This window comes from Haemaphysalis longicornis, unplaced genomic scaffold, assembly GCF_048455015.1.
Source record: "Haemaphysalis longicornis isolate Haplotype H1 unplaced genomic scaffold, Haemaphysalis longicornis Haplotype H1 scaffold_2, whole genome shotgun sequence".
NCBI classification, from domain to species: Eukaryota; Metazoa; Arthropoda; class Arachnida; order Ixodida; family Ixodidae; genus Haemaphysalis; species Haemaphysalis longicornis.
This window is the reverse complement of record NW_027526295.1, coordinates 33,334,084-33,406,172: the sequence shown is the minus strand read 5'-3', so window position 1 is coordinate 33,406,172 and position 72,089 is coordinate 33,334,084. Positions and strand designations below refer to the sequence as shown.

The 72,089-nt window shown below is 49.3% G+C and overlaps 1 protein-coding gene across 2 annotated transcripts; it reads left to right on the top strand.

The window, feature by feature from the left end:
• The first annotated feature begins 52,939 nt into the window (after positions 1 to 52,939).
• On the top strand, positions 52,940 to 60,655 carry LOC144167046 (uncharacterized). 2 transcript variants are annotated; one of them, XM_077696437.1, is made up of 6 exons: positions 52,940 to 53,184; positions 54,121 to 54,223; positions 57,066 to 57,248; positions 57,633 to 57,877; positions 58,634 to 58,775; positions 60,389 to 60,655. In XM_077696437.1, the coding sequence occupies exons 2-6, from the start codon at positions 54,212 to 54,214 to the stop codon at positions 60,440 to 60,442; spliced, it is 636 nt and encodes a 211-aa protein (XP_077552563.1). In that variant the 5' UTR covers positions 52,940 to 53,184; positions 54,121 to 54,211; the 3' UTR covers positions 60,443 to 60,655. The 2 variants fall into 2 exon arrangements, with proteins under 2 accessions (XP_077552563.1, XP_077552564.1); XM_077696438.1 differs by lacking the exon at positions 52,940 to 53,184 and adding an exon at positions 53,273 to 53,437.
• The last annotated feature ends 11,434 nt before the right edge of the window (positions 60,656 to 72,089 follow it).

The window sequence follows — 72,089 nt, the reverse complement described above, 5'->3', positions numbered from 1 at the left end:
ATGCGTCTTTGCCCCCATGCAGTTCCCAACATATAAAAGAAGGCCGCCGTCCTAGGCTTACTTTAGAGCTTGCCACGGTCGGCACAAGAATTAAACATTCATTACCGCGGCAACAAGGCGGCATCCATACGCTAGGCAATCGAAGCAATAGCACAGCAATCTTCGTCCACTGAAAATGAGGACGCAAATAGGTAATGAAATACCATTCCTTCATTCGATGTATTCACCTTGGCGACTGCATCTTACGAGTCCAAAAAACTTGTAGTTGAACTCGTGAATACTGCCGTAAGAGCAACGTTGCAGCTGGGCATGCTCGCCAAGAACCGGAAGATCCGGTTCTATTAACACCGGAGCTGTTGTACAAGCCGTAACTAATTTCACCTTTGCAGGAAAAAATAACAAAAGCAATGCGGAGCTCCCGTGAGCCCTTGCCTTGCGGAGACCGCCGAGTACGCGGCTCACGCAGCGGCTTTAGCATAAAAAAAAGAAAGAACTCCACCGCAGTCCTAAAGTGCTACCACGCATGTCACCGCGCCCGCCGAATCCTCTAGAAGCTATTTTGGATAATTGGAGACATATACCTACGAGTGTGCCCCCCCCCTTTCCGCGACGACATGCAGATACCGCCACCGCTGCCTCGAATCGATGACTAAGAGCTGGTGGACGTCTACAATGCTGAGGATGGCATTATATCCACCACTCGCCGGGGGGGGGGGGGGGGGGGGGGGGTTGTGGTTTGCGACGGGAAAATGAAAGGAACTTCACTGGGGATATTTTGAGCTCGGCAGGGAGCTCACCTGAATACAACCCAGTGCTGGGGAAGGGAAGTAGAGGGGGAGTGATATGATAAAGTAGAAAGAGAGAGAGAGAGAAAGGTATAAAGAGAGCTGTCAGTCCTAGAACGCTGTCAGTCCGGGCACACCAGTCAATCACTGCACTCTGTAGAAAGAGAGAGAGAGAGAGAGAAAGGTATAAAGAGAGCTGTCAGTCCTAGAACGCTGTCAGTCCGGGCACACCAGTCAATCACTGCACTCTGGGCTACAGCCGCTGCGTAAGGCCGGTCGTCTCCAGGAAATGAAGCAGATAAGTGAAGACTTCCCGTTGGGTTGCCGCAGGGCCCTTCGGGAACAGAAGGTCTTCCAGGCCGGCGCTGGGAAGGCCTCGACGCTGGAGCGCTCGGTGGAGCTCTGCTCTCGGGCCCGCGTGGTGGGGGCAGAAGGTGCTCGAGCGTCTCCAGTTCGGAACAGTCCGCACATGTAGGGGAGTCCTTGCGCCCGTGTCGGTGCAGACGCTCCGCCACATTGCAGCAGTTGAGCCGCATGCGGAGAAGCAGGCAGCGGGCGTCCCTACTGATGCGTGCGAGCAACGGTTTGGGCGCCAGGCCGCTCACGACCCGAGGGTCGGGGTGCATCGTCTGCACCATGCGGGCCAGGGCAGTGCGGGCCTTGGGAGACTGGGTCTTGGGTCTTGGGTCTTGGGAGACTGGGGTGCCCTCCTGGTGGGCCTCCCTGGCGCGGGTGTCGGCGTCTTCGTTGCCCCGGATGCCACTGTGGCCCGGCAGCCAGTGGAGCCGCAGGTCGCAGCCTCGGGAGGCCACAGTGCGCAGCTTGGTTGCAAGGGAGCGCTCCGGGTAGCCGCTGCTGTTGGTGGGTTGATCGACCGCGTGCAGCCGCAGCAGGGCAGTCCTGGAGTCCGTGAGGATGACCGCCCTGGGGTGGTTATGGGGCCCCCTCTTGAGGAGGAGGTCGGCGGCCAGGTGCAGCGCTGCCAGCTCCGCCCGTGTGGAGGAAGTGGGGAAGGGCAGGCGGCAGCTCCGGCTGGCTCCCAGCTCAGGCACCACGCACGCAGCCGCCCCCTCGCACGTGCTGTGCTTGACGGAGCCGTCCGTGAAGAGATGCAGGTAGCTGCTCATCTCGTCCTGCAGCAGGGCGGCCGCCTCTTGGCGGATGGCCTGGGGTGGTGTGGTCCGCTTGTTGCGGACCCCGCGGAGGGTCGTGGTGATCTGCAGGGCCTCCCCGGTGTCTGGTTGCGGCGGCTCCAGACAGGGTCGGTTCGGAACCTCGATGCCCTCCTCGAAGATAGTGAGCAGCGCTCCCATGTGCGAGTTGGGCCGGCTACGGAACCTCTGCAGGAGCGGAGCCCCGTCACGTACGGCCAGCAGACGCTGGATGTGCCGCAGCCCCGTCTGCAAGGCCCGCATCTCGATGGCCACTCGCCGCGAAAAAGACGACTACCTCTTCGCTGCATAATACGACTATTACTAGCAACACATCTATGGAAATAAACCATGATCCTGGAAGTTAACCATGTGTCCGGCAATACCCTCAAACAACAGCTTCGCCATTCAAGTCTTTCGAGTGAGTGCAAGCTTCCGTGAATTTTTTTTATGTTTATGTCTATGTGTATTTATGTCTATGGGATGTGAATGTATCTCAACTGTTAATAGAACGTCCGGTTTTAATAGACCCAATGCAAAATGCACCCCGCCATCTCACGTCGACTCCGGTAACTAGGTCCGCCATTTTGGTACGGTCGTTTGAAACCGAAACCAATTAGCAAAACAGAAGGCGGGCATTGACCGCTCTTGGTGATGGACTACAATGCCGGAGCATTGCTTCGTGCCGCAGTGCACGCAATGCGGAAATAGCGGTCCAAATGGAGAAAAGGTACGTAAAGTTCCACGCTTTTGAACCAACCCTCTGACGCGAACTATGCCGGCGCGAGCAACCTTTGTGACACGCTGGGCGCGGTGCGCTGGGAGCGAATATTTCTCCTTGGTTCGCTAAGCGCGGGATTCTGTAGTCGCTGTCCGGATATGCAAGATACAGCTGCGTTGGAGTTCTGTGGTCCAGCCTTTGTATTCTAAATGAAGCCTGAGCTCGCGCCACCTATTCATGCGACTGACAGCGGCGCTCGACCGGGAAAACAGTAAAACACGTTGCCAAAATTAGGCTGTTTCTTTACTCGTCTCTGTGGCTCTGCGCCCGCTTCATTTCATTGTTAAATGGTACCGCTTAGCCCCTACACGAGCCTTTATCTTACCTAGGGCTGTAAGCAAACTTTTCTTGCCGCACTACGCCGTCACGGCGTGGTTGAAAATTTCCTCTGTGGCGGGCGCACACGGTATGGCAGTGTGTTGTTGGTTTCTTTTACGTTGCATTTAGCCGCGTGTCGTTGCAGAAGTGGCGTACACTGTTTTATGATCTAACGGTGGAAAATTCGAGCTTTTGCACTTGGTTCCCGATTTTCCGGGCTGAAAGGTTTGTTGTTACGTCAAGTTAACTTGGTGCCCATTGTGATTCCAGCAACGATGTATTTACTGTCGAATATTTTGCGACTAAAATACACACTCACTTCTCTAGTTTGTCACATGCTGCATGCATGCCTCCGACGTAATGATAGTGGCCATTGATGTAGGCAGCTGAGACTATTTTCAAGTTTTATTCAAAAAGAAAAAAAAACGGCCACAGTTGCATCAGGCCGCCGCGCATCAGCTTGAGTGCTTTTGCGTTTTTTGTATCCACAGTGAAAATCCCAGTAAATTAAACTACTTCGCTGATTTATAGCGCGTGCAGTATAGCAAACTGTGGATATAAATGAAACAAAGGGAAGCATTCGCGCACACCTGCATGCCGCGGTCTAGTAAACATGACGTTGCTCAGCCTCGGAGTGCTCGCGAGACGACCACGGCGAAATGTGGCATGAATGCTTGCTGGTAGCTCATAGGTGACCCTTCAGGTGTAATGCTAGTCCTTGTTTCTGTCACTGTGGGGGGTGAGGCCAGCACAACTGGGTCAAAAAACCCATTCCCAAGGCTACCAAGTTTTCTCCCAAGCGCTTGCACGGCAATTTGTTGCTGCTCGAATTGCTTCTGTACTCGACGTGCATCGAGCAGACGCATTGGCAAGGGAAGAGAGGGGCCATTTTCTCGCGGGCTTCTCCAGTCAATGTCTTGGACACTCGCTAGCTTGATGCCCTGCTGTCTCGGACGTCCCCACTATTGTGGCAGCTCAGTGCACGCAAGCTCCGGTAGCGCCTCTTAAAACCTTCGGCTTGCAAGAGGGCGAGTAGGTGCACAGCAGCCAGGATGTGACTCCATGCTCCACTGCAACCCGCGCCGGGCACTCGCACGATGCCTCCCCAATCGCCCCACTGTCTGTCTCAAAGGTGAGGCACACAACATAGGGCCGGCCACTTTTCTTCTGGGAGCGAAAGCGCTGCTGAGCACATAGATGAGGCCCAACCTGCAAGAACAAAGAAAGTAACAGTAAATAGCACTCAGGAAAGAACAGGACTAGTCCGCTACAGGTTATGGTAAAGGGACCGAGCAGAAAGCAATGGCCGCAAGGAACAGACTCAAAATGACCACAGTTTGTGTCTTGCTTAACACTATTGCAAGGGCAATAATCTACACCTCACACAGCAATGATGTCAAAATTGTTTGTCAAGTTCGAGCGAGCAAGTATCACTGCATGCTTTGTTAATGCATTTTCAAGAGAAGGAAGTTCAACATTTAAAAACCTCACCGTGGGTAATGATACCAGTACCCGCAAATCGTGTTCGTCATAACTTAAGCAAGCTATAATATGATTATCTGGAACTCACTTCCAGAACCTTTCGAGATAAACAGGTAAACATTCGGGCTATACCGATGACCCATCGAATTAAAAATATCTCCTAGTTCAATGAGTTCGAGCTAACGAGGTTTTACTGTATTATCTATTCGTGCACACCAAAAAAATGCGCTTTAGAAACAAACAACCACCCCACCACCAAAAAAGGAGAACAAAGACACACAAACAGAGTTTTGTGGCAGAACATGTGCAATAAATAATGAAAACACAAAAGAAGAAAATTCAATGCGTATGTGCGCTTTTGTAGTTGCCTTCGCCGCAAAGCGCGATTGCTTTGCGGCAAACGCGCGGGCGGACGACCGTCACGGAAAACGGCCGCAACCTTTCCGTAAACGCCTTCGCCAAAAATCATCCCATAAATTCGATGTACAGCATTTGAAAATACCTAATCCACCCACTAGCGGTACGGTCTGGCGATTGTAGCTTTCCTCTTTCAGGGTTACTGCAAGAGGGTCGCCGCTACGCATTTGCATGGTAAACAACGGTGAACAAAGTGCTATACAAACGCTCATACCGGTTAATTCGCGTCAGGTAAAAAACAAATAAGGATTTACTTACTGCGAGTCGCACGTGTTTGTCCGCACCGATGAAGGCGAGCAATGCGCCTTGGTGGCTAGGCGGCATGCCCTGCTCCGCTGCCGCTCGGATGGGTCTTTGGTGCGGAACCCCGAGTGGTATGAGTCTTCAGACACAGTCGGCAGCGCAGACAAGTCCTTCGTCCACAATCCGCGGTCGAGAGCCGGAAAACGCCGTCCAGTTTGATCCATACCGCGTTACCGTCACCTACTCTTCCACAGTAAACAATACGAGACTTCCCGATCGGCGCCCGTACCAATATGGCCGACGGTCTTGTTTGCAACAGTGTTGCCGTGTTGCTAGATCACCAAGCAATTTCGCATAAGGTCTATTGCTGAGACATTGGGCGGCTGTGCAGGTTAAAAAGACTGGCGTCCCAAGCACACAAAATTTCCGACGGCAACCAGAACTATTAAAAATGCGAGTGCGTTTGGAAGAAAAAACTGTGGTTGATACGTCTTTCATGGGAATCGGTACAACACGAAAGTGAAATGTGCCTTCACAGAGCATTTATTGTGCATCCATATGAATTTGCACATCGCTATTTATATTTCGTCGGTATGGCAGCGTTAGACGCATCAACGTTACAGACTAGATTGCACGCGCCAGAACATTGCGTAAATGCGACTGAAACCACGGCCCCTTGAAAACCGGGAACGAAACGGAACCGAAACCGGAAGCAGGATGTGACGGAGGGTAGGTCAATTCGCCCGCGTCCCGCGTACACGAAGACGCTGTCATTGAAGCGGCAATTGTCGGCGCTCATTAGTGTTATGATGAACTACTTCGCTTAACTTCTCCTGGACGGCAGCATCTCCTAGAAGGCATTTGAAGGGCGAAAGTAGTGGGAAAGATATAAAGCGCGTTCGCAAACCCACTTGAGCTTGAATTCGTAGCGCAGTGGGCAGAGCACTGCGTACCTCCCGTTGCGGCGAGAGAGTTCGCGGTTCCAATCCAGACGCAGCAGCGTCAATGGAACTTTTTCTGTCGACGTCATTTCCGTGACAGATATGGTACCGGTAAAATCTTGGTGTACCCGGGTATGAAACATCGTGTTAAAATAGAGTAAATTTGTGTGTGAGTGGGGACGGAACCATGGGCGTACGGTACCTGCAGCTTTGCGTACCATGAATTTGACGTTGCGTGGTACGCAATAATGCTCAGTGTTACGGCTACCAACGTTACGACTTGCCTAATGCTCTGTGATACTAGCGGATAGAAGAAAAAACCCGAAAAGAGAACATGATTAAACGCAAGGGCACATTACTTAATACCCACCGTGCCGACGCTCCCCCTCGCGTCGCTGCGTAGCCCAGAGACGTGGCAGAATTACGACACTTCTAGGGTGCTACGACGGGGCCCACAGTACACTGATTGTACAGTAATTGCAAACACCGTCAAGAGGGCTCATGCGTCCTCGTTATTCCCAGGGGCCGCCACTTCACGAATCGGCGTTCGCTCCCACGTCGCAAGGACTGTGGCCAACCCGAGCCGATGACAAAATCAAGGTGAGGAAGGCCCCTCTAAAAATGTTTTGTACTAATTTATTGCCCATTTATAGCACCTCATTGATGGCTTCACCATGCTCCTATTACAAGTTTTGTGCTGCGTTACAAGCATTTAAACATTAGGCACTGAATTTGAATTCAACACGCCCTGTTTTTGTCAAAGGCGTCCAATTTGAGTTTCTGAAATTTTTGAATATACTAACGTCAATAAACTTTCAGTGCAGTCCTTATTGAGCCATTCAACAATAGAAAACTATTTTTCTCATTCCGTACATCAGGAGTAAGGCTTAGGGACACTCGCGATTTTTTAAACACCAGGGGCTTCATCACACTGAATTGAAACGTTATCATAACCAGTCAATACCTTTGGCCTCAATGTGCCATAATTTTAACTCATTCAGCTCTTCTCTTTGTTACCTTTATATATGTCGAAGGGGTATCTTCCTTGCCCTTCATTCATTCCGTTTTTGTTACAGTCGCCGAACGATTTTTCGGGCACCCTATTTTTCGTACCTGCTTGAATATTCGCACCATGCAATGGCACCGTCCCGTGCTTGATACAGTCGATGTAGAACATCGCGTGAAGTTTGAGACGTGTGAAACCCTTCTCGGTCGACTTTCCGAATTTTTCTTTCTAGACAAATGAAAAGCTACCGAACGGGCTTAAAACATTCCTGCCTTTTGCTTTTCTTCCGCCTCGAACCCGCTTTCCCTACTTACGGCCATATGATCTCGCATATAGCCTCGATAGCAGATACCGCTTGCGGGACCGTCCCGCGAGCCGCTTGAAGGGACGTCACTCGCGGACGTCATTCAGTCGTCACTCGCCGCGGTGGCCGTTTAGTCTCATATGGTCGGTTGTGCTCTTCGTATCGCCGCTACAACAAGCGGACGTGGTTTCACGCAAGCTGGCTTCCAAGTTTTTCAAGTAGCTCTGCAGAAAAAGTGAATTTTTTCGTGAATTACTTGTTGCGGACTTTCCGAACTTCCGGACGCTATCTCGGCCTTCTCAGGGTCCCACAGATTGGTCCGCTGCTGTAGTTCGTGCCCAATGCGTGCCTCCTATACGCAACCATCGCTTTGCTATGCAGCCGCATCCGGGCGTCCGGACTGTACCAGCAGCCGCTCCCAGCTCAAGCTGCCCCCCACGTCACCTGGCCCCATCAGTCCACGAAACAGCCCACCCTGACCACAAGGAGACGCCCAGCGGCCATTTGGACCCCGTACTCGCTAGTCCAACCACAGGTGAGTTGAACATATATTCGTCCAAAGCGCGGCCTTTTGCCGAGCAACAGACGTGTCGAAAACTGCTCCCGACGTTCTTGAACCTCTCGGGACAAATGTGGCCCCATTGAATACAGAACACAAAAGCGTTATTGTAGATACCTGAGAGCATGTTTGTTAGGGGCTGATGAATGTAAATTCGCTCGACTACGCACTCTTTCTGGGATTGCTGACCAGAGGACGTGCTATTTACCGTCGCGTAGGTCATTCAGAGTACTAACAACGTAGAACACATAATTTATGTAGGCACTGAGAGGCTGAATAGCTAATCTGAGCGTCTAAAGACTGAAAACTTACAGGTGCTCCAAAAATAATACGGAGCACGGGAGCGGTGTGCGGAGCGGGAAAAACTGCATGCCCGCGCGATCTATTCGTACATGCGCCGCAGATAGCGAGAGTGCGTGGGCACATCCGGCTGCCCCTCTCGATGTTCTGACGCTCGCCATATGCCGCGCTGCTGCAACCCCTGCTCGCCAGGGGCGCTTCCAGAGCTTCATTAAGGCCTGTTTAAGCAGAGCCAGCGAAGAAAGCTTCGTCTTCAGCGGGGTCCGCTTTCTGCTTTGTCATGAATGCCACTGATTTCACTGTGGGTGCCTGCCGTGCTTCGTGATCCGCTTGATTTTGAATCATGTGGCTAGAATAATGCTTGGCTCAAGCTAACGCATAAAAACGAGCAAAAAACAAAAATTTTATGCGCGTACCGGCTGCATTGCGTTAACGCTACAAATGGCCGATCAAATAAAATGGGAAGTGATACCATTGGGGTGCAGTTACTTCAACACAAATATACTTTATTACGCGGGCGACACAAACCTACACAAATTCACTTAAAAATGAAGGGTGTCCCGGCTTGAGAAGGAAGCGATTGGGCATATTTTGCAACAATGCTCGGAGAAATGAATCAGGGGTGGTTACCATTGAAGCAAATTCTGAAGCAGCCCTGTTTTCTTTTTTATGTGCTTAGTAAGCAGTTAAATTCCGATATTCTTCATCACGTCGGCCATGCCCGAGTGAACTACTCGTCGCTCGCGGAGGTTGTTTCTGTCTTTTGTGACTATTTTCTAAAGACACCTGAATTTGTGTTGTGGGTAATACGTGCAAGCTTTCACTTCAAGGTTATAAAAGCGTTTGAAATACATTCGTGCGCGCGCATGTGGCGTGCGTTTCAGCAGCTGCGCACCTTGTTTGTTTGTCGGCGTCTGCGCGTTCTGTCCTGCATCTATAGGAAGTTTTGCGTCCGCTAAACTGCTATATTTTATGCAGGCAGTCTGCTTCGCCGACAATGCCATCTCATTTTCACTGTCCGGTAGTGTGCGCGCCATAGGAGTGTTGCTTGGCCACGTTGGTTCCGTTACCGCATAGTGTAATCGGTGGTATTCATGACGAAGCAGAAAGCGGACCCGCTAAAGGCGAAGCTTTCTTCGTAAACAGGCCTTCATGAAACTCTGAAAGCGCCCCCGGCGAGCAGGGGTGGCAGCAGCGCGGCTTCGCTTGAGCCGGCGATAAGACGAGCGTCAGAACATCGAGAGGGGCCAGCCGGATGTGCCTACGCACTCTCGCTATCTGCGGCGCATGTACGAATAGATCGTGCTGGCATGCAGTTTTGCCCGCTCTGGCCACCGCTCCCGTGCTCCGTATTATTTTTGGAGCACGTGTACTTATTCAGAGGCCAAACACGCGATAACAATAGGCAGATCACACTCAACTTTATGTAGACCACGGGTTCGTGATAGTACAGCGAACTACAATATTTGGTTAATGTCAAAAGGAAGCCCAAATTTTCACACGATAAGGAAACAAATCCGCACGGGGAGTTGAGGTCGCATGGAGGACTCAAAATAAATCTGTGAACACAAGCATCTCCCGGCTACTCCCTCTATTACAGGTTCCGATTACGGTACACCTTGAATATTAATATTTTCTGTGACTGTGTATGTTTACGTTTGTCCGTGTGTTTGTACGTGAGTGTGTTGTGCGGGTTCGCGTCTCCGTGTATGCGTCAATATACGCTGTTTCCTGTGGAATCCACTGAAGCTACAGGGGATACTGAATTGTTTGCGCAGGCACCAATCACCGTGCGTGTCGGCGAGCGTTAGAATCAGTTTGGGGGACTTTTAACCAGGGGGCCTCGAGTCCAGACGTGGGTACGCGGAGCTGCGTTTTTGTTCTCCCCATAGACTGAACGCGCCAAGGTATGGCCTTTATATGCTACGTAATTGCTACTAAGAGGTTTGGGAACCTCTGTTGAAAAGTTGGTTTCGCTAGTGTTGAATCTGGGCGAGTTACGACGTTCTATTGAGAAGAACACGCCTAAGCTTAGCGGAGTCGGGTTAGGCCTAACGTCGACTACGGCCGCCGCGCCGGCCGGAATGGCCTCGGCCACGGAGACCCACGCTCTCCATCCACGGAGGACTGCCTCAACGGAAGCCAAGAAGCGGAAACATCAGGTAGATTACGATGAAGCGTCCTATGCGACTTGTGAAAGTGACAACGACGACGACCAAGAAAATTGGACAACGAAGCGTTCTCGGCGGTCTCGCCGAGCTCCACCGAAGCGATCGGCCGCATCGACTGAACGACTCACGAAGAGAGGTATTTTGTTCTTCTCCGCCCTCGAGGGCAGAAATCGATGAAAGATATTCCTTGCAAGGTTCTCAGTGACGTGCTTGACCAACTCTCGCCGCAAGCCGACTTGAACGCGTACGTTCTAACCAAACTCGATGTGAAGAGTAACGCCATAACCGTTACCCTTTATGACAAGATACATGCTGAACTAGTAAGTCAGCTTACTCATATTCAACTGAATGGCTCTCCCTTCAAATTGAAGCCCAGCTACTTCATCCCCGAGGCACCTTCCCCGGTGTTATCCAGGTTGATCCCAGCGACACGGACGACGAGCTCAAACAAACAAATTTTTGAGGCAATAAAAATTTGCTCAGAGCGTTCAGAGGTGTTCTTGTTCAGACATCATTTCACCTATATATGATCTAGAGTATTTAAAATAGAGCGGAATAAAATGCGAATTTAGGAGAATTGGATATTTACAATATGTAAACTCCGAAAAACTTCGAAATTTCGCTGAACAATAAACCTCAAAAAAACCCACCCAACCACCAAAAAAATATGTTTCTAGCCAAACTAAAGCGAAAGTCGCCCAATTTGTCGCTTTCTCGCCCAATCTGGTAATCCTGTAAGTTTCCCTTTCCTCTTCATGAGAGTAGTTCTTGCCATGCCTGCTCCTACCCGTCTCGCGGTGCCCTGTGGGCGAGTCCCAAGACGTGTGCCGACTGACTACCCAGTCTAGATGCCCAGGAAACTTCACCCAGAACACAAGAGGGGTACACGAGTAACCTCGCGCGAAAGCCGTCATAGACACACGGAGAGGACCGCGGTACCCGCTTCGCGGACGCGGCGGAATACGCGGGTGGTGGTCGCTCCGCACTGGCGTTGGTCGACTTCACCGGAACCACGAGGACTCCAGCGAGCGTCACATGCGACAACACCGAACAAGTAGAGGTGATGGGAATAGCCATAGCACTGACAGACCAAGGCTGCCGCGCAGTTCACTGACTCGCGCCAGGCGGACAGGAACTAAGCGCAAGGAGAAATTTAACCCTTGGCCGAAAGCCCAGACCCAACGACCACAAACGCATCACGTGATTCCCGGCACAAGAAGACAAGGTAACCGAAACGCACGAAAACCGCAATGAGACGGCTCACGCCTCGGCGCGTGCACTATCCCACCGAGCCATCGGCGAAGACCTCGCCTCTGGTTGAGCACGAAAGACAGACTCGTAAGTTATGACGACATCACCAAGGCATACCGTCTTGCCCGCAGTGCTCTGCCCGCACCCGGCGACAAGCTGGACAGGGCGCAGACAGTCATATTCCGGCAACTACAAACGGGGACCCTCCCCACCACGTTATTGCTACAGAGAACGTGCTCCGACGCCCACCCGGACGCAGGTGCAGTGTGTGCCACTGGGGGATGGCTACCCTGAAGTACGCTCTCTGGAAGTGCCCCGAAGGCCCCAACTGAGGAACGCTGCCGCCCACCTGGCCGCGCCGCTAACCGGCTACAACCAAGGTGGGCAACTGCGGGCCGTCCTGCACGCACGAGAGGCCACGATCAGGTGGTGCCCCGACGTTCCGCCCGCCGAACAGAAGCGACCGGGCCGAAACGTACCCCCGAGGGTGGGCTAGGCCCGGTCGACGAGTTTTTCAGGGCACAATGAAGTTCAATCTATCCGTACATCCATCCCAATCTTCACCGTTCTCCAAGTTGTGGAAATTATGGCAATATGAAACTTTTCCTAGAGTCGTAGTAGTAAAAAATGGCAGTAATGAATAGGCTGCAATACAAGTATTCTATTGATGGGTGCATGTTGCGGCCATTCAGAAGTTTTGGCCTACATCACTAGAGACTCCGCGATCTCGCATTAAAAACGTGCGCATGCCCCCTCTGCTGGGTAAAACGGTGATTACAATTTGAAAACGTTGGCTATTATGAATACTGCATAAGGAATATAAAAAATACATAATTATTTTATTGTCACCATCCCGAAAGGTCAACAACTACAAAAAGCGCGAGCCAGTGCGTGCGACCAGAAGCCAGTGCTGGTAGGAGCCAAGAACATTGAGAGTATCATCATCATCACCAGTAGCAGCAGCAGCAGCTTTCGGAGCACGACGTTCGTGCCTCCCGCGAACGAAGTCAACGTCAACGTGCCCGTCGTCTCCGGCTAGCCGTCGAGGTAACATCGCATTGCCTCGCCTTGAGAAGACAAGCCTGGAATACGCGATGGTCCTCGTGCCCAGCGCGGCTGATCATCGTTAGCGGTAGAAGAATGCGTCAGTTTGAATCTGACGTGTTGCCCTTCACTATATCACAGCGGTGCTTAGATGACGTCGTAATTTTTGAATACCCAGGAGCCTTCATCAGCCTTGCGCCAAGAGCCACACGCCTCTACGTCACAAAGACTGTGGCCAACCCGAGACTGTGACGAAAACGAGGTAAGACATCTATTACACTTTCAAGAGCAGTGTCTACACATATTACCAGAGTGGTTTCGTTATGCTTGAACCAAAAATTGCTGCTCCGTTTGTGTACGCCCGCACCATTCGCACCGCGATTCTGCGCATCTAGAGCGTTTGAGTCCGTTTATGGCAGACAGTCAATACACGCCATTAATTTGAAAAGGGTTCCGTTTGTTGTTGTATTTGTTTAGAACGTCATGTAAACAAACTCAAACCAATAAAACAGTTTATCGAATGCATGGCTTCTAGCTAATACAAGTTGATTTTTTTTCTTGAAGCACCTCCGCTCGATTTCCTATGCGCCATTCGGCACTTCATGATAGGTTGACGAAGGGACGAACGGCGCTTCGACATACCCTTTTAACGTGAGGAAAAATAACTCAAAGGAACGGAGAAGAAAGAAATTCAGGTAAGCTTGCACTCACGCTCAAGTCTTAAGTGGATAAGCTGTTCTAAGCGAGCATTGCCGGACACACAGTTTAGTTTCAGTATCATTGTTTATTGGCATATAGTTGCGGTGCAAGTAGTCGTCGTCTTCTTCGAAGCGAGTGGTGGATGCAAAGTCATCCTCAACATTGTATACTTCCATGAGTTCAACGGGCGAAGCCTGCACTACGTCGTGCAAGGTTTCAACCATAGCGAAACTGCCGGATTTACTAAACGTCAGCATTCAGAAGAGCATATATCCTCATGCATTTGCACAAGTTTGAAATTGTTTATATACGTGTTCCCTCGTTGTTTTGCGCTGTGATAGTAGTAGTCATCGTCATACGCATCGGTATCATCGCGTTCTTTATGCCAAGCATTACATTCGCGGTGGCGTTGGACGACAACGCTGGAGGGTTTTCCTAGATAAAGCCACTGCGCGTGGCGGGAACACTCGGCGTCCGCCGCGAGGCACGCGCTCACGATCGCTCCGCATTGTCTTGATATTTTGTAGCGTAAGCTACACTGGCCGAGCTTGAGCAGTTTCGCGTGGACCTTGAAGGGCCGTGCTGCGCAAGCGCGAGGAGCATTGGATTGAATTGAATTGGACTGGATTGGATTTGGATTTGGATTGAGTTAGATTGGATTGAATTAAATTGGATTGAATTGGAAATCCAAACTGATTGGAGTACGGGTGTGTAGAGAACTGGGTCTGCACATTCGCCGGTCTACGCATTCCAGATGAGTGACATCATAACTGCGGCAGACGCACTTGCGCCGGCGCGTGCCCAGCTGTGCGCCCCCGTTGCGCAGTAGCCAAGTCTGACGCTGCGGCGCAGCCGCTTGATAGTCGTTTTGCGTGGCTCCTGGAGAGCCGTGCTGCGCATGCGCGAGTAGCAGTGACTGGACTGGACTGGACTGGACTGGACTGGACTGGACTGGATTGGAGTGGATTGGATTGGATTAGATTGGAAATCGCTTTAGCAGCAGTAAGCATGATGATCAGCTAATCCTAGACAACCAGGAAACCTAAGAATAACCAGCTGAACCTTAGCCCACACAACGTATATCCTAGAGTAGGCGAGCTAAGCCACTGCTAGTTTTTTTTCCCTGCAACACCGAAGTTACGGCTTGTGCAACAGCTCCGCTGTTATTTATTTATTGATGATAAAACACAGCATAATTCGCAACCGCACAAAGGGGAATGCAACTATGGAAGGCTCAATATTTCAGTATAAATAACAGTCATTTGAATATTGAATTATTTAGTTAAAGGAGGCGAGCAAACGCTGTCACTGCGCGAGAGTAGGTGCAGGTTGTGACCTGCACGTCGCGGGTTTTTATATATCTATTACCACACACATGCATGCACCAAACACGCCTCCCGCTGCTGGAACGTGTAAATTTAGGGCCGATACCTACGAACATGTTTTATGCCTCGTGACAACTTCACTTCCTTCGTGATATGAACAAAGTTCCAGAAACGACAAATTCCGTGGAGCATGTTTTGTAGCTGGAACTTGTATATGAAGTTACGCATTGATGCTGCCTATGTTGTGTGATACTACAAACAGCATTCACAAGATTTACAAAATTCTCAACATTGGTCTTACACTAACAATTCACCTAGCACCCCAAGGTAAGCTACGCGAAATAAAAAATCGTCTTTATGATCTCTCCAAAGACATGTGTACTTTCACTGGAGTAGTGTAGTGTCCGTGGATGCATAATGTAGTGCCAGTTGTGTACTGTAGTGTAGTGTAGTAGTGTAGCGTAGCGTAGCGTAGTGTAGTGTAGTGTCCGTGGTTGCACGCAGCAAGGTGTGCACTGTTGGAAGATGGGCAGCAGGGCATGTATGTGTACTTGGCAGCATTGTTGTTTCCTGCTGCTGCACTTCTCTTGGCTTTACGTACCCGCAACCTGCAGGAACTGGTTTGCTCTTCGGTGGTAGTTCGTGTGCTCCATCTGTTGGGACTTTTCGTAACCTGTGTGCACCCATTGTTTCTCTCCCATGCATTGGATGCGTGTCCTTCGTAGGGCTGCACGACACGGAGGTTGTTGTGCCCCTGACGGAATCCGACATTCCCGACATTGTGAGGTTAATGCACTGCCCATCAGCGTGCAGTGGGAGATGAGCGTGCGGAGAGGCCGGGCTGTGATGCATGCCTAACAGAGACATCGACCGTGCAGCTGTCACGGGAATACCTCTGGGCCAAAGGTCCCTCCGAGGAGCGCGACGTCTACGAGGTCCTGGGCGCCGGCTGGTGCGCCTGGTACCGCCCATCTGCGGCAACCTGGCTGGCTGAAAGGTGCGGGAGCCGGGTTTCTACCACCTGGCGGAGGGCGGGCTCTCATTTGTCTCCCACATGGACCCCGTGGAGGAGCTCCCGTCCACCGTCATGCCTTCCTCCAAGGTGAGACATCGCACTGCTCCTCATATCGAAATGCGCTGATCCAATCCTTCGTAGAGAGGGTATCATGGCGATGGCAGTGCAGGGCAACAATATATTCCAGCACACCAGCACGGTATAGTTGTGACTTGTCGCGTCGAGGTTAGGTTCACCAAAAAACGAAGAAACGAAAGCGAAGACAGGCGCACACAAGATGCAGCAGTAAAGGAGTCTTGAATAGTTATCGCCAGGCTTTTGCTTTCAATGTGCGTATGCAGACTTGAGTGGCCTGATGAATTTTTACTCTCCTAATCAGTGCGAAATTTTTTCTTCAAGTTTCTCTCGTTAAAATAGCAATCTTAAGCAAACGATACTTCTTCATTTTAGCTGAAAAGCGGCACCTAAACGTACATTTAGGGTCTTCATACCTATAAATAGAAGTGCCCGACAGACCCATTCACTCACTCACTCACTCACTAACTCACTCACTCACTCCTCAATGCCCAGCCAAAGCTGCTACACCTAGACACTGGAAATTTCTGGAGGACATTCGTGTCCTGGCGTAGAGGCTCACTAAGGCGCAATTTTCGAGAGTGTACTCGTAAGCAAGGAAAAGGGGGAAATTGTGTTTTCCTAAATTCGTCATTATCTTACTCATCCTTACCCATAACCAAGTTCGGTTTTCTGATCCGTGTAGCCTTTACGAATATCTAAAAAGTAGTTTTACGATTTTCCCTTAAGAAACACTATTGGGCCGATTCTGCATCCGGAACAAAATGTATGTTCTGAAGGATTCTGCAGTAAACGTTTCACTGATTGATTTATCCAGTTGGTTTTTTTGCTAATAACTGTTACCAATACAAATACACATAACCAATTATGAGGATTTTGCCCTGCGACGCCGGAAAAAGGCGAGAAGAACTTTTATAACAGGAAAGTGTTTTATCCCAGGACACACAAAGATCTGACTGACGTCACATCCGTCACGGAAATGACATCGCCAGAAAAAGGCGGCTGCGCCAGGATTCGAGCCGGGTGCTCCGTCGCCGCAACGGGAGGTGCCAGGCATAGAGTTTTATACTAATATGTATTTGAGGGAAATCAGGTGCCACTGTCTAGGGGAGCCGCGATTCATCGAGCGTTCTGTAATGTATTGTGCAGGCACTTTCGACTTGTCCTTGGCATGGCTCATGAACAGGCTGAGAAGTTGGCTCTGGTTGCAAAAAAGCAACAATATTACTGCACAAGGTTCATCAGACTTGTTTTGTCATCATAAAATTGATCCTTCAAAAAGATTAATTTGTCAGTAATTGTTAGAAGCTTCATGTACAATGAACAAGAAAAAATGTTACCCTTTTTTGTTGATTTTGGCTTCGAGACAAAAAAGAAGCCGTATGGCTAGCTAAACTGAGTAGGCGAGGAACGTCACTAGCGACAATGACGCCGCCCACGGCGTTCCGCGACTGCAGCGACAGATTTCTCTCTAGTATATATTATTATGAAACTCTATGGTGCCTGACGTTTTAGCGACTCCGCTACGAGCCGAAGCGCACACACCCGCACGAACGCGCCATATATCTTCCCTATAATTTCCTCTATTTCTATGATGCTGCCGTCTGACAGAGGTGAAGCGAAGTAGTGCATCACGATGCTACTGACCACCGACAGTTCGCGCCAGCTGAGCTCGTCGCAACGCAACCGTCTGCCGTACACAGGGGGGTAAAGCGAGCTGTGTGACCGTACGAATCGTGGGCGCTGACGTAATATAATTACCGTGATTGCCAGAGCAATTATATTCCGCCTGCTAAAAAGTTGTTCAGTAATTGTTTAACTAAAACAAACTATTGAAGCAAACTGGTTACATATAATTGCCTAAGTAATTAATACCAGCTCTTTAAATACTTTCAGTGTAATTAAGCTGTACTTAGCGAACGAAGTGTAAATGTGTAGTTCAGTTCTGGTTTCGATTTCCTTTAAGTGCGCTAGAAAGTGGCGAGGCCCTTTCGCCTCACTTGCGCAGTGCTTGTGTACCGTCTCCAGCTCAGATGTGCGTGCGTGCATGCAAAACGTGGGCAAGCCGGATGCACGCGCTGAGCAACTGTCTTCCCGGGTGCTTTCGAGGTCGCAATCCGTTGCTTCATGTTAAGCATGTTATCTATTGCCCCTGAACTGACGCCGGAACAGCGATTCCGATCTGAACTTGACTACCGCAAGTTCACTTCAGGCTATGGAGTGGCGCGGCCAGCCATCGTTCCCGTTGGAAAAGAAATAAAAGCAGCTTTTATGATCGTTTCGTTTAAAGGAGTACTGACACGAAATTTCAAAGCTGAGATAACTATGTAAAACGCTTCCTTTTTATCAGGAGATATCTCCCAGCAAGTTTCAACAGCAACCGTTCAGCGAAACATATTTAAAATCCATTTTAATCTTCGCCCGCACGAGAAAGCCCAGAGCGGGCCGACGTGACATCATCTGCTACGTGCCCCAAACTGCCGACGTCGGGGCTCCCGTGACGAAGCCGACGCGCTGGCTGTGGTTGGCGCGCGCTGCTCGGGCGTGTGTACACGTCATGGTTTTGGGACTGACGTCATGCTGCCCGGGCCTGTGGGGACGGCGAAGACCTCGGCCGGTCTGGGCGCGCGCGTGCGCTCGCTCGCGCGCGCTTCCAGAGAGGCAGCGATACGGCAAGAATGGTGACGCCATGTCATACATGCTGTCATGGCGGCCGCTCGGCGTTTTATTGTCGAAACCGAAACTGGCACGAATAAACGACGCCGTAAATGAATGTTTACGCTGCGCTCGACCGTCTAATCTGTCATTCTATGATTAGTGGGCTGGTAGGCACGCATAGCAGCGAAAAAAACGTAACATAAAAATTTCGTGTCAGTACTCCTTTAAGTTGTTTTATTCATGAATCTTCGTCCAGCTCTCCGTGCTTCGACCGTTCGCGCAAACGATATGAAGGTACTGTACAACGAAAAAATAAGTAACGAAAATCGGTTTCCTTTTAACACGAAAGTGTTTTATGCTGGGACACACAAAGATCTGACTTATGTCATATCCGTCACCGAAATGACATCGCCAGAAAAACGCGGCTGCGCCATGCCTCGAGCCGGGTGCTCGGTCGCTGCAACGGGAGGTGCCAGGCGCTTTACCGACTCCGCTACAAGCAGAAGCGCGCACTCGTATGAACGCGCCCGAGAGAGAGAGAGAGAGAGAGAGAGAGAGAGAGAGAGAGAGAGAGAGAGAGAGAGAGAGAGAGAGAGAGAGAGAGAGAGAGAGAGAGAGAGAGAGAGAGAGAGAGAGAGAGAGAGAGAGAGAGAGAGAGAGAGAGAGAGAGAGAGAGAGAAATCATGATTTATTGGAGAGTTTAGCTCCAACCCAAACAGGAGCTGGCTACTCCAGGCATTGGAGTATACAAAAGGTACAATACTTGCCCTAAGGCACCACAAGGGGTTAGATTAAGTACATTGAGACAGCACCGGTCCTTACAGCAGTGAAATATAGTTTTAAAAAAACCAAGAGAACTATACACATCTATATACAGACGACATCCACGACGCGACACAGATAGTTTCGCCAATATACATAACACCCTTCTGTGTTTCCACACCCATTTCAGAGCATTTCAGAGGAAAGTGGACTCATTTAATAGTGTTCACACATCTTCGTCATTTGAAAAAATTCTCTTAAGGCAAGGAAGGCTTTCGTTTGGTTGCGTACATTGTCCCACGGACCCAACAGTTTCGGCAAGGATAGGGGTGTCCGAGATAGCAGGTTAAGCTTATCACTTAGTTTTTTCCGATCGGTCGCATATAGAGGGCACTCAAGCAGGACATGATGCACATCTTCAGTTTGGTGTCCACAAGCACAGCAGGTGTCATCAGCGAATCGAATACGGTGAAGAAATTTCTTGGTGTAGGCCACGTCAAGGCGAAGGCGATGTATTAACGTGTTGACCGAACGACCCAGATGAGACGCACACGGTTATGTAAGGTACGGGTCCACTTGGTATAACAGCGACAAGCGATATTTATCGGTCAACCTGGTTTCCAAAGTAATGTGTGTCCTTAGTTTTTTCAAATAATTTTTAACATCACCTCTGGTAAAAGGCTCGGCGCTACACGTGGAATTTTAATGAGCGGTTGCTGCTAGTCGGTCAGCTCGTGCTTATTCCAATGTGCCCGGGAATCCACTGAAATGTTATTTTCTGAGTTTTTCCTATTTCAGTTGCCATCACATCACAGATGTGTCTTGCCAAGATATTGTGATGACTGTAAGCCGCAATTGGATTTAGGGCTTGAAGAGCCGCTTTTGAATCTGTGAGAAGTGCCCATTTAGTCGGTGAAGTCATTGTAGCGATAAATGTATTATATATGTTTTCTATAACCTCCTCTATTTCGATGCTGCTGCCGCCTACGAGAGGTGAAGCGAAGTAGTGCATGACGATGCTAATGAGCACCGACAGCTGGCGCCAGCTGAGCTCGTCGCAACGCAACCGTCTGCCGTACAGGCCGTACACTCCACTGAGCATGGATGCCATGGTCGCACATTTGCGAAAGCGACGCGCCAGCAGGTTGTCGCTTGCCAAGCACAAGTTCAAGTTCACGTTCAAGTTGATTATTCCACTTCACCCACAAGACAGCCCCGCAAATCTCGCGCTTTCGCTTCAGCGGTCTGTGAGTTCACCAAAGGATTCGCTGGCAACCCGTTCGGTTTCGTTCGCATGGTTTGCGAGCGCGTGTGGTTTCATTCGGGTTTACGCGGTGCTCCGGCGCGTGCAATCCAGTGCCTATACTCGGTGACAACTTAAGAACGGCACCGGAAGTTGCCGCTGTGCCTTATCACCGTAGCCGGATGTTCCTCCGTGCGGCGCAAGTAGGGCGTTACTGGGAATATTTTGAACATGGCGTGAACCGTTCCCGTGATTTTTTGGACTTGATATGCTTATAAACGACTCCAGTAACGACAAACAAACTGCGTGAGACAAGGCAGACGACATCACGCATTCATAGCAAACCCCTTTCAAAACGCGCGCGCACTGACGTCACGGGTCCGGCGCTTTGGCGGAGTGATACACTACATGAGGTGGTGCCGTTCTTGAGTTGTAACCGAGTATAATGTGTCTCACGGTGCCATGCCACCGAAATATGAATAGCGATGTGCAAGTTCATCTATATGTGCAGAATAAACTTTCAACTGATCTTGTCAAGGCACATCTCACTTTCTTGTTTTAACGATTTCTATGAAAGAGGGATGAACCACAATTTTTGTCATATTTGAGTAGTTCACCGTGAAAGTGTGCACAGTTCGGAACTCCTTTCTGATTCTTTTTAATGGCGGGTGGAACTGTACAATGATGGTGATAGCACTATTTGGAGGCAGCTGCTAATGGCCACCTCTTCTTCCTTTCTGATTTTTCCAACAGGGCAGATAGAGATCCTGACGTAGAATTCGCAGGGCTTGATGAGAGATACGGCCGGCGAAGTAGTTGCGGCAGGCGGATTGAGATTCTGTGAGGACCGCGATGTACTCTTCTGTGGTTCGTAACGCCAGGGCAATGACAACTTCTGCTGTGGTGTGATGTGAGGCGTGAATCGTAACGGCGGTGAGTTCTTGTCCTTGGTGATTGGTGACGCTGGCAACCAAAGCTTGAGGGTTGTATGCCGTGGCATCTACGTACCGAGTGGTGGTTTGTTGGGCGTATGCAGTCGCATGGTGGTGAGCTCTGGCTTGACCGCGGGCGGTGTGGTGCCTCGGCTGCATATGGCGTGGTATAGGGAGATGCGAAATTGCTGGCGGATCGGGAGAGGGATTCGGTCCTTTTGGTCATTGCGGGCTTGAGCTGAATATCCGAGTATAGTGAGTAGGTCCCGGCCAGTGGGTGCAAGGTTCAGCCGACGTTGTTGCGTGGCTTTGTGAGCTTAGATTAGTTCTTGCCATGTATTGTGAAGACCCAATTGGAGCCATTTCTTGGTTGCTGTAGTAGAAGGAAGGCCGAGCGCTGTCTTGTAGGTTTGGCGGATTAGAGGGTCGAGCATCTTGATTTCTGCAGTTTGGAGGAGTAGTATGGTGTAACCCGAAAAAAAAAAGCTCAACTCGCTGTCGGAGAGCGGGCTTGAGGTAGTCGTCGAATGAAATTACTCAATTGAGCACGCTCTCTGGTCTTGCTGAGAGGACGACGTGTTAGTGTTCTCTGAAGCGATTCCGCATAACCTACAACGTCTACAGCATCGTGTAGTCAACTAAAAGGCGGCACAGCTGATTTAAGTAGCAAAAGTTGATTCATTGATTCATTTATTCATTCATTCATTCATTTATTCATTCATTCATTTATTTATTCATTTATGCGTTCATTCATTTATTTTTTATTCATTCATTCATTCATTCATTCATTCATTCATTCATTCATTGAGATGTTTAATGCGCCGACGCAACACAGGCAATAAAGCGCGCCGTAGTGGTCGGCTTCGGATAAATTTTTACCACCTGGGGATCTTCGACGTGCGCCGAAAGACACACTGGCATTTTCGATTGTCGCCTCCATCAGAAAAGCGGCCGGCGTGGCCCGGAATGGAACCCGCGTCCTTGGGCTCAAGAGCACAACGCCTTAGCCACCGGGGCCCCCACGGCGGGTGTAGCAAAAGTTTGGAGAACGCATCAATTTGTGAAACCTTGCAGACTACCAATACTTAACGCATTAATTTCGGAAAATCCTGACTATCAGGACCACGAGGTACAGTCACAGGTGCGCTCTAACGCCAATTTTCGTCGTACAACTGCTTTAGTCGCAAGTGCGCTGCACTTTTCGTCAAGGAACTGCTTCTAAAAACAGTTTTAACCACCGCGCAGTTTTAGAGTTGAACTCGCTACAGCCAGGTGTTTCTGATTCCTAAATTTTTGTAAGAACTTGAGCATCTATTCTTGTTTTCTCAGGATTGAAGTCTGACTATGAGGGGGCTTGCTGTCTTTTCCTTTAATTGTACGGTGTACTTTCATGTATTCTGACATATCTTATGTACTTCCGGGCTTGTCTCGGGCGATGCTACTCTGTTCTTGTTTATTCTTCGTTGTGGTTTTATTGCCCCTCCTGCCTGGGCCTAAGTAGTGACCTGCAGTACGAATGACTAAATATTGAAGTTTAAAATTAATAATTACCCGCTAAGCTTGCTCAGTGGCTTTGACGTTGTGCTGCTGATCATAAGGAGGCGGGTTCGTCCTCATAAGCATTACTACTAGCAGAGCAGAGGCACCGTCAAACGGGAAACCATGGCATCATACTTATAACCGACTTCTTTTGTTGCTAGATCGTATTTGCATCTTCTTCTTCACTTTCACTTCTTACGGTGCGAATTAGTCGCATGCAGGAGTCAGAATGGTGTAGGCGACATATTTTCCGTCTCATCTTCTGTTGAACAACGGTAATAGGATTGCATAACGGCGCACGCTGAATATTTTTATTATCCTTCTTGCAGGGTGCATCTAATAAGACATCCTGCAATTCCTTAGCAAGTTCGAGACGTGGTGCTGGCCGTCTAACATCACAACTGCACCTGGGGGGTGACCTGTGCTCTGAACATGTCAACCACGACGAGGATTTCACGAGCTCTGGGCTTCCGGTTGTTGGCCTCATCGTTCTGTGCGGCACCTTTATTTTATAAAGCGTTCAATTCTTCAGTGTGACGAATGTTTTATTGCACTCTAGTTGGGCGTTCTTGTTTCCTGCACGTCTCAAAAAAAGTCTGTTTTTGTAACTTGTGTAGCTCCTTCCCTCCTTCCCAACACGGAGCACCTCGAGTAATCTTGGTGACGGTGAGTGGCGACACCGCGTGCACCGAGCCCCACATATTTAAGCTTTACCTACCGTGGCGAGAATTTGAAAAATGAAGGGTTAGAAGCCGTGAACGGTGGCCGTTCGAGCCCTGGTCAAGCTCCGGCCGATGGGCTCCCTGTCTGTCTATCAAGCTTGGAGCTCCGGGACCTCTTTGACCATCAGGGTAAAGTCAAAGAAGAAAGTAGCCCCATCCCCTGCTTTATAGTATGGCGCATGGTATTATCTAAACCCTTTCTTCCAAATGATCGGGCCCCGAACAGGTCCGCACTGATGCAATCTTTAAACCCCTACCCAACCTCAATTTCAACAACCCAGACAACTTTCCTCGCTTCTTAATCATTCAGACTGCTGACAAAGCCACCCCAATAACTTCGAAATCTGTGTTCCTGATCGCCGAGTTCATTGAAGGTATAGTTGGAAAGAACTATGACGCAAAGAAACTTGCATCTAGTGACATGCTTATTGAGGTCAGATCTAAGGAACAATCTGCCAACCTTCTAAAACAGACAAGCATAGGTGACTTACAGATCGCTGTAACACCTCACCGAACCCTCAACAGGTGCCAAGGTGTGCTCTCGGAAACTGAGCCCATAAATGAAACTGAGGCAGATATTCTTGAGGGCTTGCGTGAGCAAGGAGTGACTCATGTTAGACGTATCACAATGAGGCGCGACGGAAATGAGATCAAAACCAAACATATCATCTTGACTTTTGACCGTAGTACGCTCTCCGAATCTGTGAAAACCGGGTTTCTCCACTGTCACATAAGGGCGTACATCCCAAACCCGCGACGTTGCTTCAAATGTCAGAGGTACGGGCACAGTAGCAACAACTGTCGAGGGCAAAACACATGCGCAAAATGCTCGAAGCACGACCACCAGACAGATGAGTGTAATGCAACTCGATTTCGCCGTGTTAACTGTGAAGGATCCCACCCCGCGTACTCCCGTTCTTGCAAAAACTCAAAAATGAGAAAGAAATCATAAACCTCAAAGTGACCCACAATCTGTCTTACCCAGAAGCTAGGAAAAGACATTCGATGCTTCCCTCAGGAAGTTACGCTGACACTGCTCACCGGGGGGTGGGGCGGCATCAGGTTTCGGTGGCAACCCAGTGCACCAACGCTGACCTGGTCCCACCACCCCCCTGGGCTGACTTCTGCTGCCCAAAATGTTGTACCACAGCCTGTGGATTCCACTGCGGCTGAGGTGGCAACGAACACCGTAAGTGGAGACGACTTGCTTTCCGCTCCTGCTGCGCTGTCGCTCTTGGGCACAGTGTACAGCGAAGTGGGGAGCCTTGCTTCCACATCTATGCGCACAACACCGCTACAGCCGCCATTGGCCCGCGAGGCGAACACGAGTGGCGCTCCCCGATGTCCACGGCAAAAGGAGGGAGATCCTGCATTTACTCCTTTGCCATCGGATGAAGAGATGGAGGTAACACCCACGCCAGCTCAGTCAGCTGTCCAGCCAAACGTGCAGCGTGGTTACATCGGCCGTGGGAAAAAACCAGCTCCGCGCATAACTGGCCCTAACCCAGGCTCAGTAACATAGATAACACCACCCGTCTGCAACACATAGATACGCGCTGCACTCCCCCTTTAAATACTTACGGTAGTACAATGCATTACACAATAGGAGTGCAGGGGCTTAATGAAAATCTTGGATAACATATACGAAATTCTTCATAAAAACCAATCAACCATCTTATGTCTTCAGGAAACACACTTACAATTAAACCAAACAAACTTTCTGAAGCGCTATTCTGTGTTTAGGAAAGATAGGGACGACTGTTCTCACTCCTCTGGTGCTGTAGCTATAGTTATACAACAGTCTATTCCCTGTCAATTTGTTCCTTTGACCACAACCCTCGAAGTGGTTGCTGTACGTGTAATAATCGCCGACAAGTTAATAACAATAGCTTCAATGTATATTCCTCCTGACTTTCGCCTTTGTAGTCCAGAATTTGAATCCTCAATTAACCAGCTACCGGACCCATTCCTACTGCTGGCCGACTTTAATGCCCACAGTAAACTGTGGGGATCTGAACGCAAAGATGGCCGGGGCCGTTTAATTGAAAGATTGTTACTGTCATCTGGTGTCTGTATATTTAATGAAAAGAAATCAACATACTACAGCACAACCCATAACACCTTCTCACCCATCGATTTAGCAATAGGTTCATCCATTCTCTTTTCTTCGTTGTAGTGGAATGTGGACTCCAACCCTTATGGGAATGACCACTTCCCTGTCACTCTTAATTTCTAGATACAATCTCTGACGGTTCCATTTACCATAAAAGGTTTAAAGAAACCCGTGCAGACTTCGTGGCTTTTAAGCACAGGTCACAGCTCTCCTACACATTCATAAAACACTTACAGATCTGTGAAGCGTGTAGAATTGTTACCGCCCACACTATAGAGGCTGCCAAGAGTTTAATCTCTCAAACCTCCGGTACTCCTCAAAATCCCAGAAGGCCCTGGTGGAATGAGGAATTTCGAAACGCACGCAAAGCACAAAACAAGGCCTGGGGTAACCTCCGAAGGCACCCAACGGCACATAATCTTATTTCGTTCAAGCGTGCCAAGGACGTTGGAAGGCGTCTTCGCCGAAAAGCCAAAACCAACAGTTGGAGAGGTTTTGTGGGTTCTGTTAACTCTTACACCAACACAAGCAAGGTGTGGAACCGAATAAGAAAGTTCAAAGGGCACAAAACAACATTACCTCTTGTTAGCACCACTGGTAACACATTAGAAGGTAAGGCAAACACCCTAGCTGAACACTTTGAACTTATACCAAGCTCTTCCCATTACACAGACAGATTTATGTGGTACGAAACATCTGCTGAGCGCAAATCCATTAGAGACATCAAGAAATCGCCACAAGACTTTTACAACTGTCCATTTTCTATCCACGAGCTTAAAGTTGCCTTGGTGACTTGTAAGACATCAGCACCAGGTGCAGACCAAATAACATACTCAATGATTCAACACCTTCACGCAGACACCCTCAAAACACTCCTTTATTTGTTTAACAAGATATGGAGTGCAGGACAATTTCCACGGGCTTGCAAAGAGGCAATTGTGGTGCCACTGCTTAAACAAGGGAAAGATGCCTCTTTTCCTACTAGCTATCGGCCAATAGCATTTACCAGTTGTTTAGATAAACTGTTCGAGAAGATGGTCAATAGAAGGCTCATGTACTTTTGAGAATACCACGGTAATCTAGATAGCTGCCAGGCAGGTTTCCGTTCAGGAAGATCTACAACCGACCAGCTTGTGGCATTGGTATCGTACGTTAAAGATACTTTTGTCCACAGGCAGCACTGTATGTCTATTTTCTTCGACTTGGAGAAGGCGTACGATACTGCATGGCGTTATGGCATCTTGCGTCACCTCAAAGCTTACGGTGTATTTTGAAATATGCTCAATACTATGGAAAGCTACCTGTCTGAGTGAACTTTTCGCGTAAGGGTCGGAGCATCACTTTCTAGAATACACATTCAAGAAAACGGGGTCCCGCCGGGTGAGTACTGAGTTGTACGTTTTTCATTGTCAAAATGAATTCACTCCAAAAGGCACTGCCACCCGCAATTTTCTACTCAGTGTACGTTGATGAAATTCAAATCAGCTGTAAGTCTTGTAATCCCTCAATCTTCGAGCGGCAATTACAACTTAGTGCTAATAAACTTTAAAAGTGGGCCGATAAAAATGGTTTTAAGATTAATCCTGAAAAGAGCACATGTGTACTGTTTTCTCGGAAGCGTGAAATAATGTAGTGATTCCCGTCAAAAATGAACACGTTTCTGGGTATTCAATTCAATTCAATAGACCTTTCCGGAAAGTTGCGCGCGCCCCCAAACGGCGGCCGCAAAGCAGCCTGGGAACTGTGAGCGCCGCCGCAGCCGCCGCCGCTGCCACTCGGGCCGCTCTTCATGTAGCTCTGCCGTGCCAAACCGTGCCGTGCGCGACAGAGCCTGTGGAGGCAGCATTTATTGACGGTGCAGCTTCGGCGTTTAAGATTGTGTGATGCGTGCAGAACATCTGCTATCCTGGACAGCTGTTTTGATAACTGGCTTCTTTTTTAAACTTCAGCATTCTCGCCACAGCCCGCATTTCTTCAACGAACCGCTGCATTTCCTCCGCTACTGTTTCCTCCGCTACTGTTTCCTCCGTTACTGTCAGTTGACGCCGACCATTTAACATGGGGGGTCTGTTCAATTTAAAACGCCAAGTTCACGGAGCTCATCTTCGATCAAGAATCCTGGGTCAGCCATGACGAGCTGTCTCCTTCGTTATCACACAGGAAGTACACCACATTCTAAATGTGGGAAATAATTCCACAGTGAGCTACCGAAAAGAAATAGTCGAAATTTAATGCTGAACTCACAACAGCAGAAACCCCGTTCCTCCAATGCCGCAGGAAACGGGCTGCATGCAGGCAGTCGCTGTCGTTGCAGAAACCGCATCGTTGCCTGCTGGAGCGAAAGTATTTCTTTGTCACCCTGTTACGCTCTTTGTGCTAAAATTCATTACAAAACAGGCGTTGATTACTATGAGTTTACAGGAGTATCTCGACAGTGCTGCATATCACTAGTTATTCTTGGATGCCTGGAAGTTGGAGGGACGCTTAGGGGGTGGCGTTTCGTTCACTTCGCGGCAGCAAGGAAACAAAGCATATAAAAAGTTTAATTTACGTTATAATGCTTGGCTTACCTGTCTTTACCGGAGGACACGTCTCGGAGAAGACCCGGTGTGGGAAAATGGTGCATACGGTCCATGTAACATTTGCGTCTGCTCGCGTTGAAATGGGCTCCACATACCCTGTGACGGCTCCCACAAAGCGAATCGGCCATCACGACCCTGGAGATTTTTCCGGCGAACCCATTCCTTTTCAAATTTCTTGTCCTTCGGAAACTTGTGCAATGAAACATACCGGTCTCGTAGCGTATTGTTGTCCCAACCGAGCACACAGCACATTTGTCCACCTCCTGCAGTTTCCTTGGCACCAGATCGTCAGTATCGCGCAAACTACAAGCGCTAAGGCAGGTCGTAAACGAGTGTAGCTTTACACAAGCGGAAATCCATCATGAATAACGTGTACGGCTTCTTCGTTTCCAACTCGGCTCCCCGCGGGCTGCCAGAAGCAAGAGCTGGGTTATTTGTATTTTTCTCGGGGAGCTGAAGTGTCACATTTGTTTTCTATTTCCTCGTGTTGAGGAATTTCTCTTTTCCCGCGGGCAACCAGAATCGCGAAGACGCTTTACAACTGGCAGCAGCTGGTTCCACTCTGCACGCTAGCAGACGACAAAAGGTTCTCATGCGGTGCAGGCAGTTTCTGAAGGATGCGGAGTTTATTTCTTATTTTGGGTTCTATGGTTTAAAGATGCTTTAATTGATGCGCAACATAACTTTGCAACAACAGCATTTCATTCTACTTAAACTTTGCCCTTTTACGGGCTCGCTCCGTGCACGCGGCGCGACCACCCCGTCGCCGCTCGCACCGCCCGCGCACGCGGTTCCCATGACGCCTTGCGCGGGCCCGCCAGGGGAAGGAGCGGCGCTGCAGTTTCTGGAAAGGTCTATTAAATTCAATTTTATTTAACATCACTCGATGTTGGGAGGTATGGGCAAAAAGCCATAACGAGGCTTGACTGGGCCCGTACCCCCTGCTTTGCAAACAGTGCAAATGCTACACGCGATACATTATTAGCACGTCCGCGGTACAGCGCATCAAAGAATACAGATTCGGATTCCGAAACAGGAGAAAAAAATCGATACAGTCCGATTGCTGAAATAGGGTGAACACATACAGGGAAAAATGCGCAACTTATTATGTACGATTATCAGCAATATACATAATAAGTGACTCAGCGAATTGCCATGAACAACTCACAGACCGAAAGGAAGGAGGCATATCAAGCGAAAAGAGAAAAAAAAAGAAATTCTGCTGGACAAAAGGCTCACATTCTGCTGGACAAAAGGCTCACATTTATCCCCCAAATTAAACAACTCAAAGTTAAGTGCACTAAAACAATGAAAATTATTAAAACACCGTCCAACCAATCATACGGTTCAGATAAGACATGCTTTCTCCGTCTTTTAAATAGTTTAGTGTGATCGCGCATAGACTACGGCAGCGTGGTGTATGGTTCTGCCTCGGAAGCAGCTTTAAACATGCTCGACCCAGTGTTGCATTTAGGGCTCCGCCTTGCGTCTGGGGCTTCCCGGACAAGCCCTATGAAAGCCTGTATGTCGAAATTGACCAGTGGTGCTTAGAGCACCAACGCACATACATGGCGCTTTTGTACTGCGTGAGAGCGACGTCGATGAGGAATCATCCGTTCAACGCTATTATTCAAAACACATCATCTGAAAGGTTGTTTTTGAGCCGTCCGTCACTCCCTCTGCCTTTTTCTCTCCGAGTGAGAGCAGAGGCAGAGGACCTTGGTGTCACCCTGACCGACACCTACAAAGCAAACATCACCGAGTTAATTCCACCTTGGAATCTGTTCCCTGTCATCTGTGACGTATCTTTTAAGGAAATTGACAAAAGACACGCACCCAAGGAACTTATTTTGCAACACTTTCTACACTTACAATACAAGTACCCATACACTGCTTTTTATACGGATGCCACAAAGTTTTCCACTGCAGTGGCGTGTGCGGCACATGGTTCCCACTTTTCCAGCACAAGAACGCTAAGCAGAAACACACGTGCATTTACGGCATAGGCACATGCTATTTTAATAACTCTGGAACACATAACATAAACGAAAACACAACAATGTATTATATTTACAGACTCCTTAAGCGTTGTAACAGCGTTTCGCTCAGGCAAAAAAAGTAGAAATGTGATACTGAACAAGGTCATTAAAGAAATAATGTCAGCGTATGCTTTAAAACAGACCATAATAGTGTGCTGGGTGCCTGGACACTGCGGAATTCCTGGCAATGAGCTCACTGACCAGAGCACCGCCGCTGCAGCACCCCGCTGTGAAATCGATGCCCCTCAGCTGTCCTATCTTGATATAAAACCGCTCATCCGTAAGGCACTACGAAAACGCTGGCAGCAACACTGGGACGCACAGACAGAAAACAAACTCAACACTATAAAACCCCAAATTGGCAGCTACTACACAGAAAAACATCGCAGAAAAACAGAAGTGTACATGTGCAGACTACGTATAGGTCATACATAAGCCACTCATTCCCATCTTTTAAATGGAGCCCCACCGCCACGATGCAACAGTTGTGGACATCGTCTGTCAGTAATGCATGCTCTCGTTGAATGTCCGCACTTCCACAGTGCGAGAAAGGAGCATTTCCGGGAACTGTACACTCAAATTATTCCACTTCATCCATCATTGTTTTTAGGCGATAAACCCGTCATTCCTAGTAAACGTCTCTTTGCTTACCTTGGAGACATTGGATTTTTAAAAGGCATCTCATACCACATATGATAACAAAGCCCCTCAGTGAGGTAGCTTTGATTGAACATTCACTCTTTACTCTAACGTCATAATCATCTGGCTCACTCCAGACTTTGTTTTTAAATAAGGGGCTCTATAACAACCAGCCGAAACCTACCACATTTCTATTTTACTTAAAATCTTACACCAGAAACGACACAACCATTGTGTTGGCGCTCTTTGGCCTTCGTTGCCCTTACGCCAAAAAAAAAACAGATACAATCATCATCCTTCCCTCCTTGATAATATGCTTTGAACTCCAGGGCACGCCCGGTTAGCTTTTTAACAATGCACATGGGTGCGTCCATGCCAAAGGAAACTCGCCAATTTTTCAATCTTCCGGATATGCTTCAAAAATTTTTCTTGGCAATTTTCAGTCGAGAAGTGATAGTCGGTATAACATTTTGGCGAATCAACTTTGTCGTCGTTAAGTGGGCCTCCAAAGATTTGCAAAAGACATAAAAGTGATACCCTTTAAACTTTTTTGGCAAGGAGCCATTACCGGTTACGATAGCGTGCGTGAGCAGAGAAATAGGTACAATCAAAGGCTACGCTGCCGTAAAAAATACGCGCCGAGCTAAGCAAATTTTTATTCGAGCCAACAGCGGGAATCCTGGGAAAATGGTCGAAGTTTGGTCATTATTTTACTCAACTTTTGATCAAATTACCACAACAAAAAATTGTACTAGTTCTCTAGGACATCAACATTTATTTTGAATTCTTCAAATCACGAAGCCTCGCAGCATTATCATGGTAATAAGTGGGTAAGATACAAATTTTACAAAAATTGGTCCTAAAGGGGACCAGAAACGGCCGTGTGGCCAATGGTGTACGGTCTTTAAAAAATATCCAAAAGATAGTTAACTGTTATTTTTAAAGCATACAAAAAATTGGCATGGAAAAGTGTTTTTTGTTATTGCAGAGAAAACCTTTTGTGAAAGGACTCCTCACAGACGGCTAGCTCCCCTGTACGCTCCTCTGCAGTGACATTGGCCACCCTTTTCTAATACGTATACAACGATGGCAAGTAATATTGTTAAAGGAAATGTGCGCGGGTCATGAAGAAAATACACTTTAATGCAGTTTTTTTTTTCTTTAATTAACCTATGTCGACACGTCCTACTGAACGAATTTAACAAAAGGGGCAGGTTCACCCGTGTTCAGTATACGTGTTTTAACGCCAGCGTTTGCCACTTCAGGCCATTGTACAAGCGCAGTAAGGCGGTTTCAGTGCTGCACTGAGTACACATGTCCGGCAGTAGAACTCGACGTAATTTTCGCTGAGATACATCCTAGTCCTTTTGGTGCTAAGTAATGATGTTGGCGCGTCTTTGGAATCAATCTGGCTGTTCCTTAGCGGCTGCTAAGGCTTCGTCCTTTCCCTGTGACAGCCCTGTCGGGGACCCAAAGTTTTCATATATTGGCTTGCCCAATCATACAGGTCGTTTGGTGTCAATATTTGTTGTTCCCCTTGGACCAAGTGACGATGTCAGTGCCGTGGTACATGGACGCTTCACTTACGGCTTCCCAGTTTGTGAGCTACGGCAGTCAAACGTTATCTCCACACGATGAATCGGCGCCTTCTTCGTGCGATTAGCGGCCTCCTCTCCTTCACTTTCCACGAAGCAGTTCCTTTTCCGCCTCTCACTAACCTCATCGAAGAGACAAAACAGTAGACCTGCCCAATATCTGGACCATTTGACAATAGCAAACACACTCCAGAAATGGACCGCCTAAATAGCGGCTCTAAAAGCACCGATTCGCCGCCAGCGATCCCTCCGTGGGAGCGCCCCTCCATCGGAATTCCCCTGATCCGGCGCAGTAACCGAACAGTACCTGAACAATACGTTCGCATACTCGCAGATTACACGGCGGGTGATGAAGCGAACATCTGCACCGAAGCGTCTTTAAATGAAATGACGGCCGCATTCACGTCTGTGGACATCCACAGACATGCGAGAATTGCATGAACAACACTGCCAATACATAAGGCCTCGTAGAAGAAGTAGAACTTCTAGTCATTTGGGAGCCACCCGGAAAATTTATGACCATTCCGTCCACCTCCACACGAAAAAATGTCGCATCACGGATTCTTACGTTGCTGTCCAAGAATTCAATCGTCAGCTTTCCCCGAACACTGTGGCAACAAACATCGTCACCACGACACGAGGCCTACAAATGGAAGGCTTCAAAATTCGCATGGTTTGGATTCCGGGATATACTTCTGGCGCGTAAGGCAACCGCATGGCTCACGACGCTGCCAGGGAGAGTCTACAATCACCTCCTACGGTGCCTGCCACGCTCGTCCCTCCCCTCCAAGCATATTGCCAACTCCAGCTACGCCACCTCAAAAAGGAAAGTAGCAAGCCTATGCAAGATAAAACTCCGGTTGGCATCCCTGCCGCTCTCAGTCATTCTCGCGTCTGATCGAGGTATTCGCCACTGAAGTATATGTCCGAATGCAGCGTATGCCCCACACATTATACATAAGTGGACAGCCCCAGCAGCCTCTGAACTGCGCGGATGCCCCCACTGTAATCGTGATACCCTACCAGATTTCCTTGGCTTAATTCGACTTTCTATTGATTGCGAGAGAGCGGAGGAACAAAGACTTCCGCCCCCTGCGAAAGTGCGGCCCGCGTCCTCAGGACGCATTCACTAACACTGCCACGGATTTTCTGAACCTCAATAAAATTCTCTGTCTGTCCGTCCGTCCGTCCGGCCTGTATCCGCCCGTAACCGCCGTCAGCCTTCAACTTCAGGTCCTGCACCCGTCACTGCACTGCAGCATGTGAGTCGTGTCCGTGACGACCCCGCTACTCTATAAGTAATCACCCGGTACGACGTTGAAAACGGCCTCTGCAAATTGATAAAGCCGTGTGACATACTGTCCAGGACTGACCATACCTATTCAGTTTCAATAACAGTGTGAACCGTGCATTTTGTGAATAGCACGACAAGACTGTAACGGCGTGCATTGTGTGAATTGTGACCTTTCCCTTCCTCCCCACACCCCCGACCCTTACTTCCACGCAGGGCCTTATAGCATCTGTCGACTTGAATAAAGTGTTTCACTTACTCGCTTCCAGGACCCAGCAAAAGCGCGCTCCGTAGACGGTGATGATGTTCCTTGGAGAATGACACATACCAAATAGGGGATCGGCCAATACTCAGTGGTAAGAATTACAGGGTCCCATATAAAGAAAATTTAGAGCAGTTGAAAATCATTTCTGAATATAAATTGAAGATAGAAAAAGAAAGCATTGGCAAGAATTTATAAAAACAAATTTAATAAGTCTCTCCCGTAAAAGAAGCCAATAACAGCGTGGATCGATACGACTTTTCTATGAAGCTCAGATGGGCAGAGCATATATAGCATTTTCAAGCGTCCTTCTCCTTCTCTACTTGATTATGTTCGGTTTGGTTTCGGGTCTGTCGGTCTGTCTGTCCGTCTGTCTGTCTGTCTGTCCGTCTGTCTGTCTGTCTGTCTGTCTGTCTGTCTGTCTGTCTGTCTGTCTGTCTGTCCGTCCGTCCGTCCGTCCGTACGTCCGGCCTGTATCCGCCGGGCGTGTCGGCAAGAGGCTATCCCTCAGGTGGCTTCCTTGAAGCACTTGGGTGTCATTTATGATAGTGCACTGGATTGATTTGATGATTTTGATTGTAGGGTTTAACGCGCCGACGCAACTAAGGCGATGAGGCGCGCCGTAGTGGAGGGCGGCGGATTAATTTTGACCACCTGGGGATCTTTAGTGTGCGCCGAAATCTCGTACACACGGCGTTTTTGCTTTTCGCCTCCATCAGAAAAGCGACCGCCGCGGCCGGGAATTGCTGCGGAGAATCAGCAACAGGAACCGGGAATTGGATTGCTGTGGAGAATCAGCAACAGGAGCCTTGGAATGAGAAGGGACACGCTACTTTTCATTTACAAGGGGTACGTGCGTCCAATATTAGAGTTTGGCTGCGTACTCTTTTCTGGCTCAGCCGTTTACAAACGCAACCAGCTTAGTATATTGGAGCGACGTGCCCTAAGATTGTGCCTCGGCCTCCCAAGGTGCGTGGCCAATAACGCCTTGTATCCGGAGGCACGCATGCCGTGTCTAGAGTCGCGGTTTCAACTCTTAACTGTGCTGACTATTATGAGGATTTTTGAATCGCCACAAAGCCGATTTCTTTCGTTGCTGGTAGCTCGGCCCGCACTGTTTTTCAACTCTTGGTGGCCTCGGCACATTCGACCTCAGTGTGTTTACGCCCAGGCGTTACTTTCTCCATTGAAAATCAACATTCCGACAATAATGCAAATTCCCTGTGAGGTCCCTCCAGCGCCTTTAACTTTTCCTAATATTTTTATCAATAACGCCAAAATGCTTTCGTCAAGACTACTCACAGGAATCCTGAACGATCATTTGGTACGATTTAATGGTTACGTAATTGTGGCAACTGATGGGTCGCAAGGTGAGGAGAGGGCAGGCGTGGGCATTTTTAGTCCACAGCTTAACTGGGCAGTCTCGCTGCGGTTACCAGACTTCACTCCAATATTTCAAGACGAATTCCTAGCGGTAGTACTGGCTTTAAAAGAAGTTGCTCCGCAGCACTTGAATGTAGTTATAATTACAGATTCTCTATCGATCTGTTCCTCTTTGGCATCGTCTGAAAATTCACCCTTGATCCGTGCATTCAATTTCAATTTTCTGGTGCCTTCCCATTTGCAGGACATCTGCCTCATTTGGGTTCCCGGGCACAAAGGTTTACTCCTTAATGAAGAGGCTGATTCCTTGGCGCGATCGTCTTTGGATGGCCCTTCGGTTGATCTTTGCCCTGTTCCGGCTAGTATAGCAGGAGCAAGGTTCCGTAGATATTAGCGCCTAATGAGTACGCAGGAAGGGGTCATCCTTAATTTTGAGGAGTATGCAAATTTCAAACATAATTGGAATCCCCGTTTGTGTGAATCTCGTCAATGCCAGTTCACATTAACCAACTTAAGATGCAGGGTCCCCCAGCTTAACTTCTATATGCACAGGTCTCGTCTCGCCGCCTCCGCCCTTTGTGCCATTTGCGGTGAACATGAGACACTAGATCACTTCTTATTACATTGCTGTGGTTTCTCAATGATCACACAACGTCACCTTATCAGGCTATTACAACGAATTGGACTTCCTATTTCCATGCCCATACTACTGTCGCTAGGGGTGGCTGCAGCCATTCATGCATATGTGTCCGAGACGCGAGACGCGTGATTCCAAACGCTTCGCTGCACAGAGCACCCGCGTGACACGTGTGATGTCACTGCGCGCGCTATTCTTTTGAGCGCCTGCTAAAGGGGACCCCCGTTCTGGCTCTGTAGCCTTGACGTAGAGCACTGAGTATTGGCGCTGGCGGCTTGGGTTCGAGCCCCAGCAAGTCCATTTGTTTTTTTTTTTTTCATTGCCTATTTTATTTCTACATTTCATTTTTTTCTTCTAAACTGAAATCTACGGGTCGTTTTTGTTAATAATGGTGAGTTGGTATGTTTTAGGTCGCTTTAGGCTTGGGGCGCAGCCAATAACCACGTTGAAATACGGTTCTCCATCGCGCGAACAGACATGTCACGTGGGTGCTCTGTGCAGCAAAGCGTTTGGAAATACGCGTCCGAGACCAGGCGTCTGCCCTTTATTATAACGGCTATGTTTTCTGAAATTCAACCGCCACTTTCAATTTGTAGTCAATTCTTCCTTCCAATCTCGCGCTGCTACTGGATGCCAACGGATAGGTATCTACTTTTAAGCTGTGAGCGGGCGAATTAGCCCCCTTCTTGCTCGATGCCTAGCCAATCCCCCGCGTGGGTATGCGCCATAAGACGTGGAACAACAACAACAACAACAACGCTCCCAGAAGCGTTTGCGGCGTTCGAAGACATTGGCCCCACCGTCGTGGCCCCCGCAAGCGAAGTCGACCTGCCTAGCGTCTCGGGCGACCCCTGAAGGTAGACAGTCTCTTGTACCGTCTAGGTTTGCGCCTGCATGCTTCAGAACCCTGGTGACCAGGCTGGGCTACGCGATGGGCCTCGTGAAAATCGCGGTTGGTTGACGTTCGAACCCGGCGTTGCGACTAATGTGCTGACGCCGGGCTTTTGTTCGTTTCTCCGTGCGCCGTCTCTCGTGGCTTCCTGGAGGAGTGCATTTGCGGGTGGTTGTGGGGCCGCCCAGAAGGCGCTTTTTTTATAGGTATCTTAGCGAGTTCAGGTAACCAACCGAGACTGGTTTCCATCACCAGCTGAAATTTCGCCGTTCTCTGTGCACATGACTCGCAGCGCAGCCGCTGGAGACCTTGAAACTACGCCACTCGAACGCAGGATTTTCGCTTTTTTTCTTCATCTCTATTGTTTTCTTTGTGCGCAACATCTTCTGTCAGGAAATAATACCCGCGTTCCGAATGGGGCGCTTTTCTCCTCTTTGCGTTTCCGAAGTGCCTGGAGTATTACAGGATAAAATACGGAGTGACGTGGATTTGATTACGGTACTGATTCCTACGAAGTTATGCCACTCAACTCTGTATGGCTTTTTACCACGTGGCTGCCTTACCAAAACATGTTTACTTGCCTCCCGCATAGCTACCCTAAAACAACGTCTTTTTCACTTCATTATGTTCACTCAAGCGAAGAAGAAACGCAAGCTTGCTTTACAACCAGCTTTTCCCGTGCTCACTCCATCGTGAATGTGTGCATAGTTTTGCGGGGTTGGGGTGGCAGTATTCGCGGCTGCTGTTCGTGGTAGGCCACGACAAAAAGCTACCCCGTCAGTTCCGTAAAGTGCCTACCCTGTTCTTTTGCAGAGGAAGACCCTGCTACATGGAGGGCCAGCCGCCCTTCAAATTGGACAGCACGGAGACTGCCTGCGCAGATGCGGAGAGGATCGGCACGGAAATAGATCCAAAGGTGACCCAGCGAATGCTCGGGTCGATTCCAGCTTATGGGACATTGACAAGAACGCACAATGCCGGATGCTTGGCGCGTAAAAACGCGCGCAAGCCCACTCCGCTTCCCATGTCGCTATTCATTGCCCCTAAGGAGAGGATAAATGAGCGGTCTCCTTAATTATGGAGTAGGGCAAATCGCATTCCGTTGGGGCCACCACCCCTTCAAAGTGCCAGGCACACCCTCTGCGTACGAGGGTATTGCGGAAAGCATTACTGCAATTTTTAAGAACAAAACGCGGAAACTTATTGGAACGCGCATGCGGAGGTCTGGGGCCCTTTACTTGACCTGGACTGGACATTATAGACGCGAAAATGCAGATGCGAGCAATTGTATATCAAGAAGTAACACATGCACCATTTACATTGTCTGCATAGGCGCCTGTCAAAGAACGAAACAACGTGATGGATTGGCCTTAGCGGTGTTTGTGATACGCTGTAGATGTTTCAGTCTATAAATAATTTTGAAAGATTTCATCATGCATATCATTCGATAAATTAGGTGAAAGTAGGGCGAAGACGAAAAATCAAGCAGAACAGAAGTAATATATTCCCGAGAGTTCAGCAAATGAGCGCACGAAATGCTTGCCGTTTTCAATTATACGAACTGCAGGCCTCAGCTTCAGCCGCACTTTACTGGCTGCAGTCGAGCACAGAAATAAAATTTTTATTACGGGCGTGTACGACCTGCAAATGGTGGGAAATGTAAACGTGCGCCATTAAAAAGAGTTTCGTAACTATGGCTCAATGGCACCGTGTATCAGAAGACAAGGTCTGTAGCATGGCGCTCGTTCACGGCCACTATAGGAATTACATTTTAACTACTTAGCCTAATGAACGTTTTTCCCCCGCGTTGACAACTGTGCGTGCTAACATTGTGGAAGTGCGGACATCGGATTCTGCGAAGTTCAATATTTTGAACATTCTTTTTCCTTTTTGAGCAGTTTGAGACAATTTCCCCCCAATGGGCGAAACGCATGCGTCGCCCTTCTTTTGTACAGAATGAGGGTGGCGACCGTTCGGTCCAAAACTGACACTGCTCGCTCTACTCTTGAGAACAGGGTAAGATGGCCCTTCACAAGAGGGGGGCCTAGCGTTCATTACCCCGTTGCATACAAGAGAGAGAGCGCGTTAGTGAACGAACCACGTGTGGATCAAGTTTTCGCTTCGTACAGCGATGGCGTCGCATCGTAGGTTAAAAACAAATCTGCCTTATTTTTTTTTTACTCTAAGGTAATGCTGGATGCTCTTAAAAAATGTTTGAACTTTTAGGAGTTTTTCCCCCATGCAGTGGTATATGTAGTTCAAAGAACTACGCAAGGCCGCCGCTTTACGCGAACACTATGTTAAGCCTGATGGATTGAGCTTCTCAGGGTGGGCGCAAATTTTTTTTTAAATATTACAGAGGTAACATGTCGTCTACGTCTGTCGAACATATCAACGGCACAACTATTGTCCGTCCAATAAATGCTTCAGGTTACAACTTGCGATACTATTCTTTCATACGAATTACCGATCTTGGCGAATGCATCTAGGAGTCTGACAACTTCCACTTACACTCGCCAATACAAGCCTAGCTATAACTTTACAGCGTAAGATGCACGGCGACAACCGCAACATATGCGGCTACGAACGCGGTGTTCCCACGAGACTTTCCCCCTTCTTTCTGCTGCGCTCGCATAGCGCACGTGGCGGAGACTTCGCTTCACGATTCAGAGGGGGCAACTATCCTCTGCGCCATGTCGCTAGAACACTCGCTGCCGCCGTGCGCCGCAGCTGACGCACTCGTTAGAACCACCTGCTCGCTCGGCAAGAGCGTCTGGTTGCGTCATAACGTTCGTGGTTCCCATTTCAGGTGGAGGTAAAGCCTGGAGATTTCCAGGACTTCAACATCGTGGAGTACCTGTTTGGCGATGCTGGCCTCCACACGGCAACGCGGCAGGATGAGGTCATCGAGCTGCAGACCTCCGGGAGTGGCGACGATGAAGCGCGCAAGACGGCTGACTTCATCATCGCGCCTCAGCAAGGAGAGATGGGCGGGTTGTATCCCACGGTGAGGGAACCAGGCTGCCGAGTCACGTGACTGCGCACCTTCTTGCATGGCACCAATGACTGGCTCCAGATTTCAAGTCCGACATACACAGGAGCTTTACATTGCAAAGTCACTGAAACGAAGGAGCTGTAGCACAAATTAATCGTAGTACAAATTAATCAGTTAAAAAGTGGCGAAGAAAATGGCAAAGTGATGCACGCGGTGCATGCACCCGCTATTAGAATAAAAATGGCACTAATTCCAGCGGACAGCGTTTTCGACGTTGAAGAGCCAAATTATAGACTTAAGCGGGTTCATGCAGTCATTCGTGTGTAGTCTGCCACAGAGAAATAGCAGGGAACGTGGTGGAATTCTTCAGCATTAACGAAAGAGTCGCAGTCGCTGTGATCAAGCGAAACAAGCGACACAGGCTAGTACAAGTTTATGCAACAACGGCCAGTTACGATGAGGAGGCCGGATACAGTTGCTACGGGGACATTGAATCGCCGGTCAAGAGAACGACGCAATTCGCGATTGTGATGGAAGGCGTCAACGCAAAAGTAGGCGAGAAAAAAAGTAGGAGCTAGGTCAGTGCGAAACTCTGGAACGGGCAGTCGCAACAGTCGAAGAGATGCACTGGTGGGATTTGCAGAAAAATTAACCTGGTGACAATTAACACACTCTTCTACAAACGAGAAGATAGGAAATGGGCATGGAAAATTCCCGACGGTTTAACAAAGAACAAAATTGACTGCATTCTAGAACCCCGGATGTGGAGGTGCTATAAACAATGCGAGCACCGATCTTAGCATCGTTACGTGCAAAATAAAGCTGAATCTCAAAACAGAAAGACGGACACTAGCGAAAAGTAGAGGAGCTAACACGGAGTTAGTTATAAAATAACCCTTAAAACAAATTCGCGCTTTTAAACGAGGAGAGCGAGGATAGTGTCAACAGGCTAAACGGCAACCTAGCAACGGCAGTGAAAGAATCAGCGGCATCTGTGGGAGAAGCAGCCTCTAAGGAACAAACCGAAAAACTCAGAAAACGGGGTAACTAATTGCGAAGCGTTAGAACATGAAAGTGTCGAGTACGACGGATCAAAGTGAAGGAGCAGAGCTGTATAAATTAACTGACATAAGACGAACGACATTCGTACGCACAACATGTCATTGATCAAGGAAACGCTAGAAAATAGGGGTAAGCCTACTAAGCAAATGCGAAGAAGGTAGCTTCCGGTCAAGACAGAATGCACGAACTCAGAGACGAGCAGCGTAACACGAACGAGATAATAAAAGTAGACCAGATGAAGCCGGCGGCGTTTGACAAAGAAAAACTACGGAACGTACAAGCTTACCTTGCGATGCCCCATGAAGGCTCTCAAGTGCATAAAAATGGGAATTCTGCAAGTGACGACGCCATAAATGTGGATGCTTTAAAGGAAGCAAAAGATATTGTACTGTAGAAGCTTGCTGCACTTTTTTCAGAATTCGTAAGGGCTCTAAAAGTGCGTATAGCCCGGAAAAACGCCAACATATAATTCGGAACCACCAGAAAATAAAAAACAAAGATCGTGCACAATTACAGGCCCGTCAGCCTACTACTCTCTTTTTGTATTGAAGTTGCTTACCAAATTAATAGTTAGCCACAGAATCTGCAGCCACAATTTCCGACAACCTCGCGAACAGGATGGATTCAGGTAGAGATACTCCACAACAGATCGCATCCATTTCATTAATCAAGGGTTATAAAAATCTGCAGACTATAATTAACTCCTTTATAAGGCATTTATATAGTACGGAAAAGCGTTTTATTCTGTGAGAACCGACGCAGAGCTTCAAGCACCGAATGACCAGGGAATAGAAGAGACCTATGTGAGACTCCTAGACGACATATACGAGGAACGTAAGGGAGGATAAGTCTGCACAAGAAAAGCGAAAAGTTCCTGAACGTAAAGGGAGTAAGGCAGGGAGACATTACCGCGCCAAAATTGTTCACAGCTTGTCTGGAAGCGTTATTCAACAAGCTTGGCTGGGAAAAAACTGGACCAAGGATAAACGGAGAATACCTGAGCCACTCGAAGTTTGTGGACGATTTTGTCTTGCTGCAGCGAGTCTCTAGCACACCTGCAAAATATCTTTGAACTGCAGTCTGAACACTTGGCCGTGGGACTACAAATAATTATGACTAAGTCTAAATATTGATGGATAAGCATGCTGACAGCGTCCTCTCCAGCGTAGGTTACTCAGCGCTAGGGCAAGTAGGAGAGTATAACCGCCTCGGACCGGTCGTCAGTGGTTGTCCAAACCACGATAAAAAAACCCGGCGCAGAATAGATGTGGGCTAGAGTGCACTCGGCAAGCACTACCAAAAAATAAAAAATAAGCTGCCTCTGACACTGGAAAGAATGTTAGACTAACAATGCGTACACCGGTGGTGATGCATGTAATACAATCTTGGCGCCCGACTAAACCACTGGGAAGCAAACTTAGGTCGTCTCAACGGGCCGTGGAGCGAATAATGACAGGAGTACCATAAGAGGGAGGGGGGGGGGGGGAAGGAGCATCCTGGATCACAGCACAAACTCGAGTAGAAGGTATCATAGTTCAGGTGAAGAAAAAGAAATGGACTTGGGCTGACATAGCCTCCGAGATCCCTACGCGCGCGTTCAGCTCCGCAAAACGCGTGCGGGGTGATCTCGGAGGCCATGGACCTAGCCGTGTAGTTAGGCGAAATGGCAACAGGCGGACCACGAGGGTTATGGAGAGGATACTGACAGACGGCTATAGAAAAAAAAAGGAAAACAATCAGCTCGATGTAGGGACTAATTAAAAAAATTCGGGGACAAAGAACTTACTCGGGCAGCTCAGTATAGGAGCGGCTGGAGGCCAATGGGAAAGCCCTCGTCCTGCTGTGGTCCTAAATAGTTAGTTGTTGTTTCTGTTGATTATTGTTGTTGTTGCTGTTGTTTTTTATGCTATCTCAAGTGGAAGCCATCTTAGCTCACTCCGTTTTTGTACGACCAACGTTCTTCCATTTGCATATTTCTCTTGGCAGTACGTGTGCATGCGCAACAACCGTTTGGGTGCATTGCGCTATTGCTATAGGCACTACAATTGGTAATACTATATATGTGTTCGTGTATGTGTGTGTTTGTAAAAGCGTGTAATCGTCGTTCAGTGTAACCTAGGGTGTTTTTTGTAGGTGAGATGTGCTCGTCTTGAATCGCCGTTTCCTTTTTTTCTCTCGTGAGCCAGCACAAGGCCCTCCGGCTGTTGCTGGGCACAGTAATAAACATTGATTGATTGATTGATTGATTGATTGATTGATTGATTGATTGATTGATTGATTGATTGATTGATTGATTGATGCTTTGATTGATTGATTGATTGATTGATTGATTGATTGATTGATTGATTGATTGATTGATTGATTGATTGATTGATTGATTGATTGATTGATTGATTGATTGATTGATTGATTGATTGATTGATGCTTTGATTGATTGATTGATTGGTGCTAAAAGTTGGGCAAGTTGGTGCATGTTTTCTGGGCATGTTTTCTAGCGTAACTGGGGCATGTTTTCTAACGCAAAAAACACCGGAAATCAGACAAGAATAGGGGCGGGACAAGCCGCGCAAGTTGAGTGTTGAGCTACACTGGTGTGGGGAGAGCCTGTTGGCGTGAAAACTGCGTTCTCGTGATAGCCGATTCCGAGAGCGTCCGTGGTTCAGGTTGCATTATTTCAACACTGACATGAACGTGAAAGTTGGTGACAGGTAATGTTGGAAGCTTTTGTGTTGCCCACTGTTGTGTATGTATGCTAACCAGCTGTGGACGTAAACTAGCTATTTATTTGATGCGTTACGAGTTGCGGCAATAGTCGTTTTTACTGTGTTTCTTTTTTAGTAGCAGTAATTTTGATTTCTTAATAAATATTTCTCGGTGCTTTGTTCTTACTCGGGCATTGCGCGTAGGTAGGTCATGCAGCGTGTAGCTAAAATTAGGGACCATTCTCATCTGAAACAAATTTTACCGAAAGTATGGAAAACTTTGAAGTAGCCTTCCCCTTGATGTGTTTTCTGTTCCCAAGTTATCATCTCGTGCATGGGGCGCAACAACGTTCGAATCTTTTTTGTGCGTGCGTGTGTGTGCGTGTGTTAGCACCATGCTTCTGACTAAGTAAATGCGATTCAATGTATTCATACCATCCCCTAGCGAAAACTCCAGTTTTCCCGCCTGATATATTCAAAAATTCTTACCTGAGGCCTTGTGAGTTTTTTTTTTTTTTTTCAGTAGCAATAAAATGAGCGTGGCGTTGCTTATCTCCATATTTACTGGCGTGTGGGTAGTGTCGTTCCACCGCACGTAGCGATGCAGACGACACATTCATTTGGATACACCGCCCTGTTGAAAGCTGCACAAGTGACGATCCCTTCACACTGCACAAATGACGGGACAGTGCGTCCGTTTTTTGATGTGGCCGGTTAGCCTCGAGGCCTACTTTGATCACAGTTTCCTTCGCGAACAGAGGCGTTTAAACATATCCTCGTGTCAAGATTCGGGTGGGTTGAAACATTCACGAAGCATGTTGTGCGATTTCCGGAACAGTTGGTAGCTTAAAAATTGTCCGAGCTAACTATCTGCGTTATGCTCACAAACGGCCGCATTGGGACTAAAATTTTTCCAGTCGCGCGCTAGTTCACCGCTACTGAACCCGAATCACGACTTCTGAATTCGAGCAACGCTAGTCTTGGCTACTGAGGATGGTCACGTGTCCCATTTAGGCAGTGACGTAGGCTAGTGGGCCGCTAGTCGGGCGTTAGTCAGGGGACGTGCATAAGGTAGTCAGGGGACGTGAATAAGGGCCTATATTACATTTGGTGATGACACACTGAGCAGCACGAAGCTTAACTAAGTGTTTTTAAGTGAAGCTTAGGTTACTTCAACGAGCAATTCAAGGAGAATTTTGTGAAAACTGCGCCGTGGTCTAGGGCACAAACTCGAGTCAAAGATATTCTAGCTTCAAATAAGGGTTTTCTTAGAAGTCGTATTGGGCCGGTCATGTGTGAAAATTAAGGATAACTGGGGGGCCATCCATCTGATCGAATGGCTTCCAAGGCAGGGCAAGTTAAACAAGGCAAGGCAAAATTAGATGGAGGGATGAAACACCAGCACTTGTCGGTAAAGAGTTCATTCGGGAAATGCGCGGCAGAAGCAGCTGAAAATTTCTGGGAATGCACATAAATTGGTTCTTGATAACCACAACCAGATCCTTCATGTTACCGTTCCTCGTGCAAAGTGTGCGTAGCAGTTTACATTTGCACGCATATGCAGTTAATTCGATCCTGACATGCGATCAGTTTGTGTCTGAGATATGGCGAAGGGCAGCCCCGGGGTCCAAGATGGGGCAACTTTTGTGATCTTTATGATCTTTATCCACTGCCACTTGGGACGAGATCACATTGAAAGTCCCTGCTTACGTCGCAACGCGCTCGTGTGCAGGGCTACCCACAGTTGAGCTTCCCGGTCGAGGCAGCCGGTGGCCCGGGTCCCAGCACTGGTTTCGCTGCTGGTACCTCTCACGACATCGGCCTCAGTGGCGGGTATCTCGACAAGGCAGTGGCCGGTGGCAACGGGGGTGCCGCTGTTTTCTCCTCGGTGCATGTTAACGACGAGGAGAGCGGGGTGCCCATCAGCCGCCCTCGAAAAAGGCGGGACGGCCACAACCAGAAGGAGCGCATGCGAAGGTACGCCCTTCACAACCCACATTGTCTACGTTGCGTGCTCGAGGAGACGCGCTTTTTTTTTTAATTTTATTTCGAAAGGAACTCCTTTGCGACAACCACCCGGCCGAAGCAAATAACCCGAGGCACTAATTGGTCGACTCTGTCGGAGTTTTCTTCTGCCGTGCTTTAGGAGCGTGTGTGTCGTATCGCATGCTGTCGCAGTCAGTGAACAGTGCACGACCGGGCTGTTGTGCAGGGCTCGGCTGAAGGCTTCCTGGGCGTCCCTTCGGCAGATCGTTCCAGGACTGAACGCAAAGACGGACAACGCTTCGGTGTGCGAACAGGCCGTGGAGTACACGCGCCACATGAACAAGGCTCTCGTCGCCACGTTCGGACAGGTAGGAACGCCTCTTCTCTCTTTCTTTATCTTAGGAAGGAACAAGTGCATAATTTACTGTCGAGTATAACTAGCAATATCCAACAGACTGCATGTGATACTGTAAGGCAGGCGGAAATCCTCACAACTATTCCTCTTCCAAAACGCTACAAAAAGGCTTCTTTTTAATACGATGTTACCAAATCCAGGTCTTATTATATCCAACGGCCTAGATCTCGGTTTTACCACCGCGCGTTGAGATACAAAACAGCGTGAAAAAAAATTCGCCGGGTATCTAGTCTTTTCGTTGCAAATGTCGTCAAAAGACAATAGACTTTGTAGACTATCGTCAAGGAGCAAAGGAGATGCGCCCCTTTACTTTGCCGCTCACCTCTCATGCTGTTCCTGTACCGTCACGCTCATCCCAAGGGTTTGCTCAAGGCGATTTGAATTTACCGCGTTCCACTGCTACAGGCCGGGTTCCTCGATGCCAGCGCTGCAGTACGGCGGAGGCGCGCGTGAATCGAGGCGGCCGACTACAAGGTTTATAGAACCGCGTGGCCGTACTCCACGTGCGGTCCAAGCAGAACGTGGAACCTAGCTAGTGGAACCTTTCGTTGCTGTTGCCACGTGATTTTTCATATGCCGCCAGGACATGGCGCGGGCAACAGCAGGCGGCGGTTTTCTGCAGTAGATGTAGAATACCATTTTCTATGGAAAACTAAGCATCCATGAATTCTTTAATAAAGGAACAATGTAAAGACCCCTTGTGTACTAATTTCCTGTCTTCAACAAAGTTAACAAGTATGAACATATAAACCGGGCTTAGACGTTTACGTTTGGCTGTGAGTATATAAGACTGTTGCGCAATATCTATTTTACTTTGGCCGGGTAGGTAATCGAGTCACAGACAGACAGACCGACAGACAGAACAAAATTTCTGGGTTTAAGTAGGCCAAGAAAGACTATCCTCTTTAAAACTTGACATATTCATCTCCAAAGGTAGACGACCACCGTAGCTGAAAGCGGGTTCATTGAGCGGGGCATGGTCCAAGGAGTCGAGTGCAAGCAATAAAGTACGCTTATTTTTTAATTGCGGTTCAGCAATGTACTTGTAAATTAGCTGAATAAAACTTGCAAGGGCTAGAGCTGGCAAACAGACAAGGGCTGTCCGTTTCTCTTCCGTAGAAGATCATGTGTTGAGAGAAGACAAGAATTCTACAATTTAGCTCACTACGAACTAATTAATTGCGATGTATAAATGAACCTCAGCGTAATGTGGGAGTGTTGGTGCCAAATTGTCCCGTAACTCGTTTCTCTAAAGCTCAAAAAAAAACGAGTTACAGCCGTTTTCTGCCACCTACTCCGTCTGTGGACGGCTATGCTGGAGGGCACCCGGAAATTCGGTAACGTTTCGAACCCCACTGAGAAATAACTAATTATGGCAAGCAAATGAAACTCGGCGTAATGACTGGGTGGTGCCAGCACTCAATTTTAGTATACTTTTTCGCGTGGTACGTGAAATAGATCGACAGCTACATAACAGTCAATTGGAGGTTGTCTTTGCCGCAACAATACATTTTTCTTACGCGACCTTTTCCCTACACACCCCATTGGCGCACGACGCTTTGGGCAGAACGTAGCCTACAAAACTCCGCTGTCAAAAGTTGCAGTTTGGTACAAAAATTATTGGGGATGCTTAGAACTTTCCGAGAACGTAGAGTGGGAAGCAAATATATAGTTGGACCTTGTGTTAATTTGCTCTTAAAAGCTTTCCGTTGAAGTTTTCATCCACGGCTGTCACCACTCGGCCATGCCCCTAAAGAGGACACTACGAAGCTCGTTCCCCTTGCTCGTCATCGTCAGAAGGCTCATTTACCTTCGCTAACAGATGGCCCCTGGTTAGCTCCACCTGCACGCGTGGAACTGGACCTACCATCCTGCGGCAATCTTGTTTCACTCTCCCGGCGCGCGCTCCGATACCTTTTTCCGAGCCTCCGAGCCGTGTCTTGGAGACGTTAGTGCCTTTCGACGTCATTACCGCGAAACAAGCCAGCATGCGCGGCCAATAGTTTGTTTTTTTCCTTTCAGGAGGTGGCGGACAATATCGGCCGGGCGTTTCATGACAAGTTCCAGCCGTACTGATGATGCCCCACCCAGTGCCACGATTGCACCCGACAAGGTGACCTGCGGTCTAGACGTGACGGTCACGCAGAGGATTCCTGCAACCCTTAGACTCCTGGCTGTTGGCCTTCTGTTGCGATTTTCTCCTACGCTAGTTTGTCTTCGACACCTTTCTTTGTATTATTTCGCACCTAATTTATCTGTGTGACGAGTCAAGTTATTCATAAAAGCTTTGCAAATTCGATTTTTATGCTGTCTTTATTGTCTGCAATAGTTCTTCTGGTAACTTGTGGGGGCTCTTTGCTCGCGGAGAAAATTCGCTGTAGTCCATAGCCCGCCAGTGGTTCAGCTTCCAGACAAACACTTGAATAATAAAACTTTGCCACCAGAGTACAAAGCTAAACAAATGACATTCTGCCATATAGAATCTGACATGAAGATCTAGCGCAAGTGTCGAAATCGACATTAAGCTAAACTTGCAGCGGTGTTCATTGTCAGTGTTATGAACTGCACCGTTTGGAATTATTTTTTGTTCGGGTTGTCGCCTCAAGGGTGGTGTTCACGGCGCTCATTGTCATTCATTGCCGTTACCTGTGGTTGCCTCGACCCACGTCTCCCATATAGCATAACCAGCACATATTTGAGGTCTGCACCACGTTTCGCTGTGTACCAAAGGTGTTCGTGCTCTGCGTGATGCTTCTTTCGGGCCTCCACGCAATAAACGCAGAAGTAACGCTTCCGAGATAATTTGTGACACGTGTTTGCGTGGCCCTTCTGTAAAAGTCAACGGCATGTTCTACGGATCCCAGCTCCAAATGCACAGCAACGCACAAACTGTGAAAGGCCCCGAGGTGGCAGGGGTGGCGGCGGCCTATTATGATGATGATGATGATTAGTGGCTTTCCCTTTGAATCGGGGCGTCGGTTGTCAGCAACCGACTTGCCTGTTTTATTACGTTTACTTGCTCTACTCCCAGCTAACCTATAGATTTGTTTCCTCCCTCCCATCTCTCCCTCTTTTCTGTTTTAAACTCATCGCCCCCACCCCCCTTGTTCGTGTAAACGAGGGCCATCTTGTGGTTTGGTAAGAAAGCTATCCACTCCTGGCCGCCTAGACGCTCCTCAGTAGCGCCATCTACGGAATTTGAAACCCTCCTGTACTGTTCGGCATCCGTGGGCCAGAAGTAGAGTCGTGGGTTGTAACCCAACGGCTTGGGTTCAGTACCCCAGTGCTTCAATTAACCTATCAATTAACCTATTCGCTCTCTCCAGCCCCTGTAGGTGGCGCTGTGGAAAACGGCAATGGCGGACCAGACGGTGATCGGGCCCCCGTATACCAACATAGGGCCAGCATCTGTAGCGGCCTCAAAGCCCGTAGGTCCGCTAGAAACCGTTACTTTCTCAAACAATAAACACAGGCATATGTTGCTGAATGTGAGACAACATTCGATTCGTTTCCGCGTGTTTGGTGCGGCGTAAAAGGTGCCGAGTGCGAGGCAATCCGCCGTGCACAGCTCAGGCCGCGCGGAAGTGCTTTGAGTGGAATCCCTCCTCACTAGACAAACTAACTACTATAAGATGTGCAACGTTAATTTTTGGGACATCACTCCAGTGTGCGTCATCGCAGTGTATACTTCAAGAGTGTTAATTTTTTTCCTGCGTGCCTTCAAAGCCGAAGACCATGCGTATACTATGCGCGGGCGATATGTGCGTATTGCGGTGTTTTGCTTGGCTGTTGTAAAACGTAGCTGTGAATTTGGCAGCGAAGACGAAGCTCCAATCACGTAGTATAAAGTGTTAAACAAAATAACATGTTAAGCATTATATGAAAATATATTAGCCTCCATAATTACGCGTGTATGTAGCATACACTGGCGTGTGAAACTGAAGCTACATGAAAGTACAGACATTAGATTACAGGTGCACTTTTGGCTTGTGATAATTTAAAACAAATGTCCTGGCTTAAATTGCGCGTTGTGTTGATTTGACTGCCGGTAAATTTTTAAAGGCGTCTATGCTTGTCATTAACAAATGCATTCATGAGCTTGCATTTGAACGAATTTTCGGACCCCAGTTTACTGTTATTGCTAAAACATCTTGTTACAACGCAATAATTTCTACTGTTCTGTCATTAATCAATTAACGCACCACTACATTTGTTTCTCGCCTGGAAAAAACTTTCGTTTGTTTCTTTATTGAAAATAAACAAGCGGATTGGACAGCCTCTGTTGCTTATATGTCTAAAACCAGCGAAATGGAGCTAATTTAAAAACACATAATTCAAGATAAGTTGACATATTACGCGGCAATGTATGTAAGTAGGTTCTGAAAAAGGCTATCACAAGGTCATTCAAAAAGCCAACAAAAGCGGCGTCCTCGCATCAAAACACTATTAATTTTAGCAGCCGTAATTTAGTAGAGAATAATCTAAGCACCCTGTACGCATGGGTGGGCCCAAAAGACTTGCGTTTTTTTTTTCCCAGGAGACACTTTTTTTTTCGCAGAAGACACCTGCAGCTTCTATAGCTAAAAGAAAGTTGAAAAAATATGGACGCTTGTTTAGCCTATATTTTCTGATTATTTATACGGCATAGTCGATAACTATACAGTTGCGGTTGCTATTTTCCTCTAATATAATCACCCTAATCTAATCTAAGCACCCTGTACGCATGGGTGGGCCCAAAAGACTTGCGTTTTTTTTTTCCCAGGAGACACCTTTTTTTTCGCAGAAGACACCTGCAGCTTCTATAGCTAAAAGAAAGTTAAAAGAAAGTTGAAAGAATATGGACGCTTGTTTAGCCTATATTTTCTGATTATTTATACGGCATAGTCGATAATATACAGTTGCGGTTGCTATTTTCCTATTGCTTCTGCGAGGGCGCGCGGGTGCCGCCGGAGCGACCGGTCCGCGATCACCGTCTTCTCCACGCTTCGAACAAATTCCGCGCGGCGTCACCAGCGTCGTGTAAAGACACAAAGCCAATCGTTGGTGTAAACACGAATAGCCACGTGACCCAACTCTCTCACTCTCATGCGGAAACTCAGAGGCGTTTATCAAACAAAAACACGATACAGAACAACAAGCCAAAATATCTCAACTGAGAAGGCAGCAGCAGCAGCAGCAAAGGCCTACTATAAAGGCCTAACCCACTAGAAAGGCCTCTCCCGCCGACTTCCAACCGCTCCTGTATCGCGCCGCTCGAGTTCGTTCTTTTGCCTCCAAATATCCTTATTTCGTCTCTCCATCGAGTAATTGGCCTTCCTCTTTTTTCTAGAGCCGTCTTTCGGTGTCCACTCAGTCCCCCTGGCAAGTCCACCGATTGTTATTTCGCGACTTAGTGTCTCTGTCTCTGAGTGTAACCCCGATCATTATTCGTTCCATGGCCCCTTGAGCCAACCTCAGTTTGCTTTCAAGTTGTTTAGTAAGTGGCCAAAGTCCCGCTCTATATTTCTGCATTTCACATTTATTTCTAAACTTTCCGCTGGAAGTTCTGCATGACTGGAAGGCCTGGATCACTTTTTCCGCCGGATTTCACATCTCTCACAAAGTGGACCGCGTTAGCACGCGCTAGTACCCTGGCGAAGTGCGAAGCCAACGTCCGTACTACAAACCAAAGGAAATGCAGTGTGCGCAGATCAATCGCGTATGCGCCGATTTCTTAGCGCGAGGGACCGAGGTTCGAATCTGACGACAGGAAAGGTTTCTTTTTTTCTTTCCAACTGGATGCACGTGTTATTGTTCCCCAACGCAGCTAAGCCATACCCCTCGGGCTGTGGGGTGGCCCAGTGATTAGGTTGCCGGTTTCATGGCGTAAAGGTCCCGGCTTCGATTCCCAGAACCTCAATAACAACATTTTTTTAGATGCAAACCATCTCTTAGTCGAGGCTCCGTCGTCCGAGGTCCGGCGTCCACACCTCTCCTCCTCTCCACACCACTTGTGCGATAGCGCGCGCTGCTCCTCCTCTCACCCTCTCCACACCACCTGTGCGCGCTGCTCTTCCTCTCCCCTCCTCCTCTCCACTTCAGATAACCAGGTCCGCGCCGCTGCTCCCTTCAGTTGCTGCTTTCTGTCGAGACAACGCTGCGCCGTCCGATGAGGTGACAATGGACGCTGGCGTTCGGCAACGTGACAACGCTCCGAAACGCCAGCGTCGAACAGCGGATTCCTCGCTTCGAGAACGAGAAGCCGCAAAACGTTCCCCACTATTTCATAAAGAAGACATTTAATACGCTACTACACGTGTCTTTACTCTAACAACCAATTAACACGCTACTACTCCACGGCTTTGCATCCCCTCAGGGTTCCCACGTGGGAAGATGGTGTAATTTTTTCTTCGGGATATAGGCTTTTATGTCTGCGACGGGCGGACTTATGTCGGCCTTCACAGCTCTGCAGTTAAAATTGAAATTAGACGCAAAAAGAACAGAGCGCGAGACAATGGCGGGATTGGCCATAACCCCGTTTTTGCCTTCGGCTCCACAGACGCTGTGACCTTGCGTCGTAACACCTGCACGTGTCACCGCTTCTGGCGGGACATTGGTGCATTCGGCGTCTGCCTACCAATGAATCGCAATCAGAGCCGAAATTCAAAATAATAAATGTTGCACTATAAGGATCATCGTGCAGGTAGTATAGATAAACCATAAAGTAAAATAATTCACCATCATCATCATTAGAGAGCATTAGAAAAAAAGAGAGCGCGAGAGCCCGCGCACGTGCCCAGAAGCGCTTGCGGCGTTCGAAGATAGCCCCACCGGTCGTGGCTCCCGCAAGCGAAGTCAACCTGCCCGGCGTCTCCGACGACACGTCAAGGTAAAGGGCGTGGTGTCTGCTCTCGGTTTGCGCCTGCATGCTTCAGAACCCAGGAGACCAGGCTGTGCTACGCGACGGGCCTCGTGCAAAGCGCGGCTCGTGGCCGTTCGAACCCGGCATTAGGCCTAATGTTTTTTGTTTGCTTTGCCGTGCTTCCTCGTTCGCGGCTGCCTGGAGGAGCGCATTTGCGGGTGGGTTGCGGGGCCGCTCGGAAGGCGCTTTTTCACGACCATAGGGTTCTTCGCGAGATCAGGTAACCAGACTGCTTTCCATCACTGGCCGAAATTTCACCTTTGGCGTTCTTCGTCCACATGACGGCTGCCTTTGCGTACTATAACGCTTCCCAGCTATAGGCTCATTCCAAACGTGATTGCTGGTGAGCTGCAGCGCCACCGCCATAGACTTTGAAAACACGCCACTGGAGTTTAAGCGCACCATTTTTCCTTTTTTGCTTCGTGTCTACTGTTTTCTTTGTGTTCGACATTTTCTGTCAGGAAATAATATCGCGTTCTGGATGTGGCGCTTTCGTTTGCGTTTCGGAAGTGCCTGACGTTGCACGTGATAAAATATAGGGTCACGTCGCTTTGAATATTACGGTATACTGATTCCTACGGAGTCATGCCAGTGCACTCTGTCCGGGTTTTTACCAAGTGGCTACCTTACCCAAACATGTCCAGTTGCCTCCTGAATAGCTAACATAAAATAACGTCTTCTTTTTAGAAAAAACTCCATTGTGTCGTGCATGTTCACTCATGCAAAGGAGAAACGCCCGGTTGCTTTGCAACCAGCCTTTTCCGTGCGCACTCCATCGTGAATACGTGCATTGTTTTGGGCGGTTGGTGCGGCAGTATTCGCCGCTGCTGTTCGTTGCAGGCCACGACAAAGAGGTGCCCCATTAGTTCTCGAACTGAAGGCGTCCACCCTGTTCTTTTGCAGAGGAAGACCCGGCTACATTGAGGGCCAACCGCCTCTGTAATAGGACAGCACGGAGTCCGCCTTGTCAGATGCGAAGAGGATCGGCACGGAAATGGATCCAACGGTGAATTCTAGTTCATAGGACATTGACAAGAACGCACAATGGCAGATGCTAGGCGCGTTAAGACGCGCGCATGCCCACTCTGCTTCCCATGTCGCTATTCATTGGCCCTAAGGAGACGATACATGAGCGGTCTCCTTAATTATGCAGTAGGGCATACCGCATTCAGTTGGGGCGACCACCCCTTCACAGTGCCAGGCACACCCTCTGTGTACGAGAGTATTGCGAAAAACATTACTGCAATTTTTGAACAAAAAAGCGGAAATTTATTGGAACGCGCATGCGGAAAATGCAGATAGCTGTACAATGAGCGAGCAATTGTGTATCGGGAAGTAACCCATGCACCTTCGCGGCGGGAACATTGACATTCTCTGCATATAGGTCTGTCAAATAGGGAAACAACACGACGGATTGCTCTTAACTGTGTTTGTGATATGCTGGAGATGTTTCAGTCTATAAATGATTTTTTGAAAGATTTCACCGCGTATATTATTTGATGTATGAGGTTGATGGTAGACTTTAATCCGCCGATGCAACGCAGGCGATGAGGCGCGCCATAGTGGAGGCTTCCGGATTAATTTTGACCTCCTGGGGATCTTTAACGCGCACCGAAATCTCGTACACACGGGCGTTCTTTCTTTTCGCCTTCATCAGAAAAGCAGTCGCCGCGGCGCCCCACAGACGTTTCGAAAGCCAAGCGGTTTATATAGTCATAAGCGTTCGAAACTCGTGAACCGCTGTCGCTTTTCATACATCTCCCCGTTGTTTAGCGCAAGAAAAATTCCAGGTACATTGGAGGCAAAATATACTCAATTCACCGCCAGCGCCCTTCATTTACTTAGGAACGCTCGTTGGGCTGGTTTTTACGATAGTAAGCAAAAAAACTGGCAGTGCAACGCCGGCATATGCGGGAGGAAAAGCAAGCGCAAAAGAACAGAACTCCCGCTGGCGCAGTTTCTGGCAGGGGGCGCGCGAGCACTGCGAAGTCGCGAAATGTGAAATACGTTGCACAAACCTCCGTTGAATTCATCAAGAGAGGAATGCGAGAGGACCGCGAAGAGCGTGATGGGTGGTGCGGGTGAGGAAATAACGGCGCCACGGCCAATTATGTAGAATCGCTGCTCTGCCCTTCCGAAAGCTTTCACATTGAGTGGAACGGCATTTTAATATTCTTTTTCCTTCATTGAGCAGTTAGACAATTTCCCCCAATGAGCGAAACGCATGCGTCGCCCTTCTGCTGTACATAATGAGGGTGGCGTCCGTTCAGATCCAAGACAGACACTGCTCGCTCTACTCTTGAGAATAGGGTAAGATGGCCCTTCACAAGAGCGGGGCCTAGCGTTCATTACCCCGTTGCATACAAGAGAGAGAGAGAGAGAGAGAGAGAGCGTTAGTGAACGAAGCACGTGTGGATCAAGTTTTCGCTCCGATCAGCGATGGCGTCGAATCGTAGGTTAAAAACAGATCGGCCTGAATTTTTTTTTTACTCTATAAAGTAATGCTGGGTGCTTTTATCAAAAGGTTGAACTTTTATTAGTTTTACCCCCATGCACTGGTATATGTAGTTCAAAGAACTACGCAAGGCCGCCGCGTTACGCGAACACGATCTTGAGCCTGATAGATTGAGCTTCTCACGGTGGGCAGAAGTTTTTTTAAATATTACAGAGGTAACATGTCGTCTACGTCTCTCGAACGTATCAACGGCACAACTATTTTCCGTCCAATAAATGCTTCAGGTTACAACCTGTGGTGCTATTCTTTCATACGAATTACCGATCTTTGCGAATGCATCAAAGAGTCTGACAACTGCGACTTAAACTCGCCAATAGAGGCCTAACGACAACTTCACAGCGAGAGATGCTCGCCGACAACCACACGATATGCGGCTACGGTAGCGGCGTTCCCACGAGTTCCCCCTTCTTTCTGATGCGCTGTAATTGAGCACGTAGCAGAGATTACGCCGCAAGATTTAGGGTGGGCAAAAATTGGCCGCGTATCTGCTCCTTCTGTTGCAAATGTCATCAAAAGACGATAGTCTTTATCAACTTTTGCCAAGTAAATGCCTCCCTTCGCCTTCCCGCTCCCCTCTCATGTTGTTCCTCTTGCGTCGCGCTCCTCCCAAAGTAAAGACGCCAGAGGTTTGCTTAAATCATTTTAAATTTCCCGCGTTCCACTGCTCCAAACCGGGTGTCTCGATGCCAACGCTGCCGTACGGCGAAGACGCGCGTGAATCGAGGCGCCCTACTTCCACGTTTATAGAACCGCGTTTCCCTAGCCCACGTGCGTTCCAAGCAGAACGTGGAATCTATCTAGTGGAACCTTTCGAAACTGTTGCCACTTGATTTCTTCAAATCCCGCTAGAAGTTATATGGCGCGGCCGACAGCAGGCGACGGCGAAGTGAATTTTTTTTCTACAGTTGATGAAGTATTTAATTTCGCCAAATTCAAGCATGTATGATTTTTTATAAAGGAACACTGCAAATATCACTTCTGTATTAATTTGTTGTCTTATATATGCGTAATGCCTTGTTGTTCTTCAACAATATTGACAAGTATGAACATTACACCGGAATTAGACGGGCACTTTTATCTGTGATTATATAAGACTATTGCGCAGGCATAGTGTTACTTTGGCCGGAAGGCTGAATCGAGTCAGAGACATACAGACCAAAATTTCTGGGTTTAAGTAGCCCAAGAAAGACTATCGTCTTTAATATCCTCTGCGCCACGCGTCGCTAGAACACTCGCTGTCTCCGTGCGCCGCAGCTGATGCACCCGTTAGAATCACTTCCTCGCTTGACAGGAGCGTCTGGTTGCATCACAGCGTCCCTGGTTCCAATTTCAGGTGGAGGTAAAGCCAGGAGATGTCCAGGACTTCAACATCGTGGAGTACCTTTTTGGCGACGCCGGCCTTCCCACGGCAGCGCTGCAGGATGACGTCATCGGGCTGCAGGCCTCCGGGAGAGGCGATGACGACGAGTACAAGGCGGCTGACTACACCCACATCGGCGCGCTTCAGCAAGGACAGGTGGGCGGTTTCGATCGGTGTGAAAATAGCATTCCCGTGGTAGCGTACGTATTCTCGTGATAGCCTAAAGAATTCATTTCGAAACGTGCGTCCGGAGTAGATGGAAAATTTCTGGGAATGCACACAGCCGGCTTCTTGTAAACGACAATCATATCCTTCATGTTACCGTTCCTTGTGCAAAGTGTGTGTACCAGTTTACGTTTGCACGCCTGTGATGTTAATTCGACTCTGACATGCGATCAGTTTGTGTCTGAGTGATGACGAAGGCCAGCCCCGGTTCCAAGATGGGGCAACTTTTGTGATATTTATTATCTTTATGCGCCGCCAGTTGGGACGAGATCAGATTGAAAGTCTCCGCTTATGTCGCAACGCGCTCGTGTGCAGGGCTACCAACAGCCGAGCTTCCCGGTCGAGGCAGCCGGTGGCCCGGGTCCCAGCACCGGTTTCGCTGCGGTTACCTCGCACTACATCGACCTCAGTGGCGGGGAACTGGGCGAGGCAGTGGCCGGTAGCAGCGCGGGTGTCACTGCTGGCTCCTCGGTGCATGTTAACGACGAGGAGAGTGGGGTGCCCATCAGCCGCCCTCGAAAAAGGCGGGACGCCCACAACCTGAAGGAGCGCACGCGAAGGTACGCCCTTCACAACCCACATTGTCTACGTTGCGTGCTCGAGGAGACGCGCTTTTTTTTTTCGAAAGGAATTCCTTTGCGACAACCACCCGGCCGAAGCGGGAAAAATGAAGGTAGCTCACACTAACGCGTTAGACTCGAAGGTAGCGACGCTGTACGAAACCTTAACGACCATCACGAAGGTTTAAATCCACGATTGCAGCCGATTTGCAGCTTCTTCGCTGCCGCAACAACCTTTACTCCGTCACTGTTGCTATATATAAGTGTGAGAAATTCGTTCATTTTTTGGAAGTGATAATCATTGATAATACCTTTGGAGGGGCGTACGCTATGACGTGTCTTTCTCGTTCCGAGCAATTGTTTCCATGGTTACGGCGAACGCTGGAGTTTTTTTTTTTTTGAAAATCTTGGCCAATCTCTTTAAAGGGAGCAGGCTTGGAGTAACAAACCTGTGCCGGGGACGCTGGGTGATCGCCGCTAGACACGCACACGCGAGCGCTAGTCATTTTCTTTGTTTTGTTAACTGCCGGGCTGTCGTCGCCACGAGGCCTGCTCTCACGCGCGCTCTCTGCAATTTCTCGCTATTTTTAACTACGCACGCGAAAAATTACGATTTGCTAAACAGCTTCCATGTTAAAATCCCAGAGGTACTATCTGCTTGACCCGTCCGCAGTATTCTTCGTCCGTGCCTTGGGAGCGTGAGTGTCGTATCGCATGCTGCCGCAGTCAGTGAACTTGTACGACCGGGCTGTGCAGGGCTCGGCTCAAGACTTCCTGGGCGTCCCTTCGTCAGATTGTGCCAGGGCTGAACGCAAAGACGGACAACGCTTCGGTGTGCGAACGGGCGGTGGAGTACACGCGCCACATGAACGAGGCTCTCGTCGCCACGTACGGACAGGTATACGCACGCATTCTTTCTCTTAGGAGGATCCAACAGACTGAATGTTAGCCGGAAAGCCTGACTACAATTCCTCTTCAAGAACACTACGAAGACGCTTCTTTGTCTTACGATGTTACCAAATCCACCTTCTTTTAGGTCATAAGGCCTTGATCTCGGTTTTAAGAGCGCCGTTGAGATACAAGCCAGCGTGAAAAAATTCTGACATTCCAATCTGCAAAGGCGGATGGCCAACGGAAGCTGTGTGTGGGTCCGTTGAGGAGTGCAAGCAACAAAGTACGCATTTTTTAAATTGCAATGTCCTTGTAAGTTGACTGAATAAAACTTGCAAGGACTATAGAGTTCAACCCTATAGCGAACGGCATGGCGCTGTCCGTTTCTCTTCGGTAGAACCCTACGTGTTGAGAGCAGACGAGAATTCTACAATATTCACGACTTCACTGTAAACTAATTAAATGCGATGCATAAATGAGCCTCAGTGTAATATTCGGAGTCTTAGAGACAAATTGTGCTAAAATTTGTTTTTTCGATAGCTTCAATAAAACGAGTTACAGCCGTATATTGCAACTCCTCCCTCCGTACACGGTAATGTATTGACGGCAACCGGAAATTGTGTAGCGTTCAGAACCTCACTGAGAAATAACTAGTATTTGTGGCGAGTAAATGAAACTCGTCGTAAAAACTGAGTGGTACTAGCTGTCAATTTCAGTGTACTTTTCTTGCATGATACGTGCATTAGATCGAGAGCTACATAGCATTCACCAGGAGATTGTCTTTGCCGCAACAATAAATTTTGCTGATGCGAAGCTACATACCCCATCGACGCACGCCGTTTTTTTTTTTTTTTTTTTCCAGAACCTAGCCTATAAAAATTCCGCTTTCAAAAATTGAAGTTTGGTACGGAAATTATGGGAGATGCTCAGAAACTTTGTGATATTATAAAGGGGCACGCACGTATATAGTTGGACCTTCTGTTCATTCGCTGTTCAAAGCTTTCCGTTGAACTTGGCGTCCGCGGCCGTCACCACTTGGCCAGCCCCTTAAACAGCGCACTACGCGGATCGTTCCCCTTGTTCTCCATAGCCTAAAAGTTCCTCGCACCTTCGCTAACAGAAGGCCCCTGTTATACTCGGTGACAACTTAAGAACGGCACCGGAAGTTGCCGCTGTGCCTTATCACCGTAGCCGGATGTTTCTCCGCGCGGCGCAAGTAGGGCGTTACTGCGAATATTTTGAACATGGCGTGAGCCGTTCAAGTGAGTTTTTTGGACTTAATATGCTTATAAACGACTCCAGTGACGACAAACAAACTGCGTGAGACAAGGCAGACGATATCACGCATTCATAGCAAACCCCTTTCAAAACGCGCGCGCACTGACGTCACGGGTCCGGCGCTTTGGCGGAGTGATACACTACATGAGGTGGTGGCATTCTTGAGTTGTAACCGAGTATAACTTCATCTGCACGTGTGGAACTGCGGTTTCTCTTTCGCGGCGTGGGCCATTTGCCCTTTTTCAGAACCCTCCTCGCCCTGTCTTGGAAAAGTTGGGGCGTTTTCGACGTCATTAGCGCGAAACACTATGCGCGGCCAACTGTTTTGTTTTTCTCTTTCAGGAGGCGGCCGACAACATCGGCCGGGCATTTTATGACAAGTTCCAGCCGTACTGATGCCTCAAGGAGCGCCACGATTGCACCTGGCCAAGCGACCTCTGCTCTAGACGTGACGGCCACGCACAGGACACCTGCAAGCCCTCGGCTTCCACCTGCTGGCCCTTTGTTACGATTTTTACGTTTGCTAGTTAATATCCGGCACCTTTTTTCCTATTATTGGGTGTCCAGTTTATCTACGCGATGAATCAAGTTCCACATAAAAGCTTTCGAATGCGACTGTTTAGTTGTTGTCTTTATCCCCTGTACGTGTGAAATAATTGTTAGCGGTAACAATAACTAGCAAGACTTTACCTCCACCCAGGAGGGCTGGGGCGTGCTGGAAAGGCCGCAGGCCCATACCAACGGGCCCAGCACCCCGACCTTACAGTGCAAGAAGAGGAGGGAGGGGGTGGAGGATGAAAAGGATGTAGAGAGAGAGGAGTCGGTTTAGTTTATTGATTGTAGGGTTTAACGCGCCGACGCAACGCAGGCGATGAGGCGCGCCGTAGTGGAGGGCTCCGGATTAATTTTGACCACCTGGGGATCTTTAACGTGCGCCGAAATCTCGCACACACGGGCGTTTTTGCTTTTCGCCTCCGTCAGAAAAGCGGCCGCCGCGGCCGGGAATTGAACCCGCGACCTCGTGCTCAGCAGCGCAACGCCTTAGCCACTGAGCCACCGCGCCTGGTGAGTCGGTTTAGTTTAGTCGTTCAGTGGAGCGTTCTCAGGTGGCGCGCTACATGGCAAGGGAAAGCTTCCCTTGCTTTCCCTTTAGCAAGGGAAAGCTACTACAAGCCATCAGAACAAGGATAGAAGAAAAAATTCCCCCGCATTTCCCCGAAGGGGAGTATGAGGAAGTGCGAAGCACGGGGTGATGCTATGAGGGGGAGTTTGTTGAAGTTTGGTGGCATTTTGCCCGTTAGTTACATTAACACCCCCTCGTGATCACGTTCGGCTTAACACGCCTCGTTTGTCCCTCTGCGGAAATCTTGGTGAATTAACGTGTATGTTCGAGAGGAGGAGCGCACCGCACCGCAGCGCACCGCAGCTGCGAAGCGCCGACCGGAGTGAAGGGAGAGGAGGCGCAGTCACGTGAGAGAATGCAGAACTAGCGGGTTTGTAGTATCACGAGTACACCACGCAGTTATCAAGCCGCTATAACGCCGCTGAGTCGCCAACGCACGCCGCTGACGACGTAGTTTGAATGCGTTAAAGATATAAGGCGCGTTACTAACACTGATATCAACCCACGCTCCCCACCGGAAAGCTCAGCGAGAACGCGTTGTTCCTACACGGAGATCCGTCGGCGCGGCCCTACCTACGGGTTCGAAGACTTCGCATCTGCCCTCGAGAACATCACAGACTTGAGGGCGATCGAGTGTCTCGGCCCCTTTCAGTTCAACCACGTATGGATGGTCACCTTCCGAGCAGAAAACGAGATGGAAGCCTTGGCAGCACGGACCGAGATTGTGGTGAAGGGAAGGCGATGCCTGGTCATCAACCCGAACCAACGTGAAGTCGCCGTTAAGGTGCATTGGCTTCCACCAAGGGTGCCTGACGAACCGATCGTGCGGCAGCTGGAGCGCTTCGGCCGTGTGCAATGAGTTGAGCGTGATGGCTGGAGAAAACCCGGGCTCGCGCACATGACCGGCACGAGCAGGGTGTATCACATCATCCCGTCCAGCCCCACGTCGCTGAAGGACGTACCGCACCAGGCGACCGTGCAGGGGTGCCCCATACTGATAGAGGTAGCTGGTAGGCCAGCACTGTGCCTGCGATGCTACCACACCGGACACTATCGTAGGAGCTGCAGGACGCCGTGGTGCCGTTCGTGTCGCTCCTTCGGCCACGACCACGCAAACTGTACGGTCTCGTACGCCGCCAGAGTCAAGCAGCGAGCGTCCGCACGGCCTCAGTTGGAGAAATACATGGACGCGGACGACATGGCGGCCATGATGAGCAGCGCAGATCAAGAAGCAGCAGAATCCAATGCAACGCCAACCGACGAGCCCAGCCCGCCCCCCTCTACATCTCCCCCGCCGGCTTCCGAAGCCCCCGCAGCAGAGGAATGCAGCAACCCCGAGGAGGTCAAGGAGGCTACGGGAGAGGAGCGAGAGGGAAAGGAGGAGCAGCCACCGCCGGAGGACCCTTTGGCGTGCGTGGACACAATCCAACAAACGCCCCCTTCACCGGAAGGCCCCGGCGCCGTGGACTCCCAAGAAGACAGCAAAGAACCTGAAAGCAAAATTGTGACGCGCCGAAAGGCACGCGGCAGGGCTGGAAACAACACCGGCCAGGGAGAAAGCGGGTCAAGGAACCCCGAGGGACCGAGATAAAAGCAGTCGAGGTGAGCGCCTTTCCCACAATGAGCCTCCCCCAAACCTTTTTAAAACTAGCCACGCTTAACGTAGTCAGCCTTGTCTCCGCTAAACGGAGACTTTGGCTATTAGAACTTCTGAATCAGGAAAAAATTGATGTAGCGTTTCTTCAGGAAACAAAAATCGGAAACCCAGACGATGCAAAAAATTTTGTACGCCTGTTCGGCAATCAGTTCTGGTGCTTTCACACTCTGACCGAGACCCGAGCAGGCGGCGCAGCCATTCTCGTTAGGAAAAATGATTCGGTCAAAATCGTCGACTGCGAATTGGGCAAAGATGGCCGTTTCAGCCTAGTGGACACATTTGTGGGAGGGGAACTCACCCGTTTCCTGTGCATTTACGCTCCCAATGACCCACCATCACGAAGTGAGCTCTTCACCGCCACCCGCCCTCTTTTGAATGTCCCATGCAACGTGATATTCGGAGGTGACTTTAATTGTGTGACGGAAAAAAGTGACAGAGCGGGTGGGTGCAGCAGCACCGATGCCTCGTCGCGAATTTTAAAGTCAGTGGTTCGTGACTGTGACCTGACCGACGCGGCCTCGGGACGGAAGTGGGCCACCCCACGATACACCAGATGGAGTGGTGCGTCTCAGGCCCGGCTGGACCGGTTTTATGTCTCAGGAGACTTACTTTCACGAATACAAGACTACGCCGTGACACCCGTCCCACTGTCTGACCACGGCTTAGTGACATGTGAAATTAGGTACGACGTAAACCAAAAGCATGGCAAACTAAATCTCCGTTGGATAATGAACGCATCGATAATGCAAAACCCAGAATTCGTAGAACGCGTGCGGGAAGAAATAAAATGCTTGGGATCCCGCACGATAGAGGCTAGCGAGTGGGAATCTTTCAAAACTAAAATCAAAGAAGTTGCAACCACCATAGGCAGGCGAGAGGCCGCGCGCGGAAGAGCTACCCAAAACCGCCTCATGTCAACGCTCCGAGACCTCATCGAGGCGGATGAAGAGAGGCCTGGGGAATTTCGCGAGGACATCCGCGTAACTAAAAAAGAGCTTTTCAGTGAACTGGAACATCGCTACTGGGGTGCCTTGGTCCGCAGCAGGGAGCAGAGAGTTGAGCAGGAGGCACAGCCCTCGAAAATCTTCCGCACGCTCGAGAGAGAGAACGCTACCCGGAAAAACATCACCGAGGTTCAACACCAAGGGCAGCTCGCGCGGGGACCGCGTGAAGTGGCAAGCGCCTTTGAGGACTTTTACTCCGGTCTGTTTAATTTGCAGACCGGATTGGACCCCGTCCCCGAGGAAGTCCTTAGCGAGCTCCCAAAGGTATCGGAGGATTTGAGAGAATTAATTAACTCTCCAATAACTGCAGCGGAGGTAGAATCCGTAATTAAACAGCTACCCAGAAACAAGTCCCCAGGTCCAGACGGGATTGTCTCAGAATTTTACATCACTTTTCAAAAAGTATTAAGTCCGGTACTCGCCTCAGTTTTCGAGGACACAATGCACAAAAACCAACTTCCACCTTCCATGCGAAATAGCCACCTAGTCCTCCTGCCGAAAACACCACAATCCGGTCCAATTCCAAGCACATCCGATTTCCGCCCGATTTCCCTTTTGTCGTCAGACTACAAAATCCTGGCTCGGATACTGGCTCATCGACTCGAAACGGCCCTTAGTACCGTGGTGGGCCCACACCAGACTTGCGGCTTTAAAGGGCGAACAATAAATTCCAACCTTCACTGGATGAGGACCGCTTGTGAGGCGGGAGAGCTAGGGTTAGCACCACTGGCTGTGCTACAGCTCGACCTTAGGAAGGCATTCGACAGGGTACAACGGCCTTTCCTGTTCACACTCCTCAGACACTGCGGAGTAGGAGACACCATGATGGAGTGGATCCAGATATGCTACACTCAAATCTCGACGAGCATAATCGTTAATGGGCAAGTAGGAACCCCCATCATGGTACAAAACTCTGTCCGCCAGGGCTGTCCAATGTCTCCACTACTTTTTGCTCTTTACCTGGAGCCGCTGTGTCGCATGGTTGCTGCGTCCACCAAAATCGAAGGACTCGTTATGGGCGGACGGGAACTCCGAGTGTTGGCATATGCCGACGACGTTGCCCTTATCTGCACAACAGCGGCCCAAGCCGGAGAAGTACTCCGACTGGCACATCAGTTCTGCGGTTTCTCCGGTGCAGAGCTCAACCTTGAAAAATCCGAGGGAGCCTGGTTGGGGTGCTGGGAAAGAAAGCCGCGCAAGTGCTTCAACATGCGGTGGTCGGACCGCGTTGAGACATATCTAGGGGTAAAGATCGGAGTGGGCCAGGCGGTGGCGCCTCGATGGAAATCAAAAGTTGACGCGGCCGAATGGAAGCTTCACCCCTGGAGGAACCGTAACATATCCATTTACGCAAGGGCCCTCTTGTGCAACATGGTAGCCTACCCCGCAATTCTGTACGCAGCGCGCATTACCACCATCGATGCCGGCTCGATACAGAGGCTACACCGGTCGTGGGCAGTGTTCGTTTGGCGGTCGCAATACGAGCCCATGCGCCGCAACAATCTCTTCTGGAGCGTGGAGGGGGGTGGAATTGGACTGATAAACGCAGAACTCAAGCTCGTAGTCCAGCGCTTCCTTTTCTTCCGCGACCAGGTCGACCCGTTTCTTCAGGCGGCCATCCAATGCCTAGGCTCCTTTCACTTGCGGCCGTGGCTTGCCTCATCAGCGCCTGTCGATCATGGCTCTCGCATCACCGGTTTCTACAGGGAGATAGCCAGCGCAGTGGCTTCACTTCAGACGTGTTTTTCTTGGGAATACCTGCTCGCTGTGAAGCCGCGAAAGTTATACTGGGACCTAGTTGCTCAGACACTGCCACCACCCCTGTACCGTCAGCCACCGGTCCCTCAGGGTGGAGGCGATGTGCTCAAGCGGGTCAGGCAATCCCCCATCCCAGTCGGCACAAAAGATTTTTTCTTCCGTTTCCACGCGGCAGTGTTACCAGTCATGGCGCGTCAGCAGGAGCGGGGCTTCTTCCTCCCCTGGGGCGCCGGATGCCTCCTGTGTGGCAAACCGGAAACCGCAGAACATGCATTCCTTGACTGCAACACGGCGATGTATTTCTGGCACGAAATACAATCGTGCTTCAGAACGTCGTGGAACATCACTTGGCCGTGCCTCAAGTTCCTGTGCGCGGACACAGAGCACCCCGCTTTCCGCGATTGTGTCCTAGCCATCGGACTACACGCCCTCTGGAAAGCGAGGGTAGAGGCAGTGGAATGCGCCCTCCACCCACAACCCGCATGGCGACACTTTCTGCGGGAGGTCCAATGGACGGTCAGCGCATTGGGCACATCTGACTGCGACCTTGAACTGCGAAGGAAGCTCGCCCGAGGCAGCCATGTGCTGAAGCGCTACAAAACAAATGAGGAAAGGCGCAGGCAGGGAAAGGGAGGCTGGAGCGTTTAACGGGCCAGCGTATCCACGTTGACCAAGTCCTCTTTTGAGAAACAGGAGAGATAGCGCCGGCCAATAGGACGCACGCAATTCCTTCAGCCTTTGTTTTTGTAGAGCATGTGTTGCCTCTTGGTTTCACGTTCGTTGTCGTCTTACCCCCAAACATGTAACCGACACATCCACTGTCAGAGCTGCTCCGGAACCATGTGTAACACTCGGCATGACGTGTATATTTATGTGTAAATAAAGTTATTGTTTAAGGAAAAAAAAAAAAAAAAGTCGCCTCCGTGGCTTAGTCGGTAGAGCGCCGCGCTGCGGCCGCAAAGTCCGCAGATCGAAACCTGGCGCCGGATGCTGTTTTTTTTTTATATATAGTGTAGTGGCCTGGCTGGCGCGCCGAGAGAGGGTGTTGCGAGCTGGAGAGTAGTAAAAGGGCTTTAGGAGAGTAGGCGAGGGGAGAGAGGAGGCGCTATGCGAGCGCGACGATTCAGGCTCGCTTAAGAAGTGCATTCGCACTTATTCCTGGCCAATCTCCCACGTGGGTATGTGCCATGTCAGCGGCCAGGCAGCGCGCGCCCATCTCCCCCCGTTGCTAAGGAAGACGAAAAGCGCGCGCACCCGCAGCTGTTGCTATGCGGACGGCGGAAGGTTCGGGGTCGCTTATAAAGTGCATTCGCACTTAAAAGGCAATACCGGCCGCGTGGCAAATGAGCAGGATGAACTTGGTGTACAAGGGCAAAGGAGTCAAGACAAACCCGAGTTCGTATAGGCCAGTAACCGTCACGTCAGTGCTGTACAGGTTAGCAATGCAGGCAATGAAGTTCGAACTAGAGCAGTGGGTGGAAGAAAATAGGATATTAGGGGAACTTCAAAATGGGTTTCGAAAGGACAGAAGACTCGACAACTTATTTGTGGTGAGCCAATGCATAGAGGTGGCGAAGACCTCTATGGACATTAAAGCGGCGTATGATAATGTAGACAGGGAGAGGCTATGGAGTATCCTGGAGAACGAAGGAATTGGGGCAGAATTCATTAGCTTACTCAGGGAGCTACACCGGGAGAACGAAGTGCAAATAGTGTGGGAGGGGATAACATACAATAGGCCTGTATACACCTACAAGGGTTTGAAACAAGGATGTCCTCTCTCTCCGCTGCTGTTCATGATCTACATGGCGGGGTTAGAAAGGTAGCGAGAAGTCAGTACGCTGGGGTTCGACTTATCATACATGAAAAACAGGCAGGTGGTGGAACAACGGGCTCCGGGACTAATGTATGCAGACGACATATTATTGATGGCGGATAACCGGATAGGTATGCAGGGCTTCATGAATATATGCGGTGAAGAAGCGACGCACCTACGGCTATCCTTTAGCAGAGAAAAATCGGGGATCATGGTCTTTAACGACGGCGCAACACAAAACAGTATCAGTGCAGCAAGTAGAAATACCATTGGTGAAAGAGTATAAATATTTAGGAGCATGGCTGAACAACAGCAAAGATTACACGCAGGCGCATGAGGCTCACCTTAAGACGAAAGGAAGACGGAACGCGGCTATAATGAAGCATAGAGCCCTCTGGGGATACAGCAGATACGAGGTGGTAAGGGGAGTCAGGAAAGGGGTCATGGTGCCAGGATTAACTTTCGCAAATTCGGTTCTGTGCATGAAGCCAGAGACCCAAGCCGGCCTGGAGATAAATCAGAGGGCGGTAGGCATATTGGCCCTAGGGCCCCACAGCAAAACTACAAATGAAGCGGTAAAGGGGATATGGGCTGGTCGCCTTTCGAGGCGAGGGAGGCGCAGAGCAAGATAAAGTTTGAGGAGCGACTTCGTGACATGGAGGACGAAAAATGGGCCGCGAGGGTGCAAGTACCTGTATATGAGGAGCGTGGACATGTGGTGGAGACGGAGGACCAGACAGCTGACCAAGCGCTACGGAAATTCGGTAGGGGAAAGTGGTGGTTACACAACAGTTAAAAAGCAGGTAAAGGCAGCAGAGATGACGAAGTGGGTACAGAACATGGAAGCGAAAAAAACCCTGGAGACTTATAGGGCAGAGAAACGGGATATTAAGAAGGAGGGATTCTATGACAATACGAGAGGCAGTACTTTGCCCTTCGAGGCACGGGTGCCTCGAAGGGCAAGGGTGCCTCAGAAGGCCAAGGGTGCCTGAGAACCCGGGCATACACGGGTAGCTACAGGCAGCTGGGTGAAACATGTGCGTGCTGCGGCAGTGATCGGGAAACTATGGGTCATATTGTCAGGAAGTGCACAGAGATACGACCACCGCGGGGTGAGGGGGAAACGACGCTGGTGGAGGCTTTGGGATTTGGGGCGAGGGTGAACCTCAACTTCAAGGCCATAGAGGTGGCGAAGAGGCGACTGGAGTGGTGGTGGAGGAAAAGTAGGGAAGGGATGAATACGCAGGCGGAGTAATCATACGGACGAGAATTTAGAACAGCGAGGGGAGAAAAAAACGGGGGGGGGCGATGAGTTTTTAAACAGGGAAGAGAGGGAGATGGGAGGGAGGATGAAAATCTATTAGGTTAGCTGGGAGTAGGGCGAGTAGGCGTAATAAAACTGGCAAGTCGGTTGCTGACAACCGACGCCCCGATTCAAAGGGAAAGCCACTAATCATCATCATCATCATCATCGAGGCTCCTCACTTCATCCACGTCAGTGGCAGGTTGGCTGCTGAGCACACTTGGCAGGGAGCGCCACAAGCCTGGTGGCGCATGCACTGTGCGGGGAAGGATGGGGGCCAAGACACCCTTCCCGTGGGTGGGGGGCACCAAGAGGGCCAACGACTGCCAGAGGCCGCCGGAGTGATGCAGCGTCGTACCTTTGCGCAAGGGGCCGCTAACCGAAGGCGCGAAGCAGCTCCGGTATTCGTTAGTCGCGGTAAGGGCAGTCAGCACGGCCGGACCTCCCGAGGATGGCAAATGCTGCACGCCTCTGTACGCTCGTGAGACGTGCAGCACGGGAGGCCTATGCGACAGCAGCACTAACTGGGGAAGCACAAGCGCTGTCAATAGTGTTCGCAGGGCGACAGGTCCGGCGCTGAAGGTAGCGCGCTGGGCGAGTGCAAAGAGACGACGCGCGAGCGCAATGGTGGTGTCCGTGTGTACGCTGAAGGAGAGTCTGTTGTCGATGGTGACCCTTAGAAGCTTTATCTTTGCAACCTGCGCGAGTGGCGTGTCAAGTATCTTCAGGGTAGAGAGGTCTAAGTTGGCTGGGAAGCGTGCTGAGCAGATCATCGTAGTGCATTTTGAGATATTTAGCGGGAGCCGATTACGATTAGACCATGGAACAATTTTGTTCAAGTTATTCTGCAAGGAAAGATGAGATTGGGATGTTTGGGTCCGTTGGCCGGATAAGGGGAAATTGTCAGCGTACAGTAGGGGCATGGATTCAAGGTTGTGGGTTATGTCGATGATGGTTTTGAAGAACACTGGCCCAAGGACGGGGCCCTGCGGGGCACCGAGTGAACTGGTGTGCGCTCTGAGCGACAGCCACGAAAAAGAATCTGAAACTGGCGGTGGGAATGAAGTCCGTGAGTCAACGGAGAAGGCTGCCGTGTATGCCGAAGATAAGTTTTTGAGCAAGAAGAGCATGGTTTATCGTGTCGAAGGCTTGACGAAATTCGATCTGCAGGACGTGACAGGGTACCTTGACATAGAAAGTAAACCGTGATACGGACAGCCGCCACGTATTCACAGATGCGGCATTTGAAGATAACCTAGGTGCGGTCGCTCCATCACTTCAGGGGGTACTCACTACTCCATCACTCGACGCTGCACCTCTCCAGAAGAAGCCGAACTTCTCGCCATCGCTTTTGCCACTGCTGACAACACATCACCCGTCCGCACGACCAATATTTACACCGATTCCAAATCAGCATGCTACCACCTGGCTCAGGGTTTCGCCTTCCCCTCCTCACTGTCCCTCTTCAACAACGTTAAAGGGCCTTTTCACGTGCACTGGATCCCTGGTCACGCAGGCGTTACAGGGAATGAACGCGCTCATCAGCTTGCCCGCGAAGCTCTCCTCCGGGCCCCTGTCGACGCTCGCGACACAAATCCTTGTCCTCCCCTCCGCTCCCCACCTTAGCAGACATTCTAAGCATACGCCGCACGTTCTCTGCCCTACATTCTGGGCTTACCCGTCGCGAGCAAGTAGTCATTCGGCAGGCGCAAACATATACACTGCCCACACCCACTCGGCTCCACCCAAGCAACCACGGACGTCCGTCGGACGTCCGAAATACAGTCGCACATCCAATGCCCAGCTTGGACGGCCACTGTACGTCCATGTTGGGATGTACAGTTTCGGACGTGCAGCGGACATCCAGACACGGATGTACTAGTCCGCATGACATCCGCCAATTTACGCACAAAGTTATTAAGAAGCATCAAATACCGGCTTAAATTGAATATAAAAGCAAAAACGAAAAGGCTACTTTGCTTTTCAATTAGAAAGATTTTGTACATCAACACCCTGACATGTATTTGCAAGTTTCATCTGCATATTTCTAAAACTAAGACTATTTTTTTTACTTTCTTGAAGCAGCTGACAGGCTCCAACGGTTATCTGTTTAGAGAAGGATATGTAAGAATGGAGAACGGCTAACGAATAGTTCACCGCGTTCAGGTATGTCTGTCTGCCCGGTAGTGCAGTTTTTATTGTACGAACTTCTAGTTACGCGATTCTGGAAATTTTTACCATTTTTACTGAACATCCAAAATACATCCGATTTCGGAAGTCCTACTGGACGGAAGTGTTAAATCCGGACGTCCCACCGACGTACATGATACGTCCATCGGCACTAAAACAGACGTCATACGGACGTCCACTAGAGCCGGAATGGACGTACGGTGGCCGGCGGACGGACGTTCAGTGGTTGCTTGTGCATCCAACGCACGCCAGACACCCATGTCCCACTCTGTCCGCACTGCGTTATTCCCCCTACCCAGGACCACTATCTGTGGGAGTGCCCCTACAACCCTAGCCAACCACACAATTCTTTTTCATGGGTCATCTGTTGACAATAGCATTTACACTTTGTGATTGTCATGTCGTATTTGTTTTTGGTACGTGTTTCATTACGAGTATGAGCACGCTTACAGGTTTTTGGTTGTATTACTATCTTTTTTCCTTTGCCTTGTAAACGCGATGCGAAGTTGTCTTACGTTTGTCCTTTTTTTGTGTTGTACTGCTCATGTACCACTCCCCTCAGTAATGCCCCTGGGGCCATGAGGCTATCTTGAATAAATAAATGAATAAATAAATAAATAATTACACCGGAGAGTGGCTGGCTGTTGCGGCGAGTCTCCAAGAGCAACGGTAACTGGTGGCCCACATCATCAGGGCCCTCAGCGGCTGCCTGGACCGAGGCGGCTGATTCACCCCACCATCACTTGGACAATAAAGTTTCTATCTATCTATCTATCTTGCCATCCATATGGTCGCTGAGGATATGGACTGCAAGAGCCAGTGCTGATCCACAAAGCGGCCGGGTCGGAGGCGAATTGGTATGGGGTGAGGAGGGAATTTTGTTCCAGGTGTTCAGTGAGTTCTTTTGAGACGACGCGTTACATGGTGTGGCAAACAATGGAGGTAACGGAGACTAGCCGGTAGCACGGGGTTCGGTTGGTTGGCAAACTGCCACCTTTCAGAAGAGGTGTGACAAACGATAGATTCCAGTGTTCGGGGGAAGGACCCATGATGTGGAAACGAGAAAACATTGATGCGAGGAGGGGGGCAATTTGAGGGACTGAAGGTTTCAGTACTGCGGGTGTGATGCCGTCGGGTCCGGGCCCCATGGGCGTCCGGAAGGAGGGGCAAGGGGGGGGGGCGGAGTTGCCCC

Coding starts and splice junctions, on each gene's coding strand:
- LOC144167046 (XM_077696437.1), top strand. Junction 57,878..58,633: donor CTGAAGGAGCGCACGCGAAG/GTACGCCCTTCA, acceptor CGGGCTGTGCAG/GGCTCGGCTCAAGACTTCCT. Junction 58,776..60,388: donor TCGTCGCCACGTACGGACAG/GTATACGCACGC, acceptor TTTCTCTTTCAG/GAGGCGGCCGACAACATCGG.